The sequence below is a fragment of the Neofelis nebulosa genome, chromosome 12 (assembly GCF_028018385.1).
Source record: "Neofelis nebulosa isolate mNeoNeb1 chromosome 12, mNeoNeb1.pri, whole genome shotgun sequence".
Lineage (NCBI taxonomy): Eukaryota > Metazoa > Chordata > Mammalia > Carnivora > Felidae > Neofelis > Neofelis nebulosa.
In genome coordinates this window covers 40,994,366-41,066,454 of record NC_080793.1, presented here as the reverse complement: position 1 = coordinate 41,066,454, position 72,089 = coordinate 40,994,366, and the positions used below count along the sequence as shown (strand labels likewise).

The 72,089-nt window shown below is 37.0% G+C and overlaps 1 non-coding gene across 1 annotated transcript; it reads right to left on the bottom strand.

Annotated features, from left to right (window-relative positions):
• Positions 1 to 63,926: 63,926 nt before the first annotated feature.
• Positions 63,927 to 64,031, bottom strand: LOC131492248 (U6 spliceosomal RNA). The gene has a single exon (XR_009251957.1). It is a non-coding gene; the product is annotated as a U6 spliceosomal RNA (small nuclear RNA).
• Between the last annotated feature and the right edge of the window lie 8,058 nt (positions 64,032 to 72,089).

Here is a 72,089-nt window from a genome sequence, read left to right as displayed (position 1 = left end):
TAGTAGGGAGAATGAGAGTGTGTTGAAAAAGAGAGAAATAATAGAACCACCAGAGAATAATAAGGCCTTGCATTTTGTGACCATCAAGCTATAGTGGTACAAAATAGAGAACTCTTCCAGCAAGAGTCAACTACTTAGATAGAGGTATGATTAGAATGAATCCTGGGGCACCTGATTGGGCTCAATGGGTTGAGCTTCCAACTCTTGGTTTTGGCTCAGGTTATGAACTCTCAGTTTTTTGAGTTTGAGCCCCACATCGGGCTCTGTGCTGACAGCGTGGATGCTACTTGGGATTCTCTCTGCCCCTCGCTCTGTCCCTCCCCCACTCACACTCTCTCTCTCAAAAATAAATGAATAAACTTAAAAAAAAAAGAATCAATGAATCCTTTGGTTTCAGTTTTGTTTTGAGATTTGCCAGAGAGGGTGTGTAAAAATGAATGAACCAAGGAGCCTATAGTTTTGTCAATAATGTATAATTTTAGATAAATACAAAAATTAAAATAAATTAGTAAAAATATCACTTATAATACACGCAAATAAGTACTTATACTTACATACCTATTAGACAAGCTGTATAATTTATAATAAACACTCATATATACACTACATGTACTTTAATGCTAATTTCTACCAATTAAGATTTAAGTATTTTACAGATGTAAGTCATTTTATCCTCACAACAATCCTACGAAAGAGGTACTAATATTGAGAACACTAAGGAAAAGAAATCCAAGCACAGAGTTAACCATCTGGAAAATGTCAGGGATTAGATCTGAACCCAGATTTTGTGCCCACAGCATCCATGCTCTTAACAGTGTGCTATGACATTTTCTGAAATGGAGAAGCACATAATAAGACTGTAAGTAATGTGGGTAACATGGGACATAAAATAAAGACTTGAATGACATATTTGCAACAGTTAGAAGGATGTTAGACTGAAAGTCTCAATGAAGCTGTCAAAGACTGAGGTGGGAATAACTGGCCAAGCAAACTGGAAAAATAAAAGGTTATAACAGCCGGGTGTAAAACTTGACAGAGAGATTTTTAGAAATGGCTTAGAAATGTGTAATCATCATGTATAGAATGTGGGCAGGTAAGTAGGTAGCTAAGATAGAGGGTCCAAAAGTGTGTGGAGATAAAGAAGAATGGCTACCTTATTTGGGTGTTAAAATTGATACCAAAATCATCCAGCATGATGCCAGGTTTAGGAAAATGTGGTGAGTCAGGTACCAAAATATTTACTGAATCAAGATAAATGGCAGGGTGGTTGACAGATGGTAGGGTAAGGAAGGACAGAGATTATTCAATAAACCAAACATTTTAAAAGACAGTCATAAAATAACGACTGGGAAGTAAAGTATGGTAAGATGACGAACGCCAGTTCCATATTCTGACCCTGAGATCTAAGGGCTATGAATACACAACTACTTTTTTAGAAAGGGCATGATGAGAATCAACTCCTCAGGTGAAAACTGGCTTTTATTAAGGCAAAGAGATAAAAGAAACATCCATAGAGAAAGCTGAAATAGAGGAGTTTTGAAATTATGGTTAAAAAATATGATTTTCCAGATTGTTCGCTAAAAGAAAATTATTATGTGTGTGGAAAGATCCCTTGTGGCTAGCCTTCCAAATCTGTCAGGTTATGCTCTTTCAAGATGAAGGCAGGCATCTGGGCGATTTTGTTACTGCGATGAACCAAGAGACTGTCTGCCTACAAAGGGGAAGTACCATCAGTAAGGTTCAAGAACCCACTGGTCTGAGGGTCTCAAAGATGATCACTTTAAACGGTGGGGCATTCATCCTATGCATGAATAACTCCAAACTCAAAAGAGGTAGACATTACTTTCTACCCACTTAGGTAATTCTCTCAACAGTCTTCAAGGTGGGTGGTGATTTGTCTCACAAAGCAGCTTGATCTTGAGGGCCACCATTGTTCTGTGATCATTTGTGTTTGCTGCCTTTGTTTCTGGCTATCAAATCTCAGCTCTGAAAATGTCAGCAATGCTCAACTCAACCACCAAATGAGATCGCCACTTTTCCTTCAACTGTTTTCCTGGTTGGTGCTTCTCAAATCTTCTGACGCTTTGTAAGTCATTCCTTTTTTTCTCCTGCAGGCAATTATCTCTCTTTTCTAGACTACAACTTTGTTGTTTTTGTTTTGTTTTGTTTTTTAAGTGTTGGGGGACGCAGAGTGCTGCGGCCAAGGCACTGAAGTTCTTAGCAACAGTCCTCTCTTGTTTTAATGCATAGTCCTCTCCTCCTCCTAATAAGCAGGTATTTAAGAAAAGGTGATAATTGGTGTGGCATTCTATTAGGATGTACTCAAATGCAATGTTATACGGTACCAGTGACCACAGCTCACCCACCACTCTCAGGGCTGCTGCTGATCTATCAACCCTGCCAGCACCATTTCCCACAATGCTTGCATTCTCCTTCACCCCTCTCCAGACACTACCTTCCAGCACTCCATCCCTGAGATAAAATATACAACTCAAAATATCAGGTGTATTAGGCCGTATATGAATGGGACTCATGTTCTTCACCATTGGGTCCCTGGAGCTGTACAAGAAATTTGGACAGACAACTGTTCAGACATCCTTAAACATTCTGTGTGAGTTAAAGAGGATGTTTTCTTTTTTCCCTCTTCTGTAGATACCCTTACTTAGATGGTCTTATAAAATAAGTAGACTGTTGTTTCCAACCCAGAATAATTTTTAAAGCCATTTTAGTGATGTTTGCTACTCTTATAAAACAGGGTACCACTAAAACATTAATATACAGATGCAGAATGCTCCCGATGTGTAATCTGATCAAACTTTACATGAAGTCTTTCTTTGTTTTTCCAACTGACCCTCCAGTGGCCTTGAGAGTTTGAATTAGCTGTAAGTGCCTTCACAAGCCTTTGCACAATTCCGGTGTTTTATAACAAACGCCTAACCCCATCATTTTTTCCCCTTTCTAAAATGGCTAAAGTCACAATTTTCCTTTCATGTCTGTGCTACAACTTTGATTTTCCATCAGCACAAACATGTGGATAAGCTAAAATAGATCCAGAGCTAATGCTCAACACCAACAGATCAAGATGAAAACACATACACCCATGTAGTGTTTGTTATCAGCTTCATCTGAGCAGAACAGGATGGAACATTAACTTCAACCTCCTCACCTCACTGATCCTGGGTGAAGGCTTTCAGATGCCGTGTTGATTTTGAACTCCATTAGTCTTTCATGCTCAGGCTGTGAGAAGATTCATTCTCATGCAAGGCCTGGAACTGGTTGCTAATAAAATCCTATCCTGACAAATAAATGGACTGTAATATAACCTGCTTCAGGGCAGTGAAATCTCTACCACACAAATATGATCTGTGGCAAAGCAGTACGTTGCTCTTACTTACTGTTTCCCCAGCGATTCCTGCAGAACGGTGCCCTGTCCCTTTGCTTGTCCCAAATTTCCCCATTAATGAATCTAAAACCATCCCTCATCTGCTGTAGGGCTGCAGTGTTCTTTTGTTGTGATTTCTGAGATACATTCCAACAGGATAGCTGTTAAATTTTAAGACAGACTCCTGTTGGAGCTGTAGACACAAATTTTGGGATTTTTTTGTGTGGATCAGCATGGAGATTGAATCAGGTATAACATAGGGTCCCCATACCAGCTGAAAACTTGAAATTTTCTGTTTTTACATTTTATCTGTGAATTAAAATGACATTTCCATTAAAGCATATGGCATCTATTTATCTAAAGTTTGTGATTGTAACTTAGCAAACTGTGAAAAAGGGAGGGTGAAGAGGTTTGGAAAAGATGATTATGCCGATGGGGGCAGGTTAAGAAGATTTATAAAGCACACCCTGTAGAATTTTCTTCCTTTCTTTCCTCTCAGGAACGCTTTGAGGATCAAATGTGACATGTTAGTGAAATTGTATTACATGTTATGAAGCAGTAAACAGAGGCAAGGTATTATTTTTACCAAATAGAATATGGTCAGTCCTTAATAAACATAATCATTTGCTAAATGCTATCTCAGCTATGAATCGGACACCATAAAATATAATAGTATTCCAAAAAGAAAAAGAGTCTTAACACCTAATTTATTATTTATGGCATTTACATAGTTGCCCATAGGTATAAATAATAATGCTTAACTTTCTCTCTAGTAAACTTGCTGAATAGCTCAATTAATACTCATTACTAGTAAGCTTTTTTCTTATTTATGTCACACTAAGGAATTCCCAGGTACTACCTAACCATAATTGCACCATTTGCACTGAGTTCTGAATGTACGTTCAGCTCAGAATTGTGTACTTTCATGTTTTCTTTACAGAGAAGATCCAGTGAGGTAGGTCCAGTCAATGAGTACATCATCTGTAAAAGTAGAACATCATGAACCCCAGATTCTCATGGAAAAGAAAACAGAAAGATAAAAGAGGATGTAAAAACCCAGGAGGATCAATCAAGGTGGTCTCTCTAGGGGAGTGTAACCATGAAGGAAGAGGGAGTGGTAGGTTCCGGAAGAACAAGGATGAGGGCATAGCTGAGATTATGTCACACAGCACACGTATGCGATTTATGTGAGATTGGTGTTAAGATCAGCTGGTCACCTTGTATCATAGCTGGTCAAGTAGATGAGCCCCAATGGACGTACATAAAATATGAAGTGACATAAATTATTCCAAGACCTCAAGATCTTAGAATCTTTTGAAGTGAAAAAAAATATTTTTAACTAAAAACAGTGTGTGTGCCCTTGCACAGATCACTTAACATCTCCAAGTCCTGGTGTTCTCAGCTAGAACATGAAAATAATGACTGTGGCCAGGATCATTATGAGGTGCTCACTTGTTAGTACCTATTAGCGCTTAGGAATCACTGAATTAGATGTAAAATAATGATGTGCTATTTATGGAAGAGAAAGAAGACTGTTTAGGAAAAAACATTATTTTATTTTCTTCCAATCAACTTCCCCAATTGTAAGTGAATTATATATGAATCATAGGTCACGGGAACTATTTTGCTGGGAAGTTTCTCAAAAATCAAAAATATCGTATATTACAGAGAAAACAGACTTAGTCATTCCAGAAATGTCTTCAAATCTAGGATCTCTCCGTTATTGTGTACTTTTGCACAAAGTAGTTATTTGTACAGTAAACTACGCAGTGGCATTTGTAACTCACGTACAGCACGGAAACTATAATTAACAATACATTCTTGAAAATAAAAGGAGCTAGCTGCCCATAATTCTATCGGAGTCAATGTTTAACTTGATGTCTAACGAATATTAAATGTAGACCAGAATTGTTCTAAAGTAACTCAGCAGCCTTCATCAGAGAAAACTGTATGCCACATTCAAGCAGAAAAGAAAAACATCTATTTCAGACATTCATTAGCCTGAAAACTGGACACTGTTTAATGTTTGGTAGCATCTCAAGACATTACTTTCCTGAACCCTGGAATTTTGGAAGGGAGATGGAAAACGATGTAGAAAAAGTTCTTTTACGTGACATTTTTGTTCATCATTCCCTCTGGCAATATTCAAGTGGTACTGTTTCTAAGAAAAGCAAACAACCTGTAATGCTCTACCCAGAGCCTAGAAAATTATTCCTAAAATGTTATCAGATTACAGCTTAAAATTGAAATTAAAAACATTTCCTGTTTTTGGTAACAGCATGTCATAATTTAGGACTAATTCTTAAAAAAAAATTCAAATTAACTGGGGTGAAAATATAAGGATTATTAAATAATGGGTAATACTTAAACATTACAAGCATCATTGCTGAAAGGTGTTATACATTCTTGAAAATGAAGCACTCAGGGCTTCAAACATTGCTGCCTTATCACAGTCTGATGCTAGGCCCAGAAATATGCATAACTGGGCCCTGACTTAGTTATTACTTATTTATTATTTATTAGTGTGGATTATTTGTCACACAATTAGTTCAGTCATAATCCTTAGTCGCTTAATTTATTAGACTGTGAGCATCTTAAAAAGCACACTGTTGGGGCACCTGAATGGCTCAGTCGGTTAAGCATCTGACTTCTATTCAGGTCAGGATCTCACAATTCGTGGGTTAGAGCCCCGTATCAGGCTTTGTGCTGACAGCATGGAGCCTGTTTCAGATTCTCTGTCTCCCTCTCTCTCTCTGCCCCTGCCCCACTAGAGCACACTCGGTAAATAAATAAATAAATAAATAAATAAATAAATAAATAAATATTAAGAAACACACTCTGCTTTTATTTACTTAGCACTGAATTCACCTCTTGTATTTAGTGACTGAGTGAATGAATCAATATATAGGAAGTGACTCCTATATGAATCTTGGATTAAGAAATTCATTTTTAAACATGTAGGTAAATTATGAACTAGTTGTGGAGAAAAAGCAGATATATATGATGAGAAAAAATGTCAGTAATCAAATTTGAAATTAAAATTCATATAGCACTCTGGCCGCTAAAGAATATATATTAACTAATCAAGATTAATTGCCATTTTTGCACATGAAGCCCTGAATGATACACTAGGTTTTGCTTTGAGATTTCACACACGCATATATGCACACAAATAATAATCGTAACTGAGGCATATTATTTTATGTGGACTAAGAATCAACCTTCAGTGCAAGTATAAAACGGGTCCTAATTATGCATTTACCCATTTTCTGATTTGACAATCCTGTGACAGAAATGTACGCTCTCTGGCTCACATATTAGAAAAGAAAAAAAAGGTTTAAAGCCGTAATTCCTAACTGATTTGCCAAAAGCCATCCTCTAATATCTCTTACTGAGTTCACTATCATGAAAGATTATTCTACTAATCAACATTGATTAAGCAATAGGTAATTTATTTTCCTATTTATTTAAATGCAAAACATCTGTGTTTTCTTAGCAGCACTTGTACCATTAACTTCATATAACTGTTATTATCACAGCAAGTAGAAATAATTTCTACTGACGTATTTTATGATAGTCATCAACTCTAGCTAGTCACAGCAGGTTTACTAATGCCCAAGTATACTCTGACCTACAGGTGCTTTGCAAGACCAGATATTTCCTGTGTACCTCCCTCCATCACACACCTGCCTTGAGTAGACTAAGAACACATGAGCTCATGTTGAGAAGCACGGACTTGTAGTTCGTAGATACAATGAAGACTAATTTGCAAATAAGAAGAATCCAGGGATAAACATTCAAACGAGTATTCCAACATTGATACCTCCAAATTCTAAAATTTTTTTTTTTTTCCAACGTTTTTTATTTATTTTTGGGACAGAGACAGACAGAGCATGAACGGGGGAGGGGCAGAGAGAGAGGGAGACACAGAATCGGAAACAGGCTCCAGGCTCCGAGCCATCAGCCCAGAGCCTGACGCGGGGCTCGAACTCATGGACCGCGAGATCTTGACCTGGCTGAAGTCGGACGCTTAACCGACTGCGCCACCCAGGCGCCCCTCCAAATTCTAAAATTTTACAGGCACAGGACTGTGAGGAAATGGAATACATCTATAACAGATGTTTAAAAGAGGACATCCTATTAATTTGATCAGATTTTGGAAACCAATGCCATATATGTTATTCTATGATGTCAAGCATGGAGTTACTCATAAACCCATCATTTCCATCATATACAGACTGTAAGGAAACAAGTTGTTTGTGTAAAACCAAGGCTATTGTGCCAGTGTTGACACCTTTGTAATGCAGACTTTAATATAAAACTAGGTAGTAATTACACCCTAATGCAACATTTAAGAAATTATAACCAGGTACTCAGTTAACTATTGAGTGATAATCTATGTGCATTCCATTTTTCATATTCTAATGCCTACATTGAATCTGGAATGCTATCTTAGCTTTTTAAAGCACATTTCAAAACTAAGCTATAAAAGAGTAAAAATACAACATCATACCCCAATACTGTTTTAATATCTAGTATGTGCATATTTGTATAAATAGATTCAGGAACCAAGAAATATATTTCAGATGTGTGTTACTATTTACATTTGTTCAAATTATTCCAAGTAAACAGAATACATTTTAAGTAATAAAGATAGTAAATTCATAAATAAAACCTTTACCTCAGCCCACAGTCTCCTTTGGCCATTATTACTACATGTAAGTTCCAAGGCAACGGCTTTGCTCTCTAATGGATTCTTCCTCTAATGTTCTTCTACAGTACAGACTAAACACTGCATCAAGGATGAAAACGAAATTTTCCCAGAGAAAGTGCAATGTAGGAGATCTCATTTATGGATTTTCCAGTACAGATTTAGTGACAATAAAGGTGGTGTGAGATAATAAACAGATGGCACCAGAAGCCTAGAATTCTATACATGTAAGATTCTCGGTATTGTGGCTAACACAGTGTCAGCCCATGCAAACTATCTCAATGCCCTTGAGCAAAACATTCAAATACCCTATGCCTCTGTCTATTCATCTTCATAATGAGAAGTTAGATGAATTGTCCTTTTAGTACGCTTCCAGATCTAATACTTTAGGCTAGCCTACCTTTTATTATAATACAAACAATCACTTTGATTCTCCCTTCTCTTTTTGCACTCAGGAAGTAGCCAAACATTTCCTTTTTAAAGGATGTGCTGCAACCCAAGTCAGAGAAAGAGATGGCTCATCATTATATAGGAAAATTAACTAGATACCAGAACAACTCTGCCTAGAGCAAATGAGATAATACCCCACTTAAAAACCAATGTTCTGTTACTGTACTGTCTTCCAGTTTGAACAAATAACTGTTTTCACAATGATGTAATTCATCTCTATAACTTGTATCCAACAACTTTTCTTCCAGATGCCTTAAATCACAGCACCACCAACGATGAATAGTTTAGATGAATGTCTCTGATACATGTAGAAACTACCGCTGACTCATCCAGTGTCTCACAAGTCACAGGAAGCAAAAGGTAAGGAAGCAGAGAATGCACCTTCTGCTCTGGGTCCTGACTAGCTATTAGATGAAAGTTGTCTTTTCTTTCTTTCCACGGTTGACATGTGGGATAAAAGAAATGCTCTTTGACAGCATTCCTCTCCCTGTGCTCACTTCAGCTATGTAAATATGGAGACACCGTGAAAGCGAGGTCAGAAACAAAGCCCAAATCTATCATTCTTTTAGCTTCTCAAACAGATGCTTATAGCTCCCTGGCTGGGAGCTATTTCAGTTGTCTTTTTGTGGCTCCCATTCCCCAAAGATGGTGCGCACATGACCCAAGGCGGGAATGCCATGGCAAGAGGGATTTCAACAATGTTTCAGGGAGAAGTTGCCAAGATATTAAAATAACCTTTTTCATTGTGATTGTTGTGATGTTTGCACTCTTTTCCCTCAAGCTGGAGAAGAAAATGTAAATGGGAAAGCATTCTTTACACCCTGGCATGGTGAGAACTGGCAGTCAGTATAGAAGAGTAATGAACTCAGGACACGCTCTATTGCCAGGGTGTTTACTGGAGCTTCGGCAGCACAGGAATTTGATTTGCTTTTCGAGAGCAAAGAGAGCTAGTTAGAGGCTTTCAGTTTTTTGTCTCTTTCTAGGACATAGGAACAAATGGTTTCATCAAAATGATGCATTTTGACCATGTGGTAAAAATGTAATAATTTATTTTTTCAAGGACATCTCTCTTAAAACATCAATTTCATTTAGAACAAAAATAAGCTGCACGACCAAAAGAATTGTTCTGCTGCTGTGTTTTAATAAAGCTATAATTGATACCTGTAAGCCAGTTGTGTTTTAATGATAAAAGGACAATGACAACTCTCTGATGAATTTCACAAAAACTGAAAAGCACAAGCACTGTTGGTGGCCAAAGGAAATCAATGAACATGGCTGTCTTTTCAATTAAGCTTCTGTGAATACAAATTATTTAATTTTCATCTTTAAATAACCATCTAAGCAATTTAGCAAATGTTATGAAAAACATCATCAGTATCTTATAAGCAGGTCTTTATTTTTCCAGGCATCATATTGTAGATAAATCTTTAGTTGATTTTTAATTCACTTTCAAAGTTGTAATCAATTTTAGTCTACTATAGGGGCACCTGGGTGGCTGAGTCGGTTGAGCGTCTGTCTCTTGATTTCCACTCAGGTCATGATCTCACAGTTCATGGGCTTGAGCCCCACATTGGCCTCTGCACTGGGATTCTCTCTCTCCGTATCTTTCTGTCCCTCCCCTGCTCTCTAAGAATAAATAAATACATTAAAAAATAAAATAAAATACAATAGTTACCATAAGAAGAAAGAGGGGACCTTGAGTGAGTCAGTCGGTTAAATGTTGGACTCTTCATTTCGGCTCAGGTCATGATCCCACAAGGTCTTGAGTTCGAGCCCCACATTGGGCTCTGCGCTAACAGCATGGAGCCTGCTTGAGATTCTCTCTCTCTCTCCCTCTCTTTTGCCCCCCCCCCCACTTGTGCTTGCTATCTCTCTTTCTCAAAATGAATAAACTTAAAAAAAAACAGAGAAGGAGAGTAAAATTGAAAAAGGGTTGATGTCAATAGTGGGGAAAAAAATCCATTAGTAGCAATCAGAAAGTAAAGGAACCCTTTCCAAAAAAGGGGAAACAACCAAATCAGAATGGACTTCATGTTGCCCAGGGCTTTAGTGAGAATGTAATAATATAATTGGGTTAACTAAGTCATAGAAACAGCATCAGACATTGAAATCAAACACTTGACTCACTTAATTTCAAAACAAACCTCCTCACTGTCAGGTAAGGAATGACTTGTTTTCTTAGTATATAGTGGAAAGCCTGAGGCTACCGGGCAAATTTTGGCCCAGAATCCCAGAGTGTCCCTGCCAGCAGTGTTCTACGTCTCTCTACATTTAGCTTGCTGCCATTTTCACCAGAACACAGAATCATACCTGCAGTCACTGAAGTGTCTGATATTACTTAATTGAAATCCTCATTTCTTATAATCAGGCTAGTGCCAAACTCAGAAGATAAGCTCTGATCATATATGTATGTTGATTTCATTTTGATTTCAAAATTCTTTTTCACAGAAAAATACAAACTTCTAACGTACGAAACACATCACCCAAAGGACTGCTGGTCACCAAAATCCACTATGGATGTTTTTATTATATTTCTTTTAAAGAACTAATTTTTCTTTTAATGTTCATATAGTCACTGATGTATACTTTTGTAGCCTTTTCTTGCTTAGCTTTTTCTATATTTGCCATAGTCATCAGAGCCTTATTTCTAATAAAGTTTCTATGTGATATTAATAGTAATACTTTATGCAACATGGGTGAAGGAGAGGGAAGATATAGGCTTCCAGTTATGGAATGAATAAATCACGGGGGTAAAAGATACAGCATAGGGGAGATAGTTGGTGGTTGTCTTAATAGGCTGCATGGTTAACAGATGACAGCGACACTTGTAACAAACACTGAAACACGTATAGACTTGTTGCATCACTATGTGGTACGCTTGAAATGAATTTAACATCATGTGCTAACTATATTCAAATGAAACCAAATAAAACAAAGTAGTAATAGTTGATGATTTATGCAGAGTTTTACTGTCTTATGAGTGTTGTACTATCATACGCAACCATCTCAAAAGCGCCCACTACTTGTTTTTAGTTTTTCTGTTTAAATAACACCTGAAATTAATTCTTTAGTGCTATGCCAATATCAATTCTCCAATACAGCATAGCTTCTCTCACTATGTCAGCCATATCCAGGTTAAAAAAATTGTAATTAAATATGTGAAAATTGTATCTCAGTTTAAAATTGTCATTATTGAATTAGCTTTTAAGTCTAATGGCTACTGGTCATTTGCATTCTGTTTCTTTTACTTCTTGCATTTCATTAGACTTAAGGTTCCAATTATTTACTGGTTTATACAGCATTCTATGCTGTGAAGCTATCCGTATTTATGGTAAATATGCTCTCAGTGTCTGGTTTAGGTTTTAATTTTGTTTAACAATTTTTTCTTTTACCTCTTTTGCCTTACTAATCATTCTCCCTCCCCCCACAAAAAAAGGGCGGGGGAGAAAATAGGGAAAGTTTATCATTCTGGAGTTTACAAAATTACCACCGTTAACATCTTCTTATCCACACACTGTAAAGCTGATTCTCAAGGTGTTTGGACCTTTTCAGATATAAAGACACTTGTGGCCACTTGAGCCAACAGGCAGGCTGTTGTTGTGCAAAAAGAAAAGCCTCACACCGCCAAGGCAACAACAGGCTGACTTTGTTCCTGTCACACCACTTTTTACAAAGACCTCCAGGTGGTCTTTGCTTTCATAACTACAAACACCAGCTATCATGGTGATTATACTGTTCTAGTTGTTTTATGATGAAACACACATATATGCATTCATTGAAACACTTAAAAATCAAGTCTATAATTGTTTATCTATAGGTGTTTCTTCCCAACAAACCATGAGCTACTGAGGAACATGTATTTTCTTTACTCCAATATTATGCCTTGAACAGAATAGGTGTCCAATTAATGTTAAATGAAGAGCATAATTACCTAATTATTTAAATGACAAGAAGCAATTAGAGAGTGAAATACAGAGGGACAGGAGTAGAGAGCAAATACATCATTATACCATCCTGTCATGACGAGGAAGGACTAGCACATCAGGACACTCGGAAGCACCTAATGAAGAGAAACTGCAATGAGTCACCTATTCAGACAGAAAGCAAGTGGCTGGACTCCCAGAAGCCCATGCACTTACCCAAGCCTCTGGTTTCCTGTGGAAGATATCTTCTTATCTGCTGCTTCATTGCTGCAAAGTGTCTGTCTGCCTCGCCCTCTTAGGAGTCATGCTCCCTTTAGAACCTGTTTTCTCACATTTCTGCTATTACATTTATGACAAACAAAAAGAGCTATGCCCTTGAATGGAATATACGTCCATTTCCTATGTAGAGACCCATAGAGATGCCTCGTATACCATGTGGCAGCCCACTCACTCTCCCACAAAGACTGGTCTACCATAGGGTCAGTGTCTTTTAAATGAAAGGAGAAGCAACAAAAAAGGGAGAGGAAGATGGCGGTGTAGGAGGACGCTGGGCTCACCACGTCCTGGGGATCACTTAGATTCCACCCACACCCGCCTAAATAACCCAGAAAATCACCAGAAGACTAGCAGAATGTATTCTCCAGAGCCAAGTGTAGACAAAAGGTCCAGGGAAGAGGGTAGGAAGGGCGGAGAGGCGGTGCGTGCTACACAGACTGGCAGGAGGGAGCCGGGGCAGTGGAGGGGCAGCCCGCCCTGCAAGGCAGAGCCCCCCAGTCTGGCTTGCAAAAGCGGAGGGGCCGGACAGAGTGTGTTCTGACAGCAAGTGGGACTTAACATCTGGAAGGTTAGAAGTTAACAGCTCTGCTTGGAGAACGGGAGGGCTGGAGGACAACGGGAGGGAGAGTTGTGGATCCCTGGAGGACAGAGCTCAGCTTGGCGGGGAACAAAGGCGCTCACCAGCGCCATCTCCCTCGCCCATCCCCCGGCCAAAATCCCAAAGGGAACCGTTCCAGTCATGGTACTTGCTTGCACTGTGCAAATACCCAACACTGTGCTTCTGCGGATCCATCCCTCTGACTGGTCTGCCTCCCTCCTGGTGCCGCAAGCCCTTCCCTAAGTGGACCACCTAAGGCAAAGCCAGCTGAGTCTGCTCCTCCTGCCCCCATACACCTTGCGGATCCACCCCAGATAATACACCAGATCCCATGGAAGCAGCACCACAAGCCTGGCAGTGTGCAAGTAGCCCAGACAGAGGCCATAGCACTCCACAGTGAGTCCTGTCCCTGGGAGAGGGGAAGATAAGGTACATACCAGTCTGACTGTGGTCCCAGCTGTGGGCTGGGGGCAGACATCAGGTCTGACTGCGGCCCCACCCACCAATGCAAGTTACTCCAGACAGCAAAGAGGAAGAGCCCTGCAGTTCCACGCCACTCCAGGGACTATTCAAAATGATGAAAGGGAAGAATTCTCCTCAAAAGAAATTCCAGGAAGTAGTGACAGCTAATGAACCGATCAAAAACGATTTAAGAAATGTAACAGAAATGAAATTAAAACAATAGTCATAAAATTAATCGCTGGGTTTGAAAAAAGTATAGAGGACAGCAGAGAATCTATTACTTCAGAGATCAAGGGGCTAAGAAACAGTCAGGAGGAGCTAAAAAATGTTATAAATGAGGTGCAAAATAAAATGGAGGCGACCAAAGTTCGGATTGAATAGGCAGAGGACAGAATAGGTGAATTAGAAGATAAAATTATGGAAAAAGAGAAAGCTGAAAAAAAGATAAAAAAAAATCCAGGAGTATGAGAGGAGAATTAGAGAACTAAGTGACACAATTAAACATAGTAACATATGCATAATTGGGATTCCAGAGGTGGAAGAAAGAGGGAAAGGTGCTGAAGGTGTACTTGAAGAAATCATAGCTGAGAACTTCCCTGACCTGGGGAAGGAAAAAGGCATTGAAATCCAAGAGGCACAGAGAACTCCCTTCAGATGTAACTTGAATCGATCTTCTGCACTACATATCATAGTCAAACTGGCAAAATACAAGGATAAAGAGAAAATTCTGAAAGCAGCTAGGGATAAACATGCTCTAACATATAAAGGGAGAACTATAAGACTAGTCACGGATTTGTCTACTGAAACTTGGCAGGCCAGAAAGGAATGGCAGGAAATCTTCAATGTGATGAGCAGAAAAAATATGCAGCTGAGAATCCTTTATCCAGCAAGTCTGTCATTTAGAATAAGAGAAAAAAAGGTGTTCCCAAACAAACAAAAACTGAAGGAATTCGTCACCACTAAACCAGCCCTACAAGAGATCCTAAGGGGGATCCTGTGAGACAAGGTACCAGAGATCACCACAAGCATGAAACCTACAGACATCACAATGACTCTCAACCCGTATCTTTCTATAATAACACTGAATGTAAATGGACTAAATGCTCCAACCAAAAGACATAGGGTATCAGAATGAATAAAAAAACAAGACCCATCTATTTGCTGTCTACAAGAGACTCATTTTAGACCTGAGGACGCCTTCAGATTCAAAGTGAGGGGATGCAGAACTATCTGTCATGCTACTGGAAGTCAAAAGAAAGCTGGAGTAGCCATACTTATATCAGACAAACTAGACCTTAAATTAAAGACTGTAACAAGAGATGAAGAAGGGCATTGTGTAATAATCACAGGGTCTATCACAGGAAGAGCTAACAATTATAAATGTCTATGTGCCAAATACAGGAGCCCCCAAATATATAAAACAATTACTCACAAACGTAAGCAACCTTATTGATAAGAATGTGGTAATTGCAGGGGACTTTAATACCCCACTTACAATGGATAGATCATCTAGAAACAGGATCAATAAAGAAACAAGGGCCCTGAATGATACATTGGATCAGATGGACTTGGAAGATATATTTAGAACTCTGCATCCCAAAGCAACAGAATATACTTTCTTCTCGAGTGCACATGGAACATTCTCCAAGACAGATCACATACTGGGTCACAAAACAGCCCTTCATAAGTATACAAGAATTGAAATCACACCATGCATACTTCCAGACCACAATGCTGTGAAGCTTGAAATCAACCAAAGGAAAAAGTCTGGAGATTAAAGAACACCCTACTAAAGAATGAATGGGCCAACGAGGCACTTAGAGAAGAAATTAAAAAATATACGGAAACAAATTAAAATGAAAATACAATCAGCTAAATGCTTTGGGATGCAGTGAAGGCAGTCCTGAGAGGAAAATACATCGCAATCCAGGCCTATCTCAAGAAACAAGAAAAATCCCCAATACAAAATCTAACAGCACACCTAAAGGAAACAGAAGCAGAACAGCAAAGACAGCCTAAACCCAGCAGAAGAAGAGAAATAATAAAGATCAGGACAGAAATAAACAATATAGAATCTAAAAACTGTAGAGCAGATCAACGAAACCAAGAGTTGGTTTTTTGAAAAAATAAAGAAAAGTGATAAACCTCTAACCAGGCTTCTCAAAAAGAAAAGGGAGATGACCCAAATAGATAAAATCATGAATGAAAATGGAATTATTACAATCAATCCCTCAGAGATACAAGCAATTATCAGGGAATACTATGAAAAATTATATGCCAACAAACTGGACAACATGGAAGAAATGGACAATTCCTAAACACCCACACACTCCCAAAACTCAAACAGGAAGAAATAGAAAGCTTGAACAGACCCATAACCAGCGGAGAAATTGAATCAGTTATCAAAAATCTCCCAATAAATAAGAGTCCAGGACCAGATGGCTTCCCAGGGGAATCCTACCAGACGTTTAAAGCAGAGATAATACCTATCCTTCTCAAGCTATTCCAAAAAATAGAAAGGGAAGGAAAAATTTCAGACTCATTCTATAAAGCCAGAATTCCTTTGATACCTAAACCAGACAGAGACCCAGTAAAAAAAGAGAACTACAGGCCAACACCCCTGATGAATATGGATGCAAAAATTCTCAATAAGATACTAGCAAATTGAATTCAACAGCATATAAAAAATTATTCACCATAATCAAGTGGGATTCATTCCTGGGCTACAGGACAGGTTCAACATTTGCAAATCAATGTGATACATCACATTAATAAAAGAAAAGATAAGAACTATATGATCCTGTCAATCGATGCAGAAAAAGCATTTGACAAAATTCAGCATCCTTTCTTAATAAAAACCCTCGAGGAAGTCGGGATAGAAGGAACATACTTAAACATCATAAAAGCAATTTATGAAAAGCCCACAGCTAATATCATCCTCAGTGGGGAAAAACTGAAAGCTTTCTCCCTGGGATCAGGAACACGACAGGGATGTCCACTCTCACCGCTGTTGTTTAACATAGTGTTGGAAGTTCTAGCATCAGCAATCAGACAACAAAAGGAAATCAAAGGCATCCAAATTGGCAAAGATGAAGTTAAGCTTTCGCCTTTTGCAGATGACATATTATACATTAAATCCGATAGACTCCACCAGAAGTCTGCTAGAACTGATACATGAATTCAGCAAAGTCGCAGGATACAAAAGCAATGTACAGAAATCAGTTGCATTCTTATACATTAATAATGAAGCAACAGAAAGACAAATAAAGAAACTGATCCCATTCACAATTGCACCAAGAAGCATAAAATACCTACGAATAAATCTAACCAAAGATGTAAAAGATCTGTATGCTGAAAACTATAGACAGCTTATGAAGGAAATTGAAGAAGATATAAAGAAATGGAAAAACATTCCGTGCTCATGGATTGGAAGAATAAATATTGTAAAATGTCAATACTACCCAAAGCTATCTACACATTCAATGCAATCCCAATCAAAATTGTACCAGCATTCTTCTCAAAGCTAGAACAAGCAATCCTAAAATTTGTATGGAACCACAAAAGGCCCCAAATAGCAAAGTAATTTTGAAGAAGAAGACCAAAGCAGGAGGCATCACAATCCCAGACTTTAGCCTCTACTACAAAGCTGTAATCATCAAGACAGCATGGTATTGGCACAAAAACAGACACATAGACCAATGGAATAGAATAGAAACCCCAGAACTAGACCCACAAACATATGGCCAACTAATCTTTGACAAAGCAGGAAAAATATCCAATGGAAAAAAGACAGTCTCTTTAACAAATGGTGCTGGGAGAACTGGACAGCAACATGCAAAAGGATGAAACTAGACCACTCTCTTACACCATTTACAAAAACAAACTCAAAATGGATAAAGGACCTGAATGTGGGACAGGAAACCATCAAAACACTAGAGGAGAAAACAGGAAAAAACCTCTCTGACCTCAGCTGCAGAAATTTCTTACTTGACACATCCCCAAGGGCAAGGGGATTAAAAGCAAACATGAACTATTGGGACCTCATGAAGATAAAAAGCTTCTGCAGAGCCAAGGAAACAATCAACAAAACTAAAAGGCAACCAACGGAATGGGAAAAGATATTTGCAAATGACATATCAGACAAAGGGCTAGTATCCAAAATCTATAAAGAGCTCACCAAACTCCACACACAAAAAACAAATAATCCAGTGAAGAAATGGGCAGAAAACATAAATAGACACTTCTCTAAAGAAGACATCCAGATGGCCAACAAGCACATGAAAAGATGCTCAATGTCGCTCCTCAACAGGGAATTACAAATCAAAACCACACTGAGAGATCACCTCACGCCAGTCAGAGTGGCCAAAATGAACAAATCAGGAGACTATAGATGCTGGAGAGGATGTGGAGAAACGGGAACCCTCTTGCACTTTTGGTGGGAATGCAAACTGGTGCAGCCACTCTGGAAAACAGTGTGGAGGTTCCTCAGAAAATTAAAAATAGACCTACCCTATGACCCAGCAATAGCACTGCTAGGAATTTACCCACGGGATACAGAAGTGCTGATGCATAGGGGCACTTGTACCCCAATGTTTATAGCAGCACTCCAACAATAGCCAAATTATGGAAAGAGCCGAAATGTCCATCAGCTGATGAATGGATAAAGAAGTTTTGGTTTATATACACAATGGAGTACTACGTGGCAATGAGAAGGAATGAAATATGGCCCTTTGTAGCAACATGGATAGAACTGGAGAGTGTTATGCTAAGTGAAATAAGCCATACAGATAAAGACAGATACCATATGGTTTCACACTTATGTGGATCCTGAGAAACTTAACAGAAACCCATGGGGGAGGGGAAGGAAAAAAAAAAAGAGGTTAGAGTGGGAGAGAGCCAAAGCATAAGAGACTGTTAAAAACTGAGAACAAACTGAGGGTTGATGGGGGGTGGGAGGGAGGGGAGGGTGGGTGATGGGTACTGAGGAGGGCACCTTTTGGGATGAGCACTGGGTGTTGTATGGAAACCAATTTGACAATAAATTTCATATTAAATAAATAAATAAAATGGAGCAGGAAAACTGCATCATAATGATGTTTAAAAAAAGAAACAGGAAATAAGAATTTAATGAAGAATAAACTAAAGTAAAATATTGTGAATAATTAAAGCAGAAAAATGCTCTTCAGAGAAGGACAATATTAAGTCCCCAAAGGATCAAAAGCCAGGATTTCTATGAAGGAGAGTTTAGTGAAGTAACAGATATATCTATTACACTATATATAAGATAAGCTTGATTTTCACAAGCTAATATGAAACAATAATATGCAGATATCATGCCTATATGTAAAGCTTGTAGGATTAATCAATTAACTATGACCTAGTAAGACTCGTTAGACATGTTTCCTTAGATAAGATAGAGCTTCTCACCAGTTTGAGCATTTTCAATCATACCATCTTTTATTGAACATATATTTATAATAATAAGAAATCAAAATTTACATAATACAACTGATAAACAAAAAATATAGCAGCAATTACTGCAAATGGACAGTGTTTATCATCTCTCTATTCATTTTCAGAAGGGAAAAAAAAGGTTCCATGTAAGGCATTTTGCTATGTACAAGTTTAAGCTTAGTCTCATTGTTCCAATTTTAAAATGGCAGTTATAGAAGAAAAAATGATATACCCCATTTCCTCCTGGATTTTACACAAAATCAACAAAGAGAAACAATGACTAAAAAACATCATCTTTGGGGCACCTTGGTGGCTCAGTGGGTTAAGCGCCTGACTTCAGTCAGGTCATGATCTCATGGCTCCTAAGTTCGAGCTCCATGTTGGGCTCTGTGCTAACAGCTCAGAGGCTGGAGCCTGCTTTGGATTCTGTGTCTCTCCCTCTCTCTGCAGCGCCCACCCTCCAAGCTGTCTCTGTCTTTGAAAACTCAACATTAAAAAAACAAACAAACAAAAAAACATCATCTTTAACAAAAGTCTGACATACCCATACAACCAAATCTAATAAATAAGGAAAGACTGATTTAGTGAAGACAGCTAAGGATATTCATGATTATAGGTCTCCTAATAAAGTCAGGATTTCATCATGAACAGTACATCCTGTGGGCCAAACCAACTCCTTATTTTTAACAATGGAACCCAAGGCCAGGGCTGTGCAGCAATGACCTCCACAGACCGCAATCAGCAAATCTGGAAAGGCCGGTAGAATGGAAGCACCCGCAGAAGTCATTTTTACAGAAAGCAAACTCTGTGTATTCATGTAGAAAGAAAACACTGCATTTTTACTAACCCTGCCATTTTTAGTTTGCTGGGGAGACAAAAGAAGTGAAAAACACAAACTCTCAATAACTAGATCATTAAGTGAAATCTGCTACCATGGGACCTCCCTGAAATACCTGGTCCAGGGAAATCCACTACTTCCAAAGAGGAACTAGAAGTAGATCTATTCAAAGACATTACTTTGTATAAGAGAAAAGAAGAATTAGGGAAGGGGAAAAGGAGAAAAAATGCAAGGGGTAAGAATGTAAAATGTATACACACACACACACACACTCTGCCAAAGAGAAATTGAAAATTATAACCAAATTCCAAATTTATATAAATATCTATATTGACATATATGTAAAGGAGGGAGGACATCGGTATCACTCTCAGAACAGACTACACCTATCCTATCAGAGGGTTTCTACGAGGCCCTCATTCAGGGCACTTGGCGCAGGGCAACAAGGTGTGGTGGCTGTTGGCCAGCTTCTGTACCATAGTCCTGTCTCTATCCACCTCTCCCACTAGGCCCCTTATGATCTTAGAAGGGGATCTCATTTCTTTCCTGGGGTCAGAATGGTACCAACCTTCCTACTCTATGGCTTATTGGAAATTTCTGTACCCTAGTCTTCCAGACTCAGTGCTCTCAAATTTATTGTTTATACTTACAAAAACTGTTCTTTGAAAATTAAAATGCATGTTGGAGATATCCACTGTGAAAGCCCTATTTTCAGATTCCAAACCGCACATCTACCTTCCCTATCAGCTCTAACTGGAGAACACTGAGGCAACTAAGAACAAGCCTAAGTTACTAGGAATATAAGTACTTAAGCTTAATGTATTCAACAATAGTATTTCTGATAGAGTAATATAATGATTCAAGTTTTATCTGCAGTAGAAATATGAATATATACCATAATAAATTCACTTCTTATACCATAATACAAACACACTGAGAAGTGACTGTGAAGAAATTTATCACTTCTAATGTATGTATCAATGCAGAAATACTTGCTGCATTTTTACTATGTTCCAGGTATTGTACTGGGCACTAGAAACAAAAGGATGAATAAGACACACTTACCTTCTTCCATTTCTTCCTTCAGTGTTGTGGAGTTTAGGGTTATCCTCAACTAGCCCATCCTTGGTAATTTATCTTTCCTCAGCCTTTTTACTCTGGCAAGAGGTATCGCATCACCAGTAACGTTTCGGAAAACACGTTTATTTCACAAATTCTATCTTTTTAAATTCGGTAAACAAGACTTTGAAAATACTAGCCTGTAATTTACACTGAGATATGAAGAAACTGAAATCTAAGTTTACGTCACATCCCATAAATGTCAATTGTTTCCTCACTCACCCTTTAGGGGATTGTTCCACATTCTCTTAGTATGGTCACCTGCTGATCCTAACCAGTCTCTTAACACTAAATCATTGTGATTTATTTCTTATGGTACATCCACTATTCACTGAAATCCTCAAAGAATGCAAAGTCAGAAACATTTTGCTTGTCACTGTCCCCACTGTCTTGGGGAAAAACACACCTGACTGGTGATTAATTCACATCAAACTTCTTTTGATTTACGTTCGTTGAGCCATTTCTTCACGTAAGTTCCTTTATTTTTCAACTCATGCAGAACTGGACGTGACTCTCTATAGTTCTTAAGGTTTCTGCTGTTGTAAAGAGGAGTTGTGACTTTTCCTGAGAGGAGGAGAAACAATGTAACATAGTTTGTCACAACATTCCCAGGTAGTAAATGTTATCATTACCCTTGTTTAAAGGGAAAAGACATGAATGGGCAAAAAGCTTCCTTGCACTCCGATCACATTCGTACAATGAATTAGCAGTGGATTCAAGATTTCAACCTAGGGATCTGGCTTCAGGTGCCCGAGGCCAGGTATTCTGTCTTACTGAACTCAAGTCTCCCTGTATTCCCTAGTGATATTTCAATCTCCTGGGGCCTCTTAATCTTTTAAGGCCTCCTTCAGAATGGGAAAAAAACAAAAACAAAACCAAAAAAACGTGATCGGGGGAAAAAGAAAACGAGGTCTGGAGGCATGGAGAAACCACTATAACAGCCTAGGTCAGGATAAAGCAAGTCTACCAACAAGTGGGAAGAAAAGATTTAGCTTTAGGAGGGAAAAAAAATTTTCCTACTAACTGGGACAGGAATGATAGAGTATCTGCGTCACCTAATCTGATGAAGAAGTTTATAAAATCACTAAATAAAGAGGAGACAAGGGATACGTTTCATCCCATCTTATCAACAAAATTCCTGTGTCTCTACTTTCTTCATCTTGATGTAAGATTCACAGGCCACACAGATACTCCTGATTGAGGATTTCACACTTGACTCTTTTAAACAAATATATCCAATGCATCTTCTATGTAATTGAGAAGATGGAATTAACTTTAGATTCCTGCAGGGTGGAATTATAGGCTGTAATTCAACACTTTCTGAAGTCCCCATTCCCCCTTAACACAGTGCCCAGTATTTAATATGTGATAGATAAGTATCTAATTTGAGGTAGTAGGTGTACACATCATTGTGGAACCGGTTCAGGATTTAGCTATACTACAAATACAAGAAATTTAAAAAGTATGGTTTTGCACTTTGGAAGCTTGAACATATCTCATTCACGCACAAGACTGAAGCATTTCATTATTTGTTTCTGTTGCAGTTGATGTTCTGAAGCCCTCATGTGGGTGATGGCATATTAAACACACGTTCTGATGTTATGTTGAGAAGTGTGTATCTGAAGAGTTGTCATATTATATATATCAAGATAGTTCCATGTTACTCAGTTTTTTCATTGCAGTGCCGACATAGTTAGACTAGAGAGAAATATGATCATAGTAAAAAAAAGATGGAAACTGGATGCTTGAAGAATAACATTTGATGAGTTAAGTATAATCAGTGCTATCATTTTTTTATATATACAAATGGTATTTTGAAGTAATTAACTCACAATTTATTGACACTAGTGATGCAGAGGATTGGAATATGAAAGGCTTTTGGGCTGTGTAAGCAAGTGGTCCAGATATACAGACTAAGGAAAGATTCAAGGAAAAAAAAACACAATTGAGGAAACAGTTTAGAATGTTTCCTTACTCTAGACATTTCAGTCAGTCTTCTAATAAAAGCCAGACATAGGCAGTATTAGAAACCAAAAGCTACTCCCTGTTAACAAATCTTTGGACATCCTGTGATCTCAGTGGTTTTTCCAAACTTATTTTTCCTCTATAATCAGGGGAGACTCCTGACTTTTGTAGTAATTTACACTACCCAAAGCACTTGAGTATAGGACTGTATTCATATACTCATAAATCTATTCCATACATTTGATAAAATAACTATTTGCCACATGTTTATCTTAGCCCAATACACTGCGTTTAACAGCGGAGTCTTTATTACATTCCAGATATCAGGCTAAATGTTTTACATGTATTATTATATTTAAATCTAACAATCACCCTCTCTATCAGTTACAATTATAATCTTAATATTTTAATTGCAAAAAAACAGAGGTTTGGAGATTTTTAATTCAACCCAATAGCCCCACCCCTAGCATCTAGTCTAAGCTAATATGATCATCTCTTGCCTCATCAATTATTCTCTATCCCCTTCTCTTGATTTACTCTCCTCTATCATTTAACACTTAACATCCTATTTTATATATTCTCATGATTTATTTATTGTCTCTCTTCCCTTTCATCCTACCAAAGTCCAGTTCATGCCTTCTACATAGAAGGATGGGATGTGATTGTAGAAAAGGATATTTAATTTTTTTTTTTCTCCTGACAGAAAGATGATGACTTTAAATCCTGCAGTTAGAAGCTTCCAGTTCTGAGGTCATAGTGGATTGAGGTTGTTCCATAACTTGAGAATTTTATGTTGGGATTCATCCAATTAGTCATTTAACCAATTTATAACATTAACATAACTACTTCAAATCAATGTGTTACAGGTATGAAAAAACAATTTTAAAACATGACAATATTCCTGCCTTTAAGGAGTTTACAGGCTATAATAAAGTAGATGTCACTGAATACTCATTTAAAATGCATCTATTCAGTCACTCATTCTGCAAATGTTCATTGGGTGTCTACTGTTCACCAGGTCCAGTTCTATTGCTAGACACATTGATCTGAATGAGATGTACATCTCTGAATGCAATGAACGTATATTTCAGCAGAGATACACAGACAAACAGTAACAATTAATTATAGAGAATAACAAAGCAGAGAAGGAGAATAAGCAATGCCATCTTGTTATGAATGCCATTTCCGATAGGATGGCCAAGAAAAGCCTCACTGATAAAGTACTATCTGAGCACACACCTGAAGAATGAGAGTAAATCATACAGATAGAGAGTGCAATAGCTTTTCATCATGAGGAAATAGAGTTATAAACCAAAAAAGACTGTCGTCATATTGGAGAGAACAATACATAATAATGTACTATTCAAAACCAAGATAGTTAGGAGTGCCTAGGTGGCTCAGTTGGTTAAGAGTCTGACTCTTGGTTTTGGCTCGGGTCATGATCTCACGGTTTCCTAAGTTCGAGCCCCGCATTGGGCTCCGCACTGGCAGCACGGAGCTTGCTTGGGATTCTCTCTCCCCCTCTCTTTGTCCCTGCCACACTCATTAAGTTTCTGTCTCTCTCAAAATAAATAAATAAACTTTAAAAAGATCAAAACCAAGGTAGCTAATAAAATTGTTGTAGTATTACAAAGTCATCTGTTCTATTGTCTAGTGCTATTTTGAATGGAATGAATGCAAAATAAATGAAAATATATTGTTTCCTAAGTTGTAAATTCACTGATCTCTGAAGTAACTCCAAGAAAGGAGATTAAAATGGAAGAGGTTATATCCAAACATGCATTACTGTCATGCATTGTATCATGATGTCCTAGCACTTTTTCCAGAAAACAATTTTACCCTCAACATGGTATTGTGCATCACAGCAATCCTATCCAGAAATTCTGTCTTTAGTTAGAATTTCTCTCTAGTCTAACTATGCAAAGATTAAAAATATATATAAAGATGAAAACATAATCTATACCATACACCAAAAACAAACAAAAGCTTACATTGCCACATACTGTGAACATTTTCTAAGATCATCTGATATTTCTTCTGTTACAATTTTATGATTCATCCATAGGTAGAAAACATCTTATAAAAATTACCAACAGCAAGAATTGGAAAAGCAATGCCTGACCCAGTGCTCAACCCCCAGCAGGACTCACTCATGGTAAATGGAGGTAATATTTACACGTTCAGAGATTTACTGACAATTGCAAATCATGATTAATTCTTGTAATTCTTTTCTCCATAGTGAATATTTTTTCTTAATGACCCTCAACCTCTGTAATATATTTGTGTATTAATACACTATCACAGTACACAGCACATTTCTAATTTGTAGATTTTTCACACTAATCCTGTAATGAAGACCTTGTTGATACTCTAAGGACCTGGTTTTAAAAATATGAATGATATCAGAAGTGCAGAGCCAAGTTGAAATCTGGCTGGCGAGGAAAGGAAGTATTTCTAGGAAGGAAAAGGAGGAATAATACATAGTAGTGTATTAAAATAAATTTGAAGGTATATTATTAATTTGGGTTTCCATGCAAAAAATGATGGAATGACACTGATTTGTTATCATTATCTTCTTTCAAAAAATCAACCATATCATGAGCTGATTTCATATATATAGATAAGGAACTTATTCTCAAAGGTAAGAAAGACACCAGATCAGCTCTTCTCTGCTAATATTCCATGGTCAAGTCTCTAAGATACAATTTTTTTTATTCTATAATTTTTCTGGCACCTGGAAATTAGGCACTACTCGGGACAAGCTCGCTTAGTTACACCATAAAGCTACTGATATCAAAGTCATGATACTGAGCTTTTATTATCCCTTTAGCTCTGATGCCTTCAATATTCCTACCTATAAAATGCCTCTTGACAAACCTAAAAATATGGGAATGTGCTCTGTTAACCATAAAGATAGTGGGGGAAAGTTATACTTCTGTTTCAATCTAAAAGAGAAAAACAAAATAATTCAATTTAGAGCATAAGCCTCATTCCTAATGATCTATATGTACTTCTCTACCAGAAAGGGTAGAAAATGGTCACTTACTAACATAAATTTTTAAAAGTCATAAAACTAAACCACCCTTTTAAAGCATCTCTCCATGAGCATGATGATTTAATTTTTATTTAAATATTGTAAAATACAGCAGTAAACTCAATGACTTAGCAAACTTAGAGTATTTTTGTACCTTTTCTAATGTTAAACATCCTAAATAAACTGTCCTGTGAATCTAACTCTAGAATACCAATACAGTGTTAATCTTTTTTCTTCCATTTCTCCATGTGCTAAGATTAAAGGATTCCATATATATACATATATATGTGTGTATGTGTATATATATGCGTATACATATATGTATGTGTGTGTGTGTGTGTATATATATACACATATACATAAATGTCAAGTCTTCTGACATAGATATTTTTACTTTATTGTATTTTTTTTAGCAACTGGAAATTAGGCACTACTCAGGACTCACTCAGTCATACTATAAGAACTTTGATTATTTATTTAGCATTTTATACTTGTATCATAGAAATTACAACATGCAACATCAACTACTTAAAGTGTATCATAAATTCTTGTATCCATTTCAAACATTTCAATGTTAAGTGCTACAGCATGTAGCTCAGTTCTTGGTGAGCTCAGTAATTCTCTCCTGAGTTAAAAACAGCAGGCGCCCTCTCAAAGAGACCCTAACATAAGAGATAGAAAATAACATTCTACAGGAACAAGGAGCATTTACTGTATATCTTTTTAATTCCTGTGATTCATACAATATCTAACTAGCACAGAACAGTCAGCCTGAAAAATATCTATGGATTTATAGTTTCCTCTTTCAAGATTCAGGAAAATACTATTAAATTCATTTAGCAATGGGACAACATATTACATCATAACTTTACATACTGGTAATGTTTTCTACATTAGGTGGCATAAGAAGTATTTATATATGAATCAATGTAAAGAGAAAAGGAGGTAGAGTTTATAAGAAATTAAATAATATTAGTAATAAATCAATTGATCATCTACTAATTGTTCTAGATGTTATTTTAAAATGCTATATTTGTAATATGTGTTTAAGCAAAAAGAAAGATAGGTCTTTTAATAACATGTAGAAAGTAACTAATTACCTAGGTGACCCAAACGTCACTTTTAACACTTGTAAAATTAAACAAGGAAGACATGAAGGTTATAACTTAAAAGTGGATAAATTATGATCAAATTTTCTATGGATATTGAGTAATGGACTCAGTCAAGTCTTTAAAAGTTATTATATCTCATACACCAATAAGGGCTAATAGAGTTATTGTACTCATTAATGGAAAAAATTATAAGTAAAGCTAAACCCAATGAAAGGTTTGAGGAAATTTCTTCTGTCTTCCAAAGTGACTGAAAATGGTGGAATAGCTTATTTCAAAACATCTCTTCCATAAAGTTCAACCAAAGAAGTTTGGAAAAAAAAAATAAGGGAAATAAAAACAAGTGTATGAAAGATGCTGGGAGGTTCCAAATCAGTCAGGAATTTGAGGGTCAAGATCCTAGAAATAAGGGAGGCCCATAGAAGAGAATTTAACTCGGTATAGCTTTTACACTTGTGAAATTGACAGACTGAGAGGCTGCAAACAAAAAGAAAGCTTAAAAACTGAGGACATAAGAGGATAATTAGATCATCTTACAGACATGAAAAAATATTTTGATTTCAGAGTCTTCTGAGGAAAGGGCTACTGGTAAGGACCTCAGACTTTGAGCTAATACCTCCAGAATACTAAAACCCAAAGGGTTAAGAGAAAGAAAAAATAGATAACCCCCCAAACAAATGCCAGAAAAATTGCTGTCAACCTCTTAATATATGTCAAATGAAAATATTCTTTAAAAATGGCAAAAAAAAAGATAATTTTAGACAAACAAAACTGAGAGAATCCATTACCCATATGCTAAAATCAAAAGAATTGCTAAAGATTGATTTTCAGGAAGAAGAAAAAGGATCCAAGGTGGAAACATGGTGAAACATAAGGAATGAAAAGCAAAGAGTAAACATTTAAAGAAATCTAAATGAATATCAAATATACACAGTAACAATAATGATATGTATGATTTAAAATATAATCAAAATACATAGCAATAGTAACTTAGATGCTAAGAGGAAGTAAATGAATTTAAAATGTTAGAAAATGCATAGAATAATTTATGATAGATTTTAAGTAATGATGCATGCTCTAATTTCCATGATACGTATAAAATTCTGAAGAAATAAGTAACAAGTAAGTTAATGGAGGAGAAAAAGCAATTTTAAAATAACTTGAAGTGAAAATAGGAGTGTCTGTGTGGCCGGGTCGGTTAAGCATCCTACTCTTTGTTCAGCTTAGGTCATAAATCACAGTTCATGAGTGTGAGCCCCACATAGAGCACTGTGCTGACAGCATGGAGCCTGCTTGAGATTCATTCTCTCTCTCTCTCTCTCTCTCTCTCTCTCTCTCTCTCTCTTTCTTTCTCTCTCTCCTCCCCTCCCTCCATCCCTGGCCCTCCCATATGGATGCTTTCTCTCTCAAAATAAATAAGCATCAAAAAGAGAGAGACAGAGAGAGAAGTGAAAATCATACAGTAAAACAAACATAAAACAAAGAGCAAAATAACAGATTTAAACTTAAGTACATTAGTAATTGCATTAAGTATAAATGGCTTAAAAACAAAGTGCTACTTAAATTTATATATAAAATAAACATCAAATATCTTGAAGTCTACTCTTACAAATATTAGGAAAAAGGGCAACAGTCAATAAAAGCTACACTGAAGAAAATGAAGAGGGGCACAGACAATGCAGAAAAGGAAAAGAACTACCCCCCCCAAAAAAATGGGTAAGAGAGAAAATAAGGGACACTGAGAGGTAGAAAAATGGGATAATTAGACATAGCTATGTGAATGGGAAAAGAGAAATATACACATAAAACTATGATCTGATCCATAACCGGTATAAATTTAACTTCCATTTTAAATAGAAAAGGAAATACTTAAAATAGCCAACCTTCTTATTAGCAGTTTTAAATTTTTTTTAACGTTTATTTATTTTTGAGACAGAGAGAGACAGAGCATGAACAGGGGAGGGGCAGAGAGAGAGAGGGAGACACAGAATCTGAAACAGGCTCCAGGCTCTGAGCTGTCAGCACAGAGCCCGACGCAGGGCTCAAACTCACGGACTGTGAGATCATCACCTGAGCCTAAGTCGGACGCTTAACCGACGGAGCCACCCAGGCACCCCCCTATTAGCAGTTTTAGATATATTCTTTGCAAACATCTAGAAATAGTGGCTTTAACATTTTCTTTGGCTTGTATTTTAAAGCGAACTGAAACAACTCTCCAAGAGAGATGAAAAAGATATTCCTTTACCCCAAAAACCTCTTTTTAAAATATGATGCATAACATTCTATAATTTCAAGGTTTTATAGTAAAACTCTATAGCATGGCCTGGGACATTTTGATTGATGACTCAAATCATCAGGTAGAGAAGAGCAATCCATCTCTCTGCTTTTGATGGATTTACTCTAAGGGTCTACAGTTTTTAGATTCATCAGTCATTTGGTACATGAAAAAAATGTGATATCCAGGATTACAGTAAAAGGTAGACAATGTCTTTCCATGTACTATATAGTGCTGATTTATTCAAAAGATCTAGAGAGGATCAGCTTAGAATTTCACTTCTTTAACTGGCCTGCTTAGGCTGGGACATAGTGCATTACAAGTGGAAAGGACAGTAAAATCTGAATAATTATTTTAGCTGCCATATCAAAAATGGTCTTATAGTCCAAACAGCTAAAATAATATAATTAATTTTTAGAAAGAAATGGCTATAGTAAGACATTTATTCACATATGAAGCAACATACTTAATGCTTACTTTTTATCAGGTGCTTCCTTATGTGTTGGAAATTGAAAATAAAAATATACCCGCTGATTTTCAGATACCTGCATGAAACAAAATAGTCTAAGTAATATACCAAAGAAATGTGTACACAGCACAGCTGAATTTTTTAAAAAGGAACTGATGATTACATTTAGTTGGATGAAAGGGATCAGCAAACATCATATGGAGAAATCAACTTGAACTGAATTTTGCAAAACTAGCAGATGCTGTCCAGTTGCGGGGGGTGGGGGGGGGAGGAATTTAAGCGGGAATGGAATGAGCAAAGGCATGGAAGGGATACGGAAAATAAAAGATGTGGGGCATCTGGCTGGCTCAGCTGAAAGAAGATGCAACTCTTGATCTCAGGGTTGTGAGTTCTAGCCCCACACTGGGTGTAGAGACGACAAAAATATAAACTTAAAAAAAATGAAAATGAAAGATGTCAGAGAGGGGCAAGACACACGGGATCCTGATGCATTGCAATCGGTAGTTTGGATGTGCTCATAGATGGTGAGAAATTTTTGAATTACTAACATGAGCGTGGCATGATTACATTTGTGTTTTATCTAAATGACTATGGTAAGAAGATCAGGGGTGAATTTTAAGAGTGTGAGATTGCAGGGAAGGGCACAATAAAAATCCAATGAAAATAATCCAAAAGAATGTATTTGGGGGATAAAGCATTTTAGGGATGAGAGAAGAATAGAGGTGGAAAATACACGTATTAGAGACCATACAAAGAAATCACACACATCATCAGGATGTGATTTTTAAAAAACACTACCAAATAATACACCATATATGTAGTATATTTTTTCCAAATCACTAATTTCTGGGTTTGCATAACTTTAAGTAGAATGCCAGTCACTTTCAAAACTAAGTTGCTCTTCCCGGGAATATTGCAACCGCTAGAGATAGATGGGTTAGGAAGCAAATTTATGCTTTAAATCTATCTGTTGTTAGGTGAATAGTTTACATCATGAGGTATTAATTGTACTCGTAAGAAAAAAAAAAGATTGAAGGCAAGATAAATAGTATCACTTGCCTTATGTGACAGATGATCCTAGAATTATGTATTGAGTGTGTGCACGTGTGCAGGTCTGGGTATTATACTTTAATTAGTATGATCATTGAATCAGCAAATGTGGAAAATACATCGTACTGGAAAGCTATTTTCACACCATAGCAAACATTTACTATTAAGCCAAATTGATGATTAACAGAAAACAATATGACAAAACAAGTCTTAAATCTGCAAAATATTGAAAACCCTACTAAATCACAAACACCCCCAGCAGTATCTTGCATTAAACTCTCATAGTCAATGGCAATAAGGAGGGTGTTTGACAATGGGTTTTATGCCTGTTGTACTAGTATAGTTCTTAATAGCATCCTTTTTCAGTCTTTAAAGTGACCACTTTAGATAACAAATTATCTATTTCACCCCAATTTTAGGCCTTTCTTGAATTTCATCAACACCTTATATTTATGCCCTGGGTCTCTCTTGCCTCTGCTTTATATATTATGTTAAAACTAGCAATCCCTTGAGACATACTTTGTGACAGCAGAAGTGTTTGTGTGAAGAGAAGGATGCAGGGAGTTGTTTAGAAGTGGGAAAGTATATCATTTCAGTTTTATTTCTTCATATGTACCTTCTTCATCTTAAAGGAAAAGAAAACCTAGTGTAGTGATCAAACTCCAGAAGGGAGCATCATAAAAGAACAGGTATTGGAGAACAACAATTTTATCAAATTAACACTGGCTAACTATTTCGTACACTTCATAAAAATTACTCAAATTCACTTTTACAGTAGACAGATTTTAGCTATGTAACTGAAGGAAACTCACAGCATTTTAGCTTACACGGGTTTGACTAACACGAGGGCACTTTAAATGCTAAAGGTTTATGTAGGAAATGTTAATTGGCAAAGATTTGAATACATGAAACAATCTCTTGCTTTATAATAAATGAAGTAAGTGTCTTAAGAAATAGCACTGTGAATATCCTCTTCATTATTCCTCATGGAATTCTACGCATATTACTAGTGAAGGAAAGTTCCAGAGTGGAGTTCCCAAGCGTCCTTCAAAATAAATTGTACCACTTACCCAACCTTTTCCACCATATTATTTAAAACACATATGTGCTACTGTGGTTGAAGCGTATGTAAATATGTGGGTTTTTCCATATCCTGAAAGGTTTGTTAATTTCATTTGGGTACTAGGTCAATATGCAGTGATTATCTTATATAAAACTTCATCAACTGTGATACAAATATAAAATGATACAATGGAAATTAAATTTAATGAGACAACCACAGCCAAGAGACCTGGAAATTATGTAACTTGCAGACACCACTACAAGGTGTCATCTATCTATCAAGAGAAATGTGAGAACAAACCCCGTGTACTGAGTGCTTTGCCAAAAGGCTAAGGAAGGGCTCCACACTTCTCTAAAGTAATTGCACACCACCACCAGCTTTGCCTAGCTCGTATGTTTCTCAAAATTAATTATTTGATGTCTGTAAGATATAACTCACTCTTACAGTCTGGTCTCACACACGAGCATTGCAAAGCATTTCTGAGTCATTTTCAGGAACTTCAGAATATTTCTCTCAGGTGAGAAGCAGATATTGAAACCTTATTTCATACCTGGAGATTGAAGGATAAAATTTTTAAATGAATTATCTGTTTAAAGTTACATGGCAATTACACAGTATGATAATGACTATTGAGCCTTTTTATCATAGGCAACAAAATATGTACTTTTAACATAAATCATTTGACAACACAGTGATTTGACAACTGTTTCACTATGCTCACCTGAAGTGTAGCTGCTACCATTTGTCACTATACCACACTATTTACAATACCGTTGATTATATTCCCTGTGCTGTATTTTCTATCCTTGTCAATATTTGCAGATGACCTAATACTATACATAGAAAACCCTAAAGACTCCACCAAAAAAAAAAAATCAGAAGTAATAAATGAATTCAGTAATGCTGTAGGATTCAAAAGTAATATACAGAAACCTTCTGCATTTCTATATGCTAAAAATGAAGTAGCAGAAAGAGACATTAAGAAAACAATTCCACTTACAATTGTGCAAACAAGAATGAAATACTTAGGAATGAACTTAGTCAAGGAGGTAAACTCAAAAACCATAAAGCAATGATCAAAAACAGATGGAACAAAAATATACCCCATGTTCATGAATTGGAAGAATATTTTATTAAAATATCCATACTACCCAAAGAAATCTATAAATTCAACAAAACCCCTATCAAAATACTATTTATTAGCTTTTATGTTTTACATAAAGGAAATCAATTGTACCCATAGAATAAAGTAAATAATTCAAAGCATTTTTAGCGTCTTGCCTTATTAAATTCTAAATTAATAAATTCATCATTGTATGTAAACTTGGAAATGTTATGTACTTTTTAAGGTCTAAAGAGTTGTAATAAAATTATCGAAGGTCATAAAACTGTTAATCCACAAGATTTTCAAAGTTCTAATTGTTCAGTTACTAACGGAAGAAAAATATTGGTAGGGAGAAATACTGTTTAGAAAGTTTACAATGAAAATATAAAGACTGAAAAGAGACTGAGAAAAGCATTTTTCAAAATTAGGATTTTCACATATATGAAGCCAGATAAGCATATTCTTTTGACATTAAAAGCTAAAATAATACTATTAATTATACATTAAGAAGCCATCTAGGGGCTGAGCCTGGGTGGCTCAGTCTGTTAAGCTTCCAACTTCAGTCCAGGTCACGGTTGTGTGTTTGAGACCTGCATCGGGCTCTAGTCTGAAAGCTCAGACACTAGAGCCTGCTTCAGGCAGGCTGTGTCTCCCTCTCTCTGCCCCTCTCCTGCGCACTCTCTCACTCTGTCTCCGTCTCTCTCTTAAAAGAATAAACGCTAAAAAAATTTTTTTTACAGGGCACCTAGGTGGTTCAGTAGGTTGAGTGTCTGACTTCGGCTCAGGTCATCATCTCACAGTTCATGAGTTTGAGCCCCGCGTCAGGCTCTGCGCTGACAGCTCAGAGCCTGCAGCCAGCTTCAGATTGTATGTCTCCCTCTCTCTCTGCCACCCCCCCTCCCGCTTGCTCACTCGCTGTCTCACCAAAAAAAAAAAAAGAAAAAAAAAAGAAAAAAAAAAAAAAGAATAAACATTAAATATTTAAAAAAAATGTTTTAAAGAAGTCATCTAAAAGCCTTTATTATTTTTAAAGAAGAACAGTGGAAATAAATATGTATGCATATATTACAGTACATATGAGTAGGCTCCATATATTAAAACCACCAGTAGTAAAATAGAGAAGTAGATAAATGAGATAGAGATAGATATCTATAGATCTACGTATAGACATCTATCTCATTATTGGTGGTTCTAATACATGGAAAATTTAGTTTACAAAATTAAAAATACAGTATAGAGTTGCGATTTAGGGAAAATTAAGAGAGGACTTGTTTCTCAAACCCGCCTTCCTAAGAGAGCTCCTCTTGCCTGTAGTTGGGAGGAAAATCAAGGAAAGGGATTTAATGCTGGAAATAATTTACTTGGAAACCTGATGAAAAGACTGAGGGACAGGAGGTCTTAGAAGTCTCAGACACCCTGTCTTCAGCTGTTTGGAGCTCCAGAGCAGTGAAGCTGGCCAGGTATCCTCTGGGCTGTGCCCCTGCCCCATGCTGCCAGAGAAAACACAGCTTCCATTTTCCTTCTTGAGAAATGCTTGACAGAAAGAAATCTAAAGTGGAACCTGATGTTAGTATATCAGGAAAATGCAACTTTGACTTTTCCAACCCTGTGACACAGAGAGGAGCATATAAGTTGGTAGGGTACGATGCAAGATGCCAACAGTTATCAAGCACTCTGCTCTTTAATGCAATGGAGGAGTGGACATCATTGCTTCTCAGAATGGCAGAATTCTCCATTTCCAGTTTATAATAGAAAGCCATTATTGCTTAAGTAACTTAAACTTCCGATTCTCACATTGGGCCAAGACAAAGGAAAAAGAAAATTTCTAACAGAGGTGGCAAAAGTCGGTTCTTGGTTTATTAAAACTTAAAAGCATGCTGCTTTATAATAACTAAGACCATTTTTTTCTGGTATCATAACCAGACATCACATCCTACGGAACAAGAATCAAGATTCCATTGTTGCTGCTGGAAGCACTCTCTTTTGGACTTAGAAGTCCCAAATAAATGGGGCATTGATCGGTTTCTCTGTGGGAGTTACTACTCTAGCCTCGTACCAACCTCCCTGGGCTCTTTCTCCTCGACAGAGTTCTGTCTCACTCTTTGGTGTTAGTGTACCTACCTGCTTTTCTATTTGTCTTCTCAGAAACCTAAAGTCTGTCACAGAGCTATTGTGCTCCTGAGATTGGAGAAATCCTCACAGTTTCCTCCAATTTCCCAAAACCCATGCAGTTTGCCAGTTACTTGGAACATTACTAAGTGCTTTTAGAAGACCGGACTATTATCCTCAAAGAGGTGAGGTTAATTGCTGATCGAGAGTTCTGACAGGGTATAAGAATTGGAACGTGCAGGCTGCCTTGAGCTACAGGGCTAAGGCAAAGGAGAAATAAAGTCTACTTCCCAAGGAAAGATGGGCTCAGGGAGAAAGGGTCTGTGCAAAGGACTGCAGATATGGATATATGAGAGAACAGATGGAGTTGGGAGGTGGAGCGTTGGAGAATACCTGATCTAGTAAGAGGCAGAGAGCAGATTTTGTCAAATGTCACCTAGTAGACTCAAGGGAGAGACACACTAGTAGGATACATGTGGTTAGGGGCGTTTATAGGATATTAACAATTGTCAGCATTTCCCATGCTTGGAAAAAAAGAGAGAATTCTGTAGAGTGGAAACATATTTGCAAGTATGCCAATCTGCTGGTGGGTGATTTATCTCTAATGCTTGCCTGTAACTCAGGTCATTGCTTCTATCAAAACTTGTAGCCTGACCAGACAACCATTTCCAAGTCATCACTCTTCTCTGGCTAATTCTGCAATAGCTCAAATTCCAGTTATAGCATATGACTAGAAACACATTTTAACAAAATAAAAAATAAATATTTTTCTGATTTATTTTAGTGTTTGCTCCAATAATCTTCAAGGCAAAATTAATAAATCAAAGACAAATAGGTGGAAAATTCACAAGGATAAAATGCAAAGGTGAAGATAAAAAGAGTGGCATTTCTTTGGGATGGTCAGAGTATGGAAGTCAGAGTGACTGAGTGCAGTCTCTTAAACCACCAATCATTATACTGACCAGTTTGTGAAATAAAACAACTTAAGATAACCCTTTGAAAAGGCTTAAGTCACTATACTATAGCCTTATTAATTATATGCCCATCTATACTGCAAAATTATATTCTCACTTTATCATCATAGTTTTTAATGACTTTTTTTTAGTTTTACAACACTTATTCTTCCAATTATTTGTATTTGAAGGTCATTGTGTATTCTTAGTCATTTTCATCACAGTCACTTCTTCAACTTTATTTTCTAATTCTTGCTATAAAAATTTCCTGTTTAATTTTTTAAATGTTTTTGAGAGAGACAGAGACAGAGCATGAGCTGGGGAGGGATAGAGAGAGAGAGAGGGACACATAATCCAAAGCAGGCTCCAGGCTCTGATCTGTCAGCACAGAGCCTGACACAGGGCTGGAACTCACGAACCATGAGATCATGACCTGGACCCAAATCAGATGCTCAACTGACTGAGCCACCCAGGCACCCCATGTGAAGAACTATTTTAATATAAAGTTTGAAACATATTTTTAACTTTCCGTCTTTGACTCTTTTCATTCAGAAAGATCTTGTATTGAAGATTTTTCTTTTTCTTACCATCAGATGACATTTATCGGCAGTACTCTATTTCATTTATCTGTGTCCACAAAGACAGAAAAATCATTTGATGTGGACTTGCCTTTTTTCAGGTAAATAATTGAGGAGTTAGATATTCAGGTAAATTAAAGGGATACAAAAAATTACCCAAGAGTTTCTACCATACCTACTCTTTCTTGAATTAGGTAAGATTGGTACAATCTTGCTCTATTATACACAAGTCTGCATGCGTATGTAAGTCTCAAAGTCTTAGGCAACATTATTTCTGCTAACACAACACAGGTGAATAAAAAAAAAAGGTATGAACATCTAAAAGAAAAATGAAAAAGAAAAGACAATAATGAAAAGAAGCCTTTCTTTTTCTATCTGCTAAGTCTCTATTTGTCCAGTAGATGACAGTGCAATTGAAAAAAAGAATAACAGAAATTTTTTTTTTTCAAAGACTGTAACATCTTTAGGTTCTACAGACACTGGAAATGTAACGGAAGCAATGGTGTCAGTAAAATATAGACACAACATTCAAATGTCATGTTTAATTGTCCTATAGTCAGGTTTTCCTATTATAGTACGCGTACATTTCATGCATGAGATTACTGAGATGAATGATGAGAACTTTTTTTCTCTATGAAGGAAGGTTACATCCCTTTCACCCTTTCCTCCCCACTCCATTCTCCAGTTTGATGAAGGAGCTCTTGAAGGTTCCTGACAACTTGGGACTTGCTCAGTTATGCTTGGCTCTGATTTAAGACTCATCTAAACTCAACCTGCTTTACCACACCAACTCCTTAATAACTGGGATTGACTATGTTTCCTTAGCCCATAAGGAGTAATAGGAAAAAGGAATACAATAATACAGAAACCACAATACTTAACTAAAGGTCTATATCAGTCCCAACAGATCACTGGTAGATAGCCATGGCTTTGTAAACTCATACTTCTTACTTGGGTTGCCAGGGTGAAAGGAAGGCAGCATCTTTAGAGCATGAATAGGAGATTTGAAATTATGTTTTATATTTATATTATACATTTATATTTATTCAAATATCCACAAATCTATTTCTATTTCTATTCTATTAATAGAATTCTCTAATATAATATGTAATTTCATTGCTTTACTTTCAAACATGTTTTTAGTAATCCATTGCAGTTAAAAGTATGAGCCCACAGTCATTGCAAGCCTAGAAACTGGAAGGTACATTTCTCTCCAACTACTCAAAATAAGAGGATTATTTAAAAAAAAATTTTAACATTTATTTTTGAAAGAGGGAGAGACAGAGAGTGAGCAGGGACAGAGCCTGATGTAGGGTTTAATCTCACGAGCTGTGAGATCATGACCTGAGCTGAAGTCAGACGCTTAACCAATTGAGCCACCCAGGCACCCCAAGAGGATCATTTTAAACATGACTGAGGTTTTATAAGAAAAGGGAATTTTCAACTTCGGGTTTCTTATATGAAATCTTCTGCTAATTAAACTTCTTAATATAGTTCTCTGCTCAAAACTGATGGCTAGTTAAGGTGTTCATGTAAATCAGTCTAGGCTCTTGCGTGAAACAGTATATTCAACTCAAAAATTATTAAATACCGTATTGCAATGATTATAAGATTTTAAAAAGGCATAGTGCAAGCATGTTCACATTTTACTTTAATTTGTACATCTGTATATACTCTCTCTCTCTACACACACACACACACACACACACACACACACATATTACCTCAATCTTTCTCAATATGTCATCATTGTTTATTATTACCTGATCAAAGAATTAAATGGATCAGTTATCAGCTATTCCTAAATACAGTTTGCAAATTTACACTACTTGATATTCTAAATGTCACCTATTAATCCTTCCAGAAAAATTCACTGAATCCTTTAAATCCCTGGAATATCTTCAATGCCCTTTGGAGAGTTATTTAAAATACCTCTTTCAGAATTAAATATGATAAATTATAAGAAACAAAACCATCAGGTCAAAACTAAATGGAACACCTTAATTACTGCTGGATGTCTTTAATTCCCAAGCTAGAAAAATATTCTGAATTTCCATCTGTTAGCTGTATCTACAGTACTTAAATGTCAGTGGGTTTATTTCGGATTATATAAAAAATGAAAGTCCTGGCTATCAGTTACAAGGAACAGTAAGTGCTACTAAAAGCAGAATGAAAGTGTATGCTACTCAACACTCTACTTCAATATAAAAGTAAAAATGAAAGCCTAACACTAAGAGCAGCTCTTCAGCTACACTTATTTCCTGAGCTCATATTTACTTGGCATGTTTGCTTAGAGGTGAATAAACCAATACATATTCAGTAAATAGCATTAATAAATGTCTGACATACTGGCATTTTATTGACATTTAAAAATAGGATCATGATCAGTACTGATAAGCTCTATCTTTGTACTAGGGAGACAAGGTGGTCAAATTCAAATTTCATACCTACCATGAACATGAAATTCATGGAATGAAAACAAAAACAAAACAAAGTAGAAAATTACAAAATACACGTGAAGGAGGTAGGTTTTTAAAAAGGACGTTAGTTTGTTGAGATAACATCTCTAAATCTTTGAACCTATGGGTAGTATGTCTTAAAATGGGTAGTATGTCTTAAAATCAATCTCTTACACCTCTACTCCTAAATTACAATTCATACCCCATTGTGCAATATTTATTGCTGAAAGCCTCTGGAAAATGACTAAAACCTGGTTATCTTTCATGGTGAACACTCAATTTACAAGAATTTCACAAATTCTTTTTTTAAAAATTTGTTTTTGAATATTTATTTTTGAGACAGAGACAGACAGAGAGAGGCAAAGCATGGATGGGGGGGGGGGGCAGAGAGAGAGGGAGACACAGAATCTGAAGCAGGCTCCAGGCTATGAGTCGTCAGCACAGAGTCTGATGCAGAGCTCAAACTCAGGAACTGTGAGATTATGACCTGAGCTAAAGTCAGATGCTTAACCAACTGAGCCACCCAGGCGCCCCCGGAATTTCACAAATTCCTGACAAGCCCAAGTATGAAATATCACAAACACCATTGCTCCTCCTTTCAGTCAACCTCTCTCCAATTCTGTGTTTGCTCAGTAACACACAAAAAATCCTAACACATAGAATGCCTAATTAGATGCTCAAGTTGGGGAAAAAAAATGCCAACCCACTTATCTATCAGGTACCTCCTCCAACTTTTGTTGGAGTACTTTCTCTCGCTTAGCTTTAGGAAGGGAGAACATTCTGCTTAGTTTCCTTTGCATCACAGAACCTTTCACCACAAAGATGATCATTCAATTATCTCTCCTACTCGTCTTGTATGTATACAGAGAGGAGATTCATATCAGATATGTCATAGTAAATGCCATATGCAAAATCCTAGCATCTGGTTGGCTGTTTTCTGAAAATGTGAGGATATTTTTCCTCTGTTGGGCCTTGCCCACAATTTCAGATAACAGAAAAATTTTCAGTCCATGTATTATTGCCATAATAATTATTTTCAACTTCTCCATCCAAATAATCCTCGAGTTTCTTATCAGCAACTATTCCTCAAGTGTAGTATTCTCCAAAACCACTGGCTCAAAACTTATTCCTCTAATTAACATCAGAATTCCAAGCTAGCAGATTTTCCAAACATTCAGAATTATTAGGCTGCCCCTTCGCATACGGTTTCAAGTTGAATCACTGTCAATGGAAGTGTCAATATTCGATGTAAAACACTTTTGCACCCCCCCCAAAAGAACAATTTTATATGATTCAAACTAATATTTAAGAGAAATAAAAGGACCAAAAAGAACCAACAAAGAAAAATGATGAAGTAAATTAAATGTGTAGACATAATTATGAGTAGCTATCATCATGTCTTTTGTTTTTCATATAAAATCCTTTGCTTACCTTTCTCCTGATGTGAAAAAGAAACACTCTGTGGTGTTATTATAAACACCAACACAAACAAAACTATGCATGACTATTTTGTCTATGACCTTTATAGATGATGGAGAAAAGAAGTTGAAAACAATATGATGAAATATCAGAGAGAAGCAATAAATGAAGGACTCAGAATGTGTGAGGAAAAAGCACCTGCTATTCTCTCGTGGTTTCAGGAAGCCCACGTGTTCATATTTACGTCCCATCTTCGGTCTTTACACCCTTACCCATCCAAGTAGATGGCTATAGACAAATGCACAGGACTACCGTTCCCAAATACATGTGACTATCCAAGAATTTTGAGTACATTTATTTTTTAGATCTCAGAACCCATAAGACCTATGTTATCTTAGCCAAAAGACTCCAATCTTTTGGATTAAGTTTTCATGAAATCTTAACTTTCTTGTATTTGTGCTTTTAGTTGTCAGATAATCTTCCTCTCTCCTCTCTAATCCCTTTCTATCTCTAGTTTGTTTTAATTTTTTGATGTTTATTTATTTTTGAGAGAGAGACAGGGCATGAGCAGGGGAAGGGCAGAGAGAGAGAGAGAGAGAGGAAGACACAAAATCTGAAGCAGGCTCCAGGCTCTGAGATGTCAGCACAGTGCCCGACGCAGGGCTCGAACTCATGAACCTTGAGATCATGACCTGAGCGAAAGTTGGACGCTTAACCAACTGAGCCACCCAGGCTCCCCTCTATCTCTATTTCTAATAAAAGTAGCTTTCATTTTAAAATTCCTTTTTGAAAATATTGAGGATGAGTTTCTGCAAAGAGTCACATGTGTGTGGACCACCAAAGTACTACCAAAGGCTTTCAGGTGCATATAAATGAACACACAATGGTTGCTTTTGCTGCATTTATCTTTGTCATTCCGTATTGCCCATCTACCATTCAAGCCTTTTAGTTGTCTGCAACAAAAATGTACTTTGGTTGATTGATGTAGAAAGATATCTTACCAAAAATAATTGGGAAAATCAGTGAATGATTAAGATTTTGAGAAAATTACCTCAGAAAAAATGAAAGGAACACAGGTAGGCCAGTCAGACAAAATGATGGGCACAGCCATACCAGAGAACGAGTTCCACGAGGATTCTGTTTCTGATGCGGCAGCTGTTAAACCACCAACCACAGGGTACACCACACCGCCCCCTGCTTGGACTTCAACTCTCCCCGCAGGCAGCTTTGCCACTGCTGCTCTCAGACACTGGCCATCGCTGTTGCCACCGCCTCAAAGGAAATCTGCCTGTGAGCAAAGAGCTCCAAATTAGAAATCCAATCCGGGCGCCCCAATTATCCAGATCCTTAACAGCTAAGAAAGAAATCTCCGATTTCTACGGCACCATGTATATTCCGTCTCCTTGCTGGACAGGCAAAAGCTGCAAAATGCAAACACAAAACAAAACTCAACAACTTATTCTTCACTACGGTACTAAGATACAATTTCTGTTATAGAGCAATTTATGTAGATAAAACATAGCTTCATTTACAAAATATAAGTAAATAATAATTATGGTGCCATGCCAAAATGGCGGTATTTATAAGGTGGTTCCGAAATGCTTGGATTTTGAGTGAAACTGATGTGTCGCTCTGACGCTCAGTACGTTCAAGTCTACTGCTAGGTCTATTAGGAACACGGAACTTTCGTGCTGTGCCCGTAGTGATTGCACCGTGGCTGACTCTTCTTTTAACCTTTCCTCTGCAGGTTAATCTAACCCACTTACAGAGTTAAGTTGAAGAATTCTGGGTTCCACATGTTTAAACCTAAAAGCATCATGTAAGTAGCATTGATGTGGTGTTAAAAGCCAGTTTAGTCACTGGTGAAAGGCATGAAAGTGATGGCTGAGAAAAAAAAATGGATAAAATGTATGTACTATTGAACATGCAGTGCTAAACTAATACTCAATTTTAGTTCGTAATCATTCAGTGGGCGAAAGTAACCATAGAAATGCCAGATGCATAAAAATAAACAGAAAATCTATGTAGTTTGACTCAAATTTCATTGTGGGATGGGAAAGTTGTTCACATTGAGTGAAATTTAAAGGACAGTGGAAGATAAAAGCAAAGTTTTACATTTGTATGTAACCACATGTTTGTTCGTACCACCAGTTAGGAAGATTTGAAAAGCACACAAAAATGTCAAACACATAGGGATTGATTACCTGCTTTGTTCCTGAAAAGGCTCTTGGATATGTGACTACAACTGGGTTTTAATCTATCATATCGTAACACCCCATACCCCAAGTACCAGCTGGGGAAAGAGTCTCCCAGTAGACTCTAACCTAATCAGTTGCCAGAATTGATACCTGATCCTCATCTATCCTGAATAGTACATCAGTTAGAGATACATCTCCTGACATGAGTCTGGAAATCCATTCTGCACCAAGTATGCATATTACATGGAAGTCAGAGAAGGAGGGGACAGAGTATTTTTATCCTGTAGGCAGCTTACCCTAAAAAGATCAGTAAATAATTACTATTTTATATTCACAGACTTTGTTTCCAATATTGTTTTAATTAATTAATTTAGAGAGAGAGGGACGAGGGAGGGGCAGAGAGAGAGGGAGAGTTAGAGAATACCAAGCAGGCTCTGCACTGTGAGCGCAGAGCCCGATGTGGGGCTCAAACTCATGAGCTGTGAGGTCATGACCTGAGCCGAAACCAAGAGTCTGACACTTAACTGACTGAGCCACCCAGGCAACCCTGTTTCCATTATGAACAAGATTAGTGTAACTGCTTCTAATTATGTGAAATGGGAAAAGGAACCAAAAACCTAACTCATATTTTTCTCTGAAAGCAGAAAACCCCTCCTAGAATTAGAAAGAGGATAGTGTTCTTTTTAAGAATGACTGTATTTGGTTCTCTAACCCATCAGACTTAGAAGTTCAGGTTGTTGTTAACCCTCAAGTTGTCCCCTTGGAGGAAGAGTACAGAAATATTTAATACAAGTCTGCTCTCATTTTCATGAGAACACTCCCAAAAGCCAGCCATCATTCCTTCATGCATCTTCCAGAAAACACTGTTGAACAGGACTACTTTTGGCCTAGAAGACTCTGATACGTTATGTCAATTAAATTAACTTTATGGCCTAACTGCCCTATGGGCCAGTGCTTCATTTCCCATTCTATTATTTATTTTAGATTACGCCCAGCTCAACTGTCCAATACAGCTCCCCAGACATCAGGTAATGACAAAAATCAGAAATGTAAACTGGATAGAATTTGTTCAATAGTACTCCCTTGCTATTATCAAACGCTTAGGGTGGCAGTGAAGTTCAATAAGAATGAGCGTTCTCCTTGTGGGATAAGACCAAAATGAATTAATGTCTATATTTATTTTCAACCTGCTTTTATTCATTTATTTATTTACTTATATTTATTTATTTTGAGAGAGAGAGAGCACAAGTGAGCGAGTGGGGGAGAGAGAGGGAGAGAGAGACTCTCAAGCAGTCTCTTCACTGCCAGTGCCTGATGCAGGGCTCAATCCCACAACTGTGAGATCATGACCTGAGCCGAAATCAAGAGCTGGACACTCAACCAAAATGAGCCACCCAGGAGCCCTCCAACCTACTTTCTTAATTCTGATCAATCTCAGCCATCATTAGGTTACCTGGGTATAAGTGGGCTTTTTTGGTTATTTTTGGCCTAAGATTTGTAGAGTTGATTCAGAACTTTCAATATGGTTGCTATTTAAAGAAGCCAAAAAAAGTGATAATGCATATAGGATTATTATAATTCACAAAGTTATAAATATGCAAGAAAATTCTCAGGCTGTACAATTACTCCAGGAAAAAAACAAAACTCCCATACCTTAATATGTGGTATAATCCAGACTCACATTGCTTAATGTTGTCAAAAAAATGAAAGAAAAAAAAATAGATGGGGGAGGGGGAGACTCAGAAGTTTCTAAGAGACAGAGGGGTGTAGTGAAAATCTTGAAGGAAATATTTTCTTCCATTCAGCCTCACTGGGATTTTAGTGTATTGCAATCATCAAAAATCAATGAACCTAAACATAATTGCGAGAAATCACCTATCACGTGGGTTGATCATGATAGTATGATTAACACAGTTGCAGGAAAATCTGCTTTTGCTTCCTGCTTTATTTCACAGAAAGTAACATCCAACACATCTGTCTTACAAAATGCTAGAAATTAACAATGATAACCCCTTTGTCAACTGCTTTAGGGTGGAATCTTCCCCATGCTACATACATAAAATCTTTTTGTTCACCTTCCTCCTTGGAACCATCTTTTGGATATTCCAATGCTGAATGAAATGTGGCCTTTATTTGAGGTCACTTCCTTTCTCTCTCATGAGCAGACTTTTTTTTTTTTTTTTTTTTGGTACTATGGACATTGGTTTTTGTTACTTCCTGCCTCTTCATTCTCAGTATTTAAATTAACTTTTTAACATTTATTTATTATTGAGAGACAGAGAGAGACAGAACACGAGCGTGGGAAGGGTAGAGAGAGGGGGAAACACAGAATCTGAAGCAGGCTCCAGGCTCTGAGCTGTCAGCACAGAGCTAGATGAGGGGCTCAAACCCACAAACTGCGAGATCATGACCTGAGCCAAAGTCGGATACTTAACTGACTGAGCCACCCAGGTGCCCCTTCATTCTCAGTATTAAAAACTCAAAGCTTCTTTAGTATGGTTTTGCCATTGTGCTCCCATTTCCTTCTGGTGGAGAAATATTTGCCATAGAATCCCCAACTCAAGCTTCTCTTAGGATTTCTAAAGGTAGGGGATGGGGGTTTCTAGTGATAACAAACATCTCTGCTGCATGCCTCTCCCCCAACCCCTCCCCCGCCAGAACCAAAAGTTTCCCTAAGATCTTCAATTTTCTGATTTTCAATTTTCCCATGAGTAACTTTTGCTAACTTCAGTGACAGCAGAAATATTTTGCTGTCCAAAATGCATAGTCCTCCAGGGTTCTATTCTTCTGTTCTACCCACATTGCTTTCTGGAAATCTCAGCTGAATTTCTTTTCTTTTCTTTTCTTTTTAACATGTATTCATTTATGAGAGACAGAGGGCATGAGCAGGGTAGGGGCAGAGAGAGAGGGAGACACAGAATTGAACCAGGCTCCAGCTCTGAGCTGTCAGCACAGAGCCTGATGCCGGGCTTGAACTCAAAAGCTGTGAAATCATGACCTGAGCCAAAGTCAGATGCTTAACCGCTTGAGCCACCCAGGCACCCCACAGCTGAGTTTCTTCATTTCATAAACTTCATAATTCACTCCTTTTTCTTTTTAACTAAGTGTAGGGCTATTACTATTTATTGGATCTAGGTGCTTGCTTGGTTACATTTTCTTCTCGTTTTATTTATAATCCAGACTGTTGTTTTCTGTAGCATGCTTTCCTAGAAGTCAAAGAGTTTAGAATTTACCAAAATTACTCATTTTTTCAAATGTATTACACACCCCTGCTTTGTATGCCACCAGTAAGGAAACACATCAGACCCGGATTACACAGAAGTCTGGATTTTGTGTGTGAATGTGGTCTCCGGGTCCTCCGTCATGTCTCAGCATCCCAGGTTTTCCCTCAACATTCCACCTCCGCACGGTTTTTAGTTAGGGTCTCTGGGCCAGCATCACCTCCTGAAGTAACTGTGTTACCTTGAAACTCAATTAATAATGCTCACATGCTCCCTCAATTCGGCCTCCATTTTTTTTTATCTATACTTCACAAAGTTTTCAAAATGTAAAGGGTGAATTCCCCAACTGCTCCTATTAATTGTGTATCTGTAGCTTTAAATATTGTGCCATTGTATTTTTCCCTTTCTGATTTCTTCGAATCCTTTAAATTCAAAATCATGTCAAAACCTACATATTATAAACCCATCATAAGCTAGCTAGATATGAGTGGGCAATCAATGACTTTAGGACATACAGCTTCCACCACATCCCTTCAGAAACAAGATACTCATACTCTCTTAGACAAGACAACTCTCTTAGTCCTAGATAGAGTTTGAAATAACAGAAAGGACAGAACTTGAGACTGTTAGTCTCAAATTCCATCCATGAATGCTTACCATTACAAATTTATAGCTAAACATAACAACGTACACTATTAATCTATATCTCCTATACAAGTTAACTGCCTTCTGGAGTTTAACTTCTGGCCTACAATCCAAGTGGAAAACCACAATACAACATAGACAATCATTAGGGATGAAAACGTAACTCTTTGCTGACTATTTAAGTGTGTGCCACTCCTAAGGAGGCCAATGCCAACAGCTGTGACATAGTTGTTAGGTACAAAGGCCTAAAAACATCATACTGGTGAATGATGGCAAACAGCCATGGCAATAGTGGCTTTATCCTGTCAAAGAAAGGCTTGAGCTTCCTAATGTCTTTTTCATCAATAGGCACACTTTGATGTGTATAAATAAATCTGTTCACTCTAGTTACTAAATGTAAGTCCCGCTCTATTTTTCATTGCTTTCCAGACAAAACATAATTTGTGGCGGATCATTAATCATATCCTTTCAACCACTAATATTGCTGGTTCTAATGGAGGAAAACGTGTGCGCACACAAATAATCATAAAAGGGAAATCAACGTATTAGCTTCAGTATTATACAAACTGAATTGATAAAAAGGAATTAAATCTGTGATTACAACTGGTTTTCTTAATATTGTCTCCATTGTCTGTGGAAGGGTGTTTCAATACATCACCCGACGATATAATTATCTTGTCATCTAAGAGATGAGACCATCATCTAAAGGATATAATGGCCCATGCTCACCAAGCTCCAGTAATCAGGAAAACAGACAGACAGACCTCAGTCCCATTAAAATGAATTTACCATGTAGACTCAGAGAAGGGAAAGCAATTACTCCCATCGTGTATTCAGCCCAGACTGAGAGAGAGAAAACGGAGCTTAGGGCAGGAAAGCTGTAACCTTTTATCCCATTGCACCAAAGAGAAAAAGCCTTTCTCTTTGAAAAGAAGGAAGATAAATGGGTAAATCCATGTGGTCAGGAGTGTTAATTTAATGACAACATGGGAACAGTTTATATGGTTGTATATTTGCTTTCTTCTAAGTGTGAAGACCAGACAGGAAAGACTGACCTATAACTTCCTTTGTTATCTCTCATATCCTGCTTAAAAGAAAACTCAAGAGAATGAGGCATCATCAAAAATGGCAGAGTAGAGAACTCCACGGCTTTGGCTCTTCACGACTCAACTGCTCTGCTGGCATAACAACAAAAGTCAACTTTTACAGAATTAGAGAGTCAGCCAACAACTCTCACCAACCAAGCAAAGACTAGGTGACAAAAGAACTGGCTGCTTTGTGGGAAGAAAGCATTGTGGCACTTCAAACAGCCCACCTGCCATCCCCCAATTCTCATTTCGCAATGGCCATCAGATGAGAGCCCGCACCCTCGTACATGCTGCTAGTACCGGAGCAAACAACTGTACCTTCTTTTCAAGGAAATGCGGTTGTTCATTTTTTTTTTTTTTTTAATTTTTTTTTTCAACGTTTTTTTTTTTTTATTTATTTTTGGGACAGAGAGAGACAGAGCATGAACGGGGGAGGGGCAGAGAGAGAGGGAGACACAGAATCGGAAACAGGCTCCAGGCTCCGAGCCATCAGCCCAGAGCCCGACGCGGGGCTCGAACTCACGGACCGCGAGATCGTGACCTGGCTAAGTCGGACGCTTAACCGACTGCGCCACCCAGGCGCCCCGCGGTTGTTCATTTTGACCTGTCTCGTGGCCAACCAGGGATGTGTGTCAGGGCTCGCCTGTATTTAGCCCATCCCAGAGTGTTCTGAGGGCTGAGGTGGCTTTCTGGGTATCATTCCCCAAAAGCAGTGAAAGCACAAGTATTGGCAGCAGCAGACTGGGCCAGAGAGCAACAACCATGATGCGTAACAGACAGAGTGTAAACAGAAACGTGAGTTAAATTCAGAAAAGGGATATAATTGACCAAAATAACAGCCTTTGGGGGCACGTTTTATGATCAGGATCTATAGATGAGTGTGCTCCATTTAGTTGTAATCTCAAATGTGGTAGCTTCCCAATAAATGTTGTTTGAATGATTCATGAATGGATCTATACTGGGTAGATGAATGGAATGAAAATGGTCTACATTTACTTCTTATTTATTATAACTTGATTCTTATTTAGCCTTGTCCATATTTCTGTGTGTAATACATATTTCCATAATAGAACCATAAGACCCTCTTCTATTTTATAATAGCCCATATGATATATATGTGTATAAATACATGGCATTTTTTGAAAATGCTGCTTACTTAACTTGTGATTTCGTACTGCTTTCTGATTTTCTAAGGAATGGGCTAAGTCATGAAAATGGGCAGTTGAATACAGATTATTACTAAGAAATGGGCTAGCAATATGACCACATTAAATCTTCATAATGACCTATGATATATATATTTATTAGGCATGTGCTACAGATGTGGAAGCTAAGGTTCAGAAAGTTAAAAAAAAAAAAAGAAAAGAAAAGAAAGAAAAACAACAATAACCAGGATCACACACAAAGTAGCTCCATCTGAATTTAAAAGTAGTTCTACTGGAATGTGAAACCAGGTCTGTCTTTCCTTAAAGCCAGGATATTTTTATATAGTATCTCCATGCAGAAAATAGTAATTGAGAGAATTATGAACAAACACAGTATTGGCATTAATACTTGAAGTTTAAATAAAAGGCTTTTGATTGCATTATATTTTCATGCCATTTTTCCTCACATACAAGATTGAAAGATTAAGTAAAAACAAAAACAAAAACCCTTGGAATAACAATACTGATACATGCAGAAAGTTTCAATTTCTTGTGTAACAAAGTAGACAGCTTAAATGTAAATAATAAAGACTGATTAAATAGCATTTACTTTGCAAATGCTAGGTGCTATACTCTTACACATACTTCACTTCATTATTTTAGATTAAAACCCTAGACTACACAGATATTCAAACTCTTAAAAGATAAAACCAAATTCCAGAGTACAAAAATTGAGAGGAAGAAATGGCATTCAAACTCAGAGCCAACACTTTCAACCCAGAGATTTGTATTTCTTTCAATTACAGATCCTGAATCTGTTCCAATGGTTTAGTAATATTTTTAATAAGGCATTGTTAAATTTAAAGTAAATTCAATATTTCTTCTAAATACAAAGATAAGTTAACCAAAAAACGAAGTGTTAAGATTACGTCCTATAATCTTAAAATCGATTAAAACCTATTTTCAAATGGAACCGGAGTATTTCTTCTCATTTAGATCATGTCATTATCAGCTTAATATTGTAGATTTTCAAACATGCCAACATATTTTATATGTCATTATTTATTCCTTAATAGTGAGAGGTGCTTGCACCAAAGGCGTAGGATATAACCAAGGGATAGGACAGGTTAATAAGACGCATCATGAATGAGTTAGGTCCTACACACAGGATATCTGATTTTATCCTCATTATAGCCCTATGAGGTAGAGATTTTCATTTACAGTTAACTGAGAAATACTGATAACTGAGAAAGAGAGAAGTTCTGTATTAGCGTACATCACATTTTGGCTAGTGTTCAAAATCACACACACACACACACACACACACACACACACACACACAGTAAAGCATCAGAGTTTTTCTTTCTACCACCAGTCTCTGCCTAACCTACCCTCCCTAACACCCTATAGGGTACAGGGACGTGGATGCTGTGCAGCCTGAGGATAATATAAACATTGCATGTCAAGAGTTAGCAAGATGAAGATAGCAGCTTGCATGGTGGCAACTCCCAAGGGCTGGGGGGGAAAAACTGTAACAAATTTTTCCACTTGCTTCTATGTCCATTTTTACAACCAATACTTGCACACACAAAATATTTTCTGCTCATATTTATAATATTTTTATAAAAACAAATAATCATTTGAAAATAATCTGTGAGGAAAGACTGGGAAATGTGCATTGTCAGGGACTTATCCACAAAATTGTCCTGAATAATACCCTCTCTAGGAACGCTTGAAGTTGTTCTTATCTCTGTTTCTAGACAGCTTCATAAGAATAAAATCTCTCAAGTCATTGCTACCTGGATTGCTGCTTGTCCTCATTATGTTACTTTAAGTCTCTCCAGAGATTTGACTAGAAAAGGGTTTTGAATGGGATATATTGTATCTTATTAATCTTACAAATAATCATTTTGAACTAAATCTACATGTTGACATGTCTGACACCCCCACTACATGATAGATTTTCTATTCCTTAAAAGCAGGAGACATTTCTTATCTTCTTTGTTTCATAACATTTAACCCAGTTCTTGTTACAAAGAACTTACTCAAATAAGAGCTTATTGACCTAAACTACATAGAATTCTTTAGTGAGAAAATAACTTTGTCTTAGAAATAATGAACCAATTTTCTCTTAAACTACTTTGGTGCTTTAATAGTCCCTCAGGAAGCGGATGTACAGATGAGGAATAATGCTGAATCCATAGAGGACTAACATTGACACACACCCTGTAATGGAGGTCAACCTTTTGACTTTCCCCAAATAGAACGCAATTTCTTTCTTGCCAAGGGGAGCTATTCCACTTACCATTACATCCATGGGAAATCCAGAAGGTGGTAATGATTTCATTAAAGTATCAAGTTTAAATTTAAACATACATGGGAAGCGCAGGGCCTTATTTGAGATACTTACTTAAATTCACTAAGACAATTTTATTGGGAATGATTGATACACAGAAAGAATTTCTCTGGATATAAAGTCTCTCTATATGCTTTAAGAGATTAAAAGTATTTCCTTAAAGCACAGGAATTATCTTGTAGATATATTGCCCTGTTAGAATGGATGTATTCATATTGTAAAGTAAATGAATCAAGATTGAGCCAGTAGTTAGGATTTAATAAATTAATGATTATATATTTGATGTAAGTATCCACAACCAGTCTCAATTCCAAAACAAACATAAAAAAAATGAAGGATTCAAGAGTCACATATCATAATTGGTAATTTATTATATGTTATAATGCGTGAATGGAATGTCCATTGTGATGGACCTGCCAAGAGTTCCTTCTGAGCAAGATGGATTCTGCATTTAAATATCTTTATTCCATCTTTGAACAAACAGCTATTAAGGAATGATGTTCCTCAATAATACTTCATTATATTTTGGTGTCCTGCTATAGAATTAAAGGGAAAAAAATGTGTGCCTGGTTTCTAGAAATATTTCATGAATAAGGAAATAATAAAATTTGTTCTGTATACAGAAACATACAAATTAAGGAAAGTGGGGAATTTCTACTTTGTGTTTTCAAAGGCTTCTTCCTCCACACTTATTCAATGCATCTTGGAACAGACACAGGCATTTATAGTAAATCTATGTTGAATAATTCTTACCAAGCACTTACTATGTGTGAAGCTCTGTCCTAGAATCTGGGGGTACAGACATGAGCAAAACTGAGACCCACTATCACAAAATTTAATTGCAGTTCAGGGGAAGGGAAATGATTTAAAAATGAGATCAACGAATAGTGAATATAACTTTCACTGGTGATAAATTCTACAAAAAAAACAAAACAAAAAAAAAAACAAAAAAACTAAAGGTGAGACAGTGAAGAGTAACAAGGTTCTACACAGGGTTATTAGGGAAGGACTATTTACGGGGGTAACATTTGAAAAAGAGACCTAAAGCATCTAAAACTATCAGATGGCTAGAGACCTCTGAGAACCATAATGATAGTAGAAACTACAGTAGCAAAGACATAGAAACAAGCACTAGATGGCAGGTTTAATAATAGAAGAGGGCCAAAGTGGCTAGAGCAAAGGAAGCACGAAGAGATACTAGAACATGAAATTGGCAAGGCAGTCAGGTTTCAGATCATGGATATCCTTCCACATTACAGTAAGAGTTTATAGTTCAAGCAGGGAAATTAAGCAATCAGATTTCCTTTGAAAACATCTCTCTACATGTAGTGTGAGTAAAAGGCAGAATGGGTATAGAAGAGGCTAGGAAATTAGGAGGACATGATAGTGTTATAAGAAATTGATAATGATTTGAGGTGGGCTTATGCCAGTTTGTTTTTTTTTTTTCCTTAGAGAGAGAGCACAAGTAGCGTAGAGGGACAGAGGGAGAGGGGAATAGAATCTTAAGTGGGCTCCACACTCAGCATGGAGTCCAACATGGGGCTCAATCTCACAACCCTGGGATCATGACCTGAGCCAATACCAAGAGTCGGACACTCAACCGACTGAGTCATCCTGGTGCCCCTATAGCAGTCATGTTTGATAAATATTTTGTATTTAGAGAAAACATGACTTACTGCTGAATTGAATGTGAGGCAAGGAATAAAGAAAGACTTGTTTTATACGTCAGCTCTCAAAGTTCCTTAAAATTTAACAATTTGTGGGGTGCCTGGGTGGCTCAGTCAGTTAAGCACAGACTTTGGCTCAGGTCATGATCTCACAGTTCATGGGTTCGAACCCTGCGTCGGGCTTCTGTGCTGACAGCTCAGAGCCTGGAGCCCACTTTGGATGCTGTGTCTCCCTCTCTGTGCCCCTCCACCACTAGCACTCTGTCTCTCTCAAAAATAAACATTTTTTTTAAGTAACAGTTGGGTTTTGTGAGCTGTTATAACCTGGCTCCAGCACACCACTTGGTCAAATCCTTACTCCTTAGGGTAAGGTAGTAAGATTGTTGTCATAATATACAATTATTTCAAATTTTGATAATTATTGACACAGTCTCAACAAATTCATTCAGTTAGGATTTGTATCAGTAGAATCTGTTTATCAGTGCCCTCTATAAAGTTAATAACGGTGCTTAAATTTTTCAATCTTGTAAATGATATTTCACTGTTATAATTTTCTATTACTTTACTGATTCATAAAGTATTTGTGTTTATTAGTCATTTATGTTTTTCCTATAAAAATAGGAAGTTACAGCCTTAAATTTTTTTCATAGCAATTGCCTTATTTTTACATGAAATGTAACAGTCATAAATATGTTCTATCTATTCAATCAATTTATGGTGAATTGTACAGCAATAAAATAAAATCTGTCAACATTTACCATTGAGGCTTTCAGTTTTCATGCCAGGTGTAAAGGCAACCTTACCCATACACTAGATTCTACAATCATTCTCTGTTATATAATTTTATATTATCTTTTGTAAGCTATTATATTGACATTTATGTGTGTATACAATGAAAATGGATCTAATTTTACTTTCTCCTAAAATGATAGTTTTAGTATTTTAATTTTTTTTATGTAGGCTATGCCTAGATACTGCCTTCTGATAAGAAAGTAGATACCTTCTAAAGTAATTTTGGCCATAGGTAATGATATTTGTATCATACTGTGAAAAATACTGGATTATCCAATATATTGTGTTAAGGCTATTGGCGGTTTATTCTGAAAAAGGCAAAATTTTTAGGAATATATATATTACTTTTTTCTGAGGGTAAGGAAAAGAGCAGAGAATGAAAGCTAAGATTTGATCACATCATGGACAATAACATACTGTATTGCTTACCAGATATTTGTACATTTCATGGAGATAATTAAGACGGATACCCGTAGATAAACAGAGAGTTTAAAGGAATGTGACTGAGGGACTTTTTCCCCAATTAAAGCTGCTAATATAAAACCTATTTTCCATTTAAATATTTATTGTATCCAACGTAATATTTGTATTTCCTAATGAAATCTCTTCTTGATGACAAAATAGAGCACTGAAGCATCCCAACTGTGGATAGATGGTTTAAGATGCCCTCACTCCCATGTGTGGATCTGGGTGAACGCTGTTAGGTAGGCTCTCTGTCCACAGAGTCTCTCCACACTGTAGTTTATTTAAGGGGATCCTTACAGTGTTACAGACAGGAATGTTTCAAGTTGGAAAACCCCAATTTGATCATTTCAGGATCTTATTAAACTTCTTTTTGTGTCCTGTTTTCCAATGCTCCATGCCAAAGCAAAGACATGTAGCAAAGAACAGAGTCACGTGAGTGAAAGATGCATACAAACTTGGATACCAGAAGCCAAGATTCATTTGAAAGCATTAAAGTAATAATCTACCACAGTGTTCTTCCTAGTTCATGTTCTGACAACAATACAGAGGAACCAAAAACTATTGAGCCGTTTCTCGGAGGGATTTTTTTTCCTTTTTGAAACTAATTTCATTACTAATGATTAGTAGATGGTGATTCATTGTGTAAACATCATATTCCATTTCATAGAAGACATAGTTTAACTTTACACTTTGCTAATTTGAGGTATATTCTGTTATCCATGACTATAGGGAAGGCTGAACTATGCTCAGGTATGTCATGTCAAGTAAGTCTCCACAATTATACATCACATTAATCATTTGAAGATTTCAGTGGATATTAAGGTCCAAAACATTATAATAGCATATAACAGGTCAAAAATATCACTATCAAAAACAATTCAAGTCCTTAGATTTAAAAGTGAATAGAGAACAACCGTAACAGATCTTGTGGAATTTATTTATTTTTTTTTTTTTTTTTTTAAAGTTTCATGAAGCCCATACTTCAACATTTTTTATTTTTTTATTTTTGGGACAGAGAGAGACAGAGCATGAACGGGGGAGGGGCAGAGAGAGAAGGAGACACAGAATCGGAAACAGGCTCCAGGCTCCGAGCCATCAGCCCAGAGCCTGACGCGGGGCTCGAACTCACGGACCGCGAGATCGTGACCTGGCTGAAGTCGGACGCTTAACCGACTGCGCCACCCAGGCGCCCCGATCTTGTGGAATTTAAAAAAAAGAAATGACTCAAATATTTCTGTCATGTTTGCAGAGATAACACTAGGGAAAATGATCAAGGCAAAAAGAACAAAAATAGCCATGTGGTTTTTCATTTGTGCAGCTGCATTTGGAAACATGGGAATGAACCTAGACTCTACTGATGATGATGTTTGTTAAAACACCTGCTTTACCACTAAATGGAAGTGAATGATTTATGATGTATGTTGGTCCAAAATGAGTCACAGGGCTAAAATCCAGGGCTGGTACATTCTGAAGGCTCCAGGGGAAAATCCTTTTCTTTCCTCTTCCAGTTTCTAGTGCCTGCCAACATTCCTTGGCTTGTATCCATACATCTCCAATCTCTGGTTCAATAATCAGTAACCACATTACCTTCTCTTCTATAAGTCAAATCTTCCTCTGCCTCTCTCTTATAAGGACACTTGTGATTATACTTAGAATGCACCCAGATAGCCATTATAATACTCATCTCAAGATCTTTAACTTAATCACATCTGAAAAATCTCTTTTGCCATGTCATTGAACATGCACAGGTTCTAGGGACCAGAATGTAGATATAATCAGGGACGCTTAGTAAGCCAACTCTAACTCCGTAATCATGTGAAAACATAGTCAAAATACAAATACTGTCCAAATCACAAAAATGACTGACATCCCCCTGTGAAATATTAGTGACTGCTGCTTCTTATCAATTACAGCTTTAGCCTCACATGTATCTTCCTTCCTTCCAGATTAAGATTTCTCCAGTTACGGGGTACCTGGGTGGCTCAGTTGGTTGAGCGTCCGACTTCGGCTCAGGTCATGATCCTGCAGTTTGTGAGTTCGAGCCCCGTGTCAGGCTCTGTGGTGACAGCTAAGAGCCTGGAACCTGCTTCGGATTCTGTGTCCCCCTTTCTCTGCCCCTTCCCCACACATGCTTTGTCTCTGTCTCTAAAAAAATGAATAAACGTTAAAAACAATTAAAAAAAAAAGATTTCTCCAGTTACCTAATCACTGAATTACCCTTACTTCCTGATAGAATCCAATCCTGGTTGAATCCAATCACCCTTTCTATCACTCTCTTTCTGACATGTCCATGATTCCCATGGTTTGGGTTCTGCTTCTCTGTAATGAGCAATGAGCAAGAAAACCTGTTCAACTACTGTTGTATCCCTGGTGGCCTTTGGCTAGAGAACTTGGCAAAGGAAAATCCACAAAATGTAAGTATATATTGGAAACTCATATAAATGAAAAAGATGAGAATTAGAATCCTGACCATATTAAAAATAGTGGTACAACACAATAAGGGAAAACAACCTAACATAAGCATTGACAAAGGACAGCAACTTCAGAGATTAAAAAAACGAAAATATGAAGAGATACTTGACTTCATTAGTAAGTAGGGAAATAAAATTAAAATCATAAAAACAGGTTATAAAATACCTCCACCTTGACTAGAGGAATAAAATTTTGAAATTTTTATAAAATGAAACTCATATAAATGCCAGTAAAAATGTCAATTGGTCAATCATATCACATCACATCACAACAGAAACGGGTTGAAATGATCTTGGAAACCTCAACAGTAGTTTTCCTGGTAATACTGTTTTTAAAAACCTCAATGTTCGGGGTGCTTGAGTGGCTCAGTCGTTTCAATGTCCAACTTTGGCTCAGGTCATGATCTCACAGCTTGTGAGTTCGAGCCCCACGTTGGGCTCTGTGCTGACAGCTCAGAGCCTGGAGACTGATTGGGATTCTGTGTCTGTGTCTCTCTCTGCTCCTCCCCCACTCACACTCTGTCTCTGTCTCTCTCTCAAAAATAAACTTTGAGGGGCGCCTGGGTGGCGCAGTCGGTTAAGCGTCCGACTTCAGCCAGGTCACGATCTCGCGGTCCGTGAGTTCGAGCCCCGCGTCAGGCTCTGGGCTGATGGCCCGGAGCCTGGAGCCTGTTTCCGATTCTGTGTCTCCCTCTCTCTCTGCCCCTCCCCCGTTCATGCTCTGTCTCTCTCTGTCCCAAAAATAAATAAAAAACGTTGAAAAAAAAAATTTAAAAAAATAAAAAAATAAAAAAAAATAAACTTTGAAAAATTTGTTAAAAGTGCCTTAAAATCAGGAGATTTAACATAAAGATTAAAGTGTCTAAACTTTCTTTAAAAAATTGAAAAATTTGAGGCACCTGGGTGGCTCAGTTGGCTCAAGTCATGATCTCGCGGTCCATGAGTTTGAGCTCTGGGTCGAACTCTGTGCTGACAGCTCAGAGCCTGGAGCCTGCTTGGGATTCTGTGTCTGTCTCTGTCCCTAGCCCGCTTGTGCTCGCTCACTCTCAAAAAATAAACATTAAAAAAAATAAGATAAATACAAAAAAAAAAAACCCTCAATGTGCATTAAAGTAGAATTAAAAAAAACCAGTTAATGTCTTTCAAATTTATGGGACATTACTGTAGTAATAATGAATGAACAATAGCTGCCATACAAATTGAATGAAGAAAAATATATCTATCAGGAGACTAGACACAGTGTAACACCATTTTTATGAACTCCAAATTGCAAAACTAACATGTATTACTTTAAATTTTTTTAATGTTTATTTATTTTTGAGAGAGAGACAGAGCACGAGTGGGAGGGGGAGGGGCAGAGAGAGAGGTAAACACAGAATCTGAAGCAGGCTCCAGGATCTGAGCTGTCAGCACAGAGCCCAATGTGAGGCTCGAACTCACAGACCGTGAGATCATGACCTGAGCCCAAGTTGGCCGCTTAGCCAACTGAGCCACCCAGGTGACACTAATGTTTATTACTTTAAATTATTCTTATCTAGGGTTAAAGTATATGCAAAAAAACAAGAAATAGAATTATAAAATCCAGAATTTGGAGGGGCACACAGATATTTGCCAATGGTGTCATTATATTCCATTTTGTAGTGAGGGTGGGGTTGTTTAGCTAATTATGTTTTATTGCATACATATATGTGTGTGTGTGTGTGTGTGTGTATATATATATATATATATATATATATATATATATATATATATAAATGCATATAAATGTAATCTGTTCAATTCTATGGAGTAATATTATACATGTTTTTTGAATACTCTAATTTTGGAGCCAAACTTCTCTTTAGCTAAATGTTAAGTAATGTGAGTGCTGAGAAGCCTTTCTTTAACTCCAATTCTTCCCTGCTCAAAATGTGAAGCCACCAACGTTAATTCAGTTTCACCTTTCCCTGATCCCAGTATTTCTACTTACAGGGGTCTCTCCAAATTTCCCTTGCAGGCTGAATCCCTTGCAAAAATGCTACATCATTTGTCTAGCTGCTCTTATATTTGCTTTAGCCTCCCTCTCCTCTGTGACCTACTTGATAGAGGAATTGTGGCCTCATATGTAAGCAATGTGACTAAGATAATTTGCCAGATTTTCTCACCCTCAGGCTTATGAATTATTTTACCCTTATGGGAGACCATTGTATTTCCCAGCTCACAACATTTACTTTTAGATAAATCTTTCTATTCTTTCTTTCCCACCTTACCAGGGATCAACATGTTTTAGAATAAGTGTTTTGATAATAATTAATTTTTTAAAATCTCCTGATATTACAGTGTACTTTAATTCTGATGCTCTTATCTTGAATTACAGTCTTATTCTATCTTTTCAGATATTGTCTCCTTGATGACACCTGTGCCTATATCATGTGGCCCTCAGGTTATCACTAAACATTTAACTTTGATGCATGTTATTAGCAGGTAATAACAATTTGTTTAATTCAGCCAAAAACCATTTTTAGTTTCAATATTAGCATCTCCCTAAATTAAGAAAATTACTGACATGATTTAAAGTTAGTAAGATTTAAGTGAAGTGCACTGCATAGGACCAATATAAATCTGACCACAAGTCACTCTATCAAATGCTTCTGCAATACATTGAGAGATTTCCACAGAAGCTCTTTTTTATTTTTTTTATTTTTTTTTTTTAAAGTTTATTTATTTTTGAGACAGAGAGAGACAGAGCATGAATGGGGGTGGGTCAGAGAGAGGGAGACACAGAATCTGAAACAGGCCCCAGGCTCTGAGCTGTCAGCACAGAGCCCGACGCGGGGCTCGAACTCACGGAGTGCGAGATCATGACCTGAGCCGAAGTCGGCCGCTTAACCGACTGAGCCACCCAGGCGCCCCAGAAGCTCTTTTTTAAAACACGAAACATACATTGCCCAAGGATAGGAGTGGGGAATAAAATCAAAATAACAGTCTTCATTTAAATTACCCTCTGGCACATAACAGTTGAGATATATACGTATATTAGAATACTGATTTTCAAACTTTCATAATAAAAAGACCTCTTAACCTTATCAGTATTTGTTTGGGAAGTGAATCATTTTAGAAGAAAATGAAAAGACTTAAAGGCTTAATGAGATGCTGTATTAATCAGAAGTAATTATAACACCCAGTTCAGAAGGCTTAATTTCAAAATGCCTATGGAGATACAAAAAAACAAAAACAAGCGTCAAAAAAACTTAAGAGCAAGGAAATGGAAGAGGAAATAGAAAAAATATTAGCACAATTATTGCAGTTTTACCCCAAAGTGCTTTAGAGAATGCCCTATCTTGTTCTGACATAGTCCTTTTTCCAAATGAATAAAAACAGGAGATGAAGCAGACTGAACATTCAGAAAAATATAACACAGAGAACTCACTTATGATTCCAACAGTTTGCAGACAATCAACAGAATCAAGATCCCAAACACAAGAATCTAGTCTGAAGATCTGTTCGTGTAGTAACCAGTCATATGCAATACTGTTCTTTCACTTCATACCATAACTACCCTATATCATCACTCATGACAATGTGTTCTCTTCCCTTCTGGACTACTTACATTACTTCATGTCTCTGTTTCATATTTATATTTACTGAGCACTCTCTCTTTGAGAATTATATGGTATTTTTGACAAATGGTGTTTCCTTTTCTCCTATAATTGTTAATAGAACATGTGAATAAAACAAAGACAGGACTTTAAATATCTCCCTGATTCGAAAATAAGTAACAACAAATGAAATTATGCTAGCTTTGCTTTTTTGGACGACCTTTTCTCCCTCTTAACACTCTCCCTAGCTAATTTTATTCATTCCATATGAGCAATTATATCTGTATATTGATGAATCTCACATCTTTATCATACCATTCTCCTAAACTTCAGATCCGTGTGTCTGAGAAGATCCGTGCTCTCAGATAAAGACATCTCCCCAAGCCCACCACCTTCCTGGGTGCAGCCTGCCCCCACTCCTTGCACAGATACAAAGGCCAGGCACTTTGACTCCAGTCCAGAACAATGCTGAACATTCAGCTCAGCTGAAGCTCAATTGTGCCTCCGTCCTGCATTGCCGTCTGAGTTACCCTCTGCTCAACCCTACTTCTGTCTCCTCCTCTCTACAGGTGTTTTTCATTCTCAAGAGAACTCTCCCTAATCATATTCCTGAATGTTCCTTGCCATTTCAGAGTCAGCTTCCTGAGAAAGCCAGTCTGCAATACCTTCCAACTCAATGCCCCAACTATATTGTGAGTATACCATATTACACCTTACTCTTCGCACAAAACACACCCACACGTACCATCAAATGTCATAACCAGTCTTACACCAGAAGATTAAAGCAAACTGTTGCCACCACATCATTTCACAGAAAAGCCCTGCAAAGTAATACAATTACAGGACAACTTTCTCAATAGAGTAATTATAAAGAAAAAATTTAAACATAAAGAAGTGAGCTAGTTTTATTTTTGAGAAAGCTCTTTAATAAAACTGGCGGTAGCCAGATTGCACAAGTACCTGTGGAGGTGGACAGCTGCCATAAAATCCTGTATTAGGTAGCAAAAACACTGTTTCAGGAGTGGAATGCTTCCCCACTCATCCTAATGAATAATTCACATAAAGCTCTTTTCTCATCAATGACAGCTAACATGGCTTACCTAAGTCCAAATGAATGGTGAATTAATGAAAAGACAGAGCCATGTACAAACTGAGCTAAGCCAAATTTTTGCTATCAAAGCAAAGTGAAAATTTGACACAATTATGAGAAATATATATATTTCTGCATTCACTGTATATTTCTCATAATTGTCTCAAATTTATAAATATGATGTATTTATTAGTACCAAATTATCATATACATATATGTATTTCTGCATTCAATGTTTTTGAATATTTGTTTTCTCAATTATGAAATATGGATACTAATATACTAATATATTTCATGATCATTGGTAGTTTTCCTTAAAATGTACAGACAGTGCTTCCTATGATGTAGATGTTAAGTAAAGATGTTAAAACTTAGTTATAGCACCTAGTGGAGTATCCTCAAAAGCTTAAAATTAAAGGTTAACACTTAAGTTTGCTTGTTTTATTCACATAACCCATCATGTTTTTTATAAATTATAAACAGTGTCCTCTGGTCGATCAGGAAGAAAATATAACTTCTTACTTTAGAGAAGAGGAAATGGGTAATTTTTAGTCAGACACAGAGAGATTTGTTGCCACACCCTTCAGGAAAACCATCCAATCCAGTTCACTCATTTCGTTGTTGTTCTGTGTTTTGTTTTGTTTTGTGTAGTTTTGTTGTTTTTGCTTTTTTAACATCTGAGGGCTCTTTTATATTGCCTCAGTCCATTTGGGCTACTATAAAAAAAAAAAAATCACAAACTGTGTAGATTACAAATAACAGAAGATTATTTCTCATAGTTCTGGATCCCAGGAGTTCAACATGAGGGCATCAGCAGATTCAGTGTCTATTGAGGTCCTACTTTCTGATTCTTAGATACTATCATCTTGCCACGTCCTCCCATGGTGGAAGGGCACTCGATTCCACTGGATTCTCTTTTATAAAGGCCCTAATTCATTAATGAGGACTCCACCCTCATGACTTAAGTAGCTCCAAAAAGCCCCATGTCTACCAACATCTGTGGGGGTTAAAATTTCAACACGTGAATTTGGAGGGGACACAAGTCTTCATAGCATAGTATATGTACAAAATCTAAAGAGAATCCTTAATAAAACGGTAACAATAACAGGGTCATGGTACTCATTTTACTTAAGAAGGATTCAACTGAGAAAAGGAACTGTACTTCGGGGAAGCAGCCAGAAGCAATACATTGTGGAGCCTATGCCACAGACACCTTATCGTATTCTCATCAAGTATAATATCAAATCTCTACTATTGGTGGTAGTGGTGGTGGTATATATTCTCCCCACGCTAATTTCTGCTTCAGATGGCCTCTGCTTTCGGACTGTAACATACCACCACACTCCCTGGTTACCACCATCCCTACTGCTGGACACCTATGTTACTTTCATTGGATGCTGCAGTTCCTGAAAGACACAGATACTTCTGCAAGGTACTATTACTGTTTCTCAATTCACTTCATCCGCATAAGTCTCACGATTTATGCTCAGCAATGCTACTTCCTTAGGCACTACTGTCTCATCCAGGTTCCTCTGCCAAACATCTTTTCTGCTCCACTGCTGCTTGCACTTAGCTTCTGCCAAAGATTCCCTGTAATCTTTGCACTCCTGTGACTCTGCTGTGCACTATAGTGAAGGAGGAGAAACAATTCTGTCTTTTCCTATCAGTGTTTTAATTCCTATCAAGAGTAGCATAGAACTTCCTATAGCCAACAGAGTAAAACTACATTTCACATATTTACAAATAAATCCTAGCTGCTTCTCAAGACACAGATTCACTGGAAGTTAAACAAGAGGTAAATCAGCGTTAGATGTTACTAGGTGACCGGATTTACACAGTAACAGGAAGCATGCATATAAGGACAAAGCTTGCCTCTACTGCCTGCTCATCAGGGACTATTTGCCAGGCTGAGGTGTTCTGCTGAATTGCTCTTTCCAATGTCTTTGGAAATGAATCACAGGGCCTTCCAGTTTTAGGAAAATACTGAACTTGGTTTTTTCAAACATTGCAGAAACTGACATAAAGAAAGACAACAGGGTCTCACCTTGATTCTGAAGTTTTCACTTCAATCCAAAAGCTATGTTAAACTTACCTCCTTGGCTAGACCATGTGACTGAGCCCCTTTCCCCTCCCTCCCCCCCCCACCGCGCCCCCATTTAGCTCCAGGAAGGAAGCAGAACCAGAAAAGAACCTGCATAGAATTAGGTATGCTGCCATTCATCATTCTGTCTCTCTACTCATATATTTTCAGTAGAAGCAATGATACAATTAGATACCTGGGCTTTTGAGATTTAACGCATAAGCATTTAAGGTTCCCAGGATTTAGGCAGGGTCTCAAAGGTAGGTGGCCTTCCTATTTTCATTGCACTCATAAAAAAAAAAAAAAAAAAAAAAAAAAAAAAAAAAAAACTTAATATGGAACCTGTCACAAATTTGCATATCATCTTTGTACAGTGGCCAGGCTAACCTTCTCTGTATCATTCCAACGTTAGCATATGCACTGCCAAAGCAAGCATCCCTAGTAAAAATCCTAATGTCCCTTCTAGGAGCAGAGTTTGAGTACTAGGCCACACTTATCAACTGACTCTTCCTTTCAGATGTATTTTTTTTTTTCCAGTTTTTTAGGATACTTTTATTCTCAGGTTCAAGGTCAATCTCTGAGATCAACTGAAGCTGGAATCTTCTTTCACATTATGCCCACTAAGTTAAAAATGAATATTTGCTGTAATGTTGTTTATATTTCTCTTAATAAATATAATAGAAAGGAACAAAGAATAAAAACCACGAGTATATATGATCAGAGCTTTTCAAGTTGACTGGAAGATGGAATTGTTCAGAAGGACTTATCTCTTTAGTAAACCAACTTAGAAAACAAGATCATAGAAGACCTGAAATCTTAATTCAATTGGGATATGTGATAGAGAACATTAACTGTGGTCAGATTAGCTACATTTTCAAATAGAAAAACTAAGCTGCAGGATATTATATACTGCTCTTATTTAAAATTGAAAGCAACCCAGAGATACTTATACATTTTTAAAATGACTTTAATTGGCTCATTTCACACCAGGAAGTCAGTGTTTGTTAAATTATTAAGAAAAGACATCATATAATGATACGGGTCAAGTTCTTTATAAAACGTCTTTACAATGAAAAATTTACTGCAGTGAGTATATTGTCAAGGCACAGGTTAGTGAACTATAATGCTTTGGGGGTCTTAAAATAGTAAAATCAAGAAACTGGTAATTCAGTATGACAAATGCTTTTCTTTTCACCAGACTGCTAAAAATCCTCATATTTCATTTTTATTCTCTTCTTTATTAACCCTCATTCGAATGTAAAAGGATGGTGTGGGAAATGAACCTTAAATGGACCACTCTTGCCTTTCTGGAAAATTATACTAATCACATTATCTTATTGTCCAATTAAATAAATCATCTTTTCTGGTAGTAGTACAGTGACCTTTTTAATATCTCAGGAACAAAATACACAGCTGAAACACTTCCTCCAAATAAGAGAATATCAGCATGAGCCCCAACATATCTATTCCAGTGCATCTCTGATTTTCTACAAATAACCTTTAAAAAGATCAAGTATTAATTTGAGATATTAAGTATGTTTAAACCTAAGTTGCCCTAAATCAATATTTTTTACTTGATGTTCATTTGTAACCTCAAAATGGCACATATTTCAGGTGCATGTGTGCATTTGAAATTTGTGATGAAAAGAATTCCTAACTTTAATCAAATTATCAAAGAAACCACCGAAATTGCTTAAAAATTATTTTCTCAATCATTTCTGGATTGAAGCATCGCAATGCCCAATTGGTCAAATATCAGCTGAAGGACTGAGGCTTAAAATAAGCTCATGACAAAAGATTTCAAGAAACATCAGGTTGGTTACTCCTCACTTGATAAATAAGATCTACAATAACAGTGCTGCCTGGCTCAGTACATGGTCCTTAGCCTGATTCTCATTTATCTTAACATACATATACTCTCATAAATTTGAGATAGGATTTCAAGGAGGATAGACCAAATTACTGGTCCGTCGCCAGGAGAAGAGATGGAAACAGATCTTGAAAGATTAATGCTGCCTTGTCACCACAAACTCCTGTATCATCTTAAAGCTAGAAAGAGCGCTAGCTTACCAAGGAGGAGTAGGCCACTTCTGCTTCCTCAGAGACTTAAGGTGATATGGATATTAAAGACTTTCAGGTGTATAAACCCGAATACCCTGATCTCATGCACAGAGTTCCTTTCTTCCCTAGTCAGGGTGCTTTCCTCACCACTGGAGACCTGTCCAGATCGAGCATATAAAGCTTCTTGAAGCCCTTTTACACTTATGGATAGCTCTGGACCTGACTCTCAACTTTTCTTGATCTCAAGCTATAGGGATGCTGGGATCTCTTTATATGACCCCAAGAAGGTCCAATGGCTTTTACTCTAAGCTTTTAATTGATTAGTCACTTGCCATTTTTATTATCTTTCTTCAGAACATCAATTACTCCCACCAACAAGTATCTTCTTTTTCATTACTCTTTCTCCTAAATGTCTCACAGACTGATACATCTAGCAAATTACTAACTTGTTCTCAAGTATAACATTCACTTCACTACCAGTGAAAGTCTGAGCAACCACATTGCTACCTTGGGCTAATGTCTACTCATACTCAAACCAACTACCTGGATTCTCCTTGCCAGCACCTGGCTGTAGATACAGTTCCAAAATCCCTTCACATCTTTCTGGACCCATATCTGGCACTGTCTGTAATGAGCTGAATTTCCTAGTATACAAACTCTGAGCTTTATTTGAGTACAGTGAGCTTACTAGGGTGTGTTCTTGAAGGGAAACAGGAGGAAATAAAATTAGGCTGAGGAAGAAACTGGACTACGATGAAGTCATACAAGGCCTCTGCCATTCCACAAGGGGCTATAAAGCAAGAATGGTCCTTCAGAGCTTTCTCATGTTGGGACATGGAGCAAGGTTTATATAACCAGTCCCAGGTTTCAGAAGAAAGTATGACCAGAGGAAAAGTGGCTCTCTTTGGCTGAAGGCAACTCGCAGAGAATTGGCAGATAAGACTGTGCTATAGTCTGTAGATTTATATCCCCTGCACCAAATTCATACGCCAAAATTCTAATCCATAAGGTGATGATTTTAGGAGGTGGGGCCTTTGGGAGGTGTTAGGTCATGAGAGCGCAATTCTGATTGGGATTAGGGCTTCTGAAAAAGAGACCCCAGAGAGCTAGCTTGTCCCTTCCACCCCATGAGGTGACAGCACCATCTATAAACCAAGAAATGGACTCTTACCAGCCACCACACTGAATCTGCTGTTGCCAAGATCTTTGACCTCCCAGCCTCCACAACTGTAGAAATAAGTGTTGTCTATAAGCCACCCAACACATGGTAATTGTTATAGCAGCCCAAACAGACTGAGATAGGCTGTCTGTATCTGCAGCACTCCAGCAACCAGTAGAATCATTCCTTCAGTTCTGAAAAGTAACATGAGGGTGCAACACAGCATACACTAAAATAGTGCAATTAAATTGAATAACTAGCACAGTCATCAACGACCAAAGGTTTATTGCTCATTGATGCCTGGCTAAATCAGACCTGAGGACCCTTTCATTTCCCCGTTATTAGAAGATAATAACTATTTAGTTAAGAAAATTGATAAACTACTCAGCTAGTAAGAAAAATACTCAACATATATGTGAAAAAGAAATGAAACCAAATCAAAACAAATGTCTGTTAAGAGCTTGGTTATAGAGTAGATACTCAATACTTCTTGCATGGTTAAAATTCTTGGACACAATTAACTAACATTCAAATTACATCACCTTTTTATACATTCAAGGGACCAGCATCTATTTCCTCTCCTATTCTTCCACCTGAGGCCAAGTGGGAGGTATGAGGGCAGAGTGAGTGGCTACAGGAAGCTTTAGGGAGATTCCAAGGATGGGAAGTGAGGCAGCATGAGGAGCCAAATTTGAATTTGAATCTTAGTAGGCAACAGTGAGACTTAAGCATTGAATGTGGAAAGAGAAGAGTCAGGAGGAAGACTCCCAGGAAATTCAGGGGCTTAGTTTCAGGGATAAGCACATTAACTTCATGCTGGGAAGGCCAATATGATATTGCATAAGAGAGATGTTGCATGAGAAATATTACAAAGAATCCAAGTGGATAATCATTTTGAAGTTCTTGCTATACCATTTTCTAGAACAATTTTAGATTAACAGGAAGATTATGAAAATAGTGAGTAGAGTTCCCATATAACCCACATTCAGTTTTTCCATTATCATCTTATATTAGTATGGTAACATCGTTACAGTTAATCAACCAATATCGATGTATTATTATTATATATTGTTATTCAGATTGAGTTTTTCCCTAATTTCCTTTTTCTCTTCCAGAATCCCAACCAAGGTACCACATTCCAACTAGTTGTCATGTCTCTCTAGATTCTTCTTGACTCTATCAGTTTCTTAGACTTTCCTTGTTGTTGAAGACAGTCAGATATTTTGTAGAATGTGTTTCTATTGAGATTTTCCTGATGTCTTCTTCATTATTAACATGAGGTTATGGGATTCCAGGAGGGAAATCACAAGGAAAGGTACCATTCTTATCACATCAGGAATAAATAATAATGTGCCTTAATCACTGTTGATATTAATGATCACCTGAGGTAGTGATTATCAGATTTCTCCACTGTAAAGTATCTCTATTCCCATCCCTTTTCCACACTGTATTCTTTTGAAGTTACTATGCACAGCCCACATGTAAGAAGTGGTGAGCAATACTCGGCTTCCTCATGGTTAAACTACCTACGTAAATTATATTTTTCTTTTTTTTTTTTTAATTTTTTTTTCAACGTTTATTTATTTTTGGGACAGAGAGAGACAGAGCATGAATGGGGGAGGGGCAGAGAGAGAGGGAGACACAGAATCGGAAACAGGCTCCAGGCTCTGAGCCATCAGCCCAGAGCCTGACGCGGGGCTCGAACTCACGGACCGCGAGATCGTGACCTGGCTGAAGTCGGACGCCCAACTGACTGCGCCACCCAGGCGCCCCCGTAAATTATTTTTCAATTCTTCTTAATAGGAATTTTGTCTCACATCTGCATTTATTTATCCATTCATTTCTTTACATCAGCATAGATTCACAGATACGTATTTGACCCTTTTGGTTACAGATCAGTACTACTTTTTTTGCTCAGATTATTCCTGTTGTGACCATCGGGAGTTTCATTCAATTGGTTCCTGTATTCCACTGACATACCTCCCCATTGTGGTATTTTATTTTATTTTATATTTTATTTGGGGGGGGCACACCCTTTCTTTCTTTACTATACAATGATACAGTCTCATCTTATCTATTTCCTCTTTCTTAGAATCAAACATTTCTCCAAGGAGCCGCAACTCATTTTACTGGAGAATGATATTAGAAGCCAAGATCTGGGTGGAAGGTATGCTCAGAGCTACTCGGGTGTCATTTTTAGGTTCTTTTCAGCTGACGGAATAAAGAAATATATGCATGTGTACTAACCTACATACATTGACAAATATAACTGTCAGTAGATAGATATTAATCTAACTATGAATTTAGTGTGATCTCTGATTCTAATCCATTGCCACATGGATCATTCTAGCTTGCTTAACTCGTTTATCTGCAAACTTCCATTTCAACAGTTAGGAAACTTGTCTTTCATCTGCCATCATTTGTTATAGTTTAATTCCAGTATACAAGTGTAGAAATATCAGAATTATTAATTGGCACACTGGTAAGAAAAAATTTCATTAACTAGAGTATACCCTATGTTCATTTTCTTTCCAAAATTTTAAAATCAACACCTTTTCCCCCAGATTGTTTGATACACTTATAGTACAGTTAGATTGTTTTCATATTATGCACTCCATTCTGTAATTCCCAAAAGCTCAAATTATTTTATAAAACGTGCATACAGTAAGGTTTATTCTTCGTGTTGCGAAGTTCAATAGTTTTAAATGAATGAACTGTGTCTTATATCCAAAATTGTAGTATCAAATAGAATATTTTTATCACTCTAAAAATCCCCCCCACTTCACCTATTCAACCCTTGTCTTCCCTTCCTGACCCACCGGTAGTCACTGATTATTTTTTCTGTCTCTACCATTTTGTATTTCCAAAATGGCACACACTGGAATCATTCATTATCAAGTCTCTTTAGAGTCACTTATTTTACTTAGAATTATCCTATGATCCATCTAAAAATGTTCATCATGCAATAACTTATTTTTATTGCTAATATTTTATTTTATTGATTTACCACAGTTTGTTTATGCATTCACTTACTAAAAGATATTTGGTTGCTTCCAGTTTTGGATGATGATCAAAAAACGGTTATAAACATTCATGTGTATATTTTTGTCTGGAGATAGTTTTCAAACCCATTGGGTATATATTTAAAAAACCTGACTGTTAGATGGTATTTTAACACTACATTTAGCTTTGTCAGATACTACCATACCTTATTCAAAAGTGGCTGTACCATTCTGCCACTCAGCACTGAAAGAGCCCTTCTGTTGTTGTACACCCACCAGAAATTGACATTGGCACTATTTTTTGTTTTAGCCAATCTAAACAATCTAATCTAATGCTTCAGCATACATAGTGTTATCTCATTGCTGTTTTTTAAATTTTCTATTTCCTAATGACCAATAATGCATAGTATCTTTTCACTTTTTTGTTTTTTTAGAGAGAGAGAACGAGTTGAGGAGTGGGAGAGTAGGGCATAGGGGGAAAAAGAGAATCTTAAGCAGGCTCCATGCTCAGTGTGGAGCCTGACACAAGGCTCGATCCCATGACTCTGGGATCATGACCAGAACCAAAATCAAGAGTCAGACACTCAACCGACTGAGCCACCCAGGCACCCCTCTCTTCATATACTTATTTGCCATCTATGTATCTACTTTTAAGATGCCTGTTCAGATCTTTTGTTCTTTTTTTAAATTGGATTGTTTTCTTAATGTTTAAAGATTTCTTTGTATGTTTCGGATGTGGCCACACTTTGGTACAATTGTAACTTTAAATCTTATAGAAAATATTTTCTTACAAATGTTAATTTCTAGCAAATCACCCTAAAACGTTCTTGGCAAGTTTCTTTTACCACAAAGGTCACAAGAAGAAAGAGTAATAATCTCCTAAAAATAGAATTATCTTGACTAACAATAGTTGTACATGCACTATAAAAGTTGGTGAAACAAAGGGCACATTAATGACCCAAATAGTTCTAGCAAATGTGTGGAAATGTAAGTGACATTATGGCATTAAATATTTCTATTCGTAGCACCTCTTATTCCTCCTTCTGCTCCATATATCCCCCCCCCCAACATCTCCTTCTTTTCCCATAGAATTAACAAAAATGTTATATAACTGCAATTGTCATGTTTTAAAAATTCCTCCTTATTCCTTCTAGATTCGGTTATGTCCAATAGCCTACTCTGTTTCATTATTGTAGTGTTCTTCCACATACATATCAGTAGGAATAGCAAAGTCTTAAATTCTAAAGAACACTTCTGATTACCAAAGATCCCTAGAAGCTTCCTTGGTTTGATTTTCTGATTAAGCATTCAAGTCAGAATTACCAACAAAGATTAGCTGCTGCTTAGAAGACAGGTCAAGCAAGAGGTCCTGATCAGACACAGAAAAACCGTATGTGTTTGAAATATTTGTAATGGGTCTGGATATTATTTTAAGAGATGTGTAAAAGACACTGCATGTCTTATATAATTGGACTTCAAGACCGGTAGTTATTTTTACAAAGTATATTGAACTGTCAAAGACTGCAAGTTGGAATTAAAAATGATTGAAAAAGTATACTTGGAACTAAGCTGAAATTAAAATGAAATCCACCTATTATTATGTAAAGTTTTGCTAAGTAAGTTGAAGATCCTCATACAGAAAAAAATAATAGAGAATTAGCTTATCAAGAGGCATTGGATACATTCCATAAATGCATCCATTTATTATTAAGTGAGAAATAAAGAATAACCATAATATTAGGTAAGTGGATTTATGATGATACTGAAATAAATCATTTTAATTTAAAATCTATTGAGGCGTATGGACAACTTAAACTATGACTTTAAAGATAAATTTCAAAAATTGCTATATAAATCACTGGTATAAGTTGGTATACAGTTGCATGAAGTTTATTATTCTTACAAGGACAACCAAAGAACAAGTAAACATCTTTTATGAAAACATTTCATTGAATCACAGATTTCTTCAACATTAAAAGTTTCTAGGAGATTGAATATTGATTCAACTATTTTAAAATACACTGATATGTAAAGTAGGATTTGTGAAAAACACAGCATTATTGAATATCTTTTGTTATATTGGACATTGAAAATCAACTGAAAACATGTTAATAGTGTGATATGCCACTGAGTAGTTTTAAAATGTAAAACAGACCTCAGCTTCCAAGAACACAGATATATTTTTCTCTATTCTTCCTAAATACAAGTAAAAGCCTTTACTATTCTTAGACTAATAAAGTCTATTCTACACTAAATACAACTAAAAGCCC